This window comes from Prosopis cineraria, unplaced genomic scaffold (assembly GCF_029017545.1).
Source record: "Prosopis cineraria cultivar Desert tree isolate PC_DT_omini unplaced genomic scaffold, ASM2901754v1 PC2, whole genome shotgun sequence".
Classification (NCBI taxonomy): domain Eukaryota; kingdom Viridiplantae; phylum Streptophyta; class Magnoliopsida; order Fabales; family Fabaceae; genus Prosopis; species Prosopis cineraria.
The window spans coordinates 22,505,549-22,577,637 of NW_026555333.1; the positions used below are offsets into that span (position 1 = coordinate 22,505,549).

The 72,089-nt window shown below is 31.3% G+C and overlaps 2 protein-coding genes and 1 long non-coding RNA gene across 5 annotated transcripts; all 3 read right to left on the bottom strand.

The window, feature by feature from the left end:
• Window positions 1–5,571: 5,571 nt before the first annotated feature.
• LOC129302646 (putative lipid-transfer protein DIR1) lies at window positions 5,572–10,346 on the bottom strand. The gene is made up of 3 exons (XM_054941555.1): window positions 10,295–10,346; window positions 6,212–6,484; window positions 5,572–5,579 (listed from the first exon to the last, which is right to left on the bottom strand). Exons 1-3 carry the CDS (start codon window positions 10,344–10,346, stop codon window positions 5,572–5,574), a joined length of 333 nt encoding a protein of 110 aa, XP_054797530.1.
• LOC129303833 (uncharacterized) lies at window positions 10,344–24,799 on the bottom strand. 2 transcript variants are annotated; one of them, XR_008591545.1, is made up of 5 exons: window positions 24,656–24,799; window positions 24,491–24,577; window positions 24,338–24,389; window positions 20,260–20,324; window positions 10,344–10,363 (listed from the first exon to the last, which is right to left on the bottom strand). It is a non-coding gene; the product is annotated as an uncharacterized LOC129303833 (long non-coding RNA). The 2 variants fall into 2 exon arrangements; XR_008591544.1 differs by lacking the exon at window positions 10,344–10,363 and having other exon boundaries at window positions 16,072–20,324.
• A 12,789-nt stretch (window positions 24,800–37,588) lies between these two features.
• On the bottom strand, window positions 37,589–60,034 carry LOC129298288 (uncharacterized). 2 transcript variants are annotated; one of them, XM_054936697.1, is made up of 8 exons: window positions 59,679–60,034; window positions 39,938–40,005; window positions 39,707–39,808; window positions 39,455–39,607; window positions 39,281–39,369; window positions 39,123–39,180; window positions 38,499–38,739; window positions 37,589–37,810 (listed from the first exon to the last, which is right to left on the bottom strand). In XM_054936697.1, the coding sequence occupies exons 3-8, from the start codon at window positions 39,734–39,736 to the stop codon at window positions 37,692–37,694; spliced, it is 690 nt and encodes a 229-aa protein (XP_054792672.1). In that variant the 5' UTR covers window positions 39,737–39,808; window positions 39,938–40,005; window positions 59,679–60,034; the 3' UTR covers window positions 37,589–37,691. The 2 variants fall into 2 exon arrangements, with proteins under 2 accessions (XP_054792672.1, XP_054792666.1); XM_054936691.1 differs by having other exon boundaries at window positions 39,916–40,005.
• Between the last annotated feature and the right edge of the window lie 12,055 nt (window positions 60,035–72,089).

Genomic DNA, 72,089 nt, shown 5'->3' on the forward strand with positions numbered 1-72,089 from the left:
TTTTTTTACTTGTTTTTGGCTGGTTTTGTTTGTATTTTACTTTGGTTGTGATGTTTCTCTCATTACAAGAAGAAGAATTGGATTAGCAGTCTAGTGCCAACGAGAGTGAAGATCTCTTTTGGTAGTGTTGTCACTGTACACTTGTATATCAGCAGATCACCAGGCAATGATTTCTGAATCCATTATATCTAGATTTATGCAGTTCAAATATTCTGGTGTTACATTTGATCCTGATCATTGTTGTGCTTTTCAGCACGCTGGTGAATTGGCATAATTCTCTAATTGTGATGGCAGAAATCCTAAAATAAGAACATGGTGTAACTAAATTATTTAGAGTAGATTTAGATTGATAGATTAGGATTTGTATTTAGATTTTAAATTTAAAATCTTACATTTCAAATCTCATATTTAAAACTTTCTTTGAATGGTTTGAAAAATGTCAAATGAATATGAGAGATGAATTGAGATTAAAACAAAATGAAAAATTGAAAACGATAAGTTTATTTTGATTTTTTAATTGACAAATATAAGAAAAAAATATAAGAATTATAAATGTATTAATAGTAAAAATGCAAAAAAAATGACATGTTTAAAGCTATTAGAATTTCAAGTGCCTAAAATATGAATGGAATTTAAAATTGTAAATAAATTATGATTTAAAAAGGATTTTGATTTAAATCAAATTCAAATTCATAATTTTTTGTGCATTTAAATGAAAGATCTGGGCTAAATCCAAACACACCATAGATGCTTTCTGCTTCTTGGCCAAAATAGACGTGTTCTTCATTATATCGAAGATTTTGATTAGTTAAAAGATTTCCGGAAAGAGCTGTACTCCTCCTTTCACTTATTTCTTTGTCCTTAACTATAGTAATGGACTGCTTTAACTCAAGCTTATAACTAAACCTAAATGGATGTAATAGTTTGGGCAACTGAATGGTTAATATCTTTATATTCTTTTAATTATAATCCCTAACATGTCATTACATGAAAGCCAGGTGGACTTGATGTGTGTTGAAGCACATGCCTTGCACTGAAATTTCGATTACCCCAATTGAAATGTAGATGTTTTGGCCATCTATATTTTGACCCAAGCATATAAGCTGTGTAGTGAAGGCTTGAAAATAATGCTGCACTTTTATTATAGAACATTAACAATCAGAAATTTGATGATCTGATAATAGAATCAATTCATTACAAGTGTTTGGCTTTCAATTCTCACAAAACCACTTATCCGTTATCTTCTTCCCCATGGCACCACAAGGAAGAACATCACTCATCAGGAATCGGGTTCGCCTATTGAGGACTTGAATCTGCCATTGGCTGTCCTTTGAGGAGTCTGCAGCAACTAACATCAGCCGTGCAAAAGAAAGTTTGTCGATGTTGATGGAAAGACTTGTATACACCATACATCATTATTATATATATGTTGAAGGAATTTTGATGATGTCTACAATTCAAGTATATGGTCTCTTTTATAAAGTTAATGAGTATTCATATATCATTATTGATTTTAGGATATTGGATGCTCCTAAAGAAAAAGTTCTTGAGTATTTTTACACATTATATTTGTTTCTTTTTTTTTTAATAGTCATTATTGTTAATGAACATTAGTCAAATTTAATGGAATGAATATTGTTGCATTCATTAGACCAAGTTTTTAGATATTATTACACCTTTATTCACTTAAAAATACTGAATGTTCTCAGAGAAAAAGCTATTGGATATTTTTGAATTTTAAGTTTATCATTTATTTTGAATTCTTATCTCTGCAATGGTTCATTTATTGCTGTTATGTGTTGCATTTTCACTTTTTAAGAACATAATAAGAGAAAAACTGGGTAAATCACACTTTACTCCCTTGATATGATAATTTTTTCCCCAATATCTATACTCTACATGTTAAACCAATTTATTGAATTGACTAATACTTTTTTCCTGTAATTTATTATCTTCATCTACGTGCTCGTTGAACCTCTATTTGTTGGTGGAATAAAGTTTTTGCGAAGGATTTGGTCAACATTTCCATTGCCCTGAATTGACAGCATTTTTTGTGTGCTTGGGTTTGTATGCCTTGACAAGCATGGTGCTTCGTGTGAAGAGAAAATGATACATAGAGTAGGAGAGTTTCACTTGACTAATTCTCATCAATTTAAGAATCAAACCTTATAAATCTAAATCACTTTTATAAACAATTTTTGTTGGACATGACAGCCAAAAAGAGAGTAAATGGAGTTCTTTAAATTTCTCAAAAACTTTTCCCAATCCCAATGAATAGTAAACAACAAAAAAATAGAGTGAAAAATTGATTATGATAAAATCAATTAATTGTGAGGAGAGAAGAAGAGAATGACAAAAAAAATTTATCCTAATTTAACTCAATCACTTCCACATTGTTCTCAAGAAATTTCTAGAAATTTTACAGCTAGCTCAGCAAGTTTTCAATTGAACACTTGCAGCCACAGTACAGTCTCAATATTCAAAGTCTTGTAACTGACTTAATCCCTTACAAAGACTTGTAAGAATCAAAATCCAACTTAAGAAAAACCTTTTTTTAACCAATACTTTGAAGTATTCAAACATGAATGCTTATAAAATCTCAAAAGGTGTAAATGAATACAAAAACGCTTAAATAGAGTAAGAGAGCTTCTTTATAAAAATTCAATGAAGTAGTTGGATGCAATATATTTATTACCAACCAATTAAAATTAAATGAGGTTTTATTTATAGTTTTTGATTATATTTAGAAGCAAGAAATAGCAGAAGAGCCATTACCAGAGTTGCAACATGCAACAAAGATGCGGCTTGCAAAAAGCACTTTATTGCAGAAGAAATAAATACACGTCAGAACATTGGGCGTCATCTGGCGGATAGCATGTTAACTAGTAAAAAATGCAAGGTTTTGGGTTCTGGTTAGTGTCTTCGGGGCCCAAAATTGGTTAGATAGCGTGCATATCGTGCTAACTGATGTGGCTGGGAGGAAAGCATTGATGAAACAAGATGAAGACTCTCTAGATATCTTGTTATTTGTTGATTAGCGCACTATTGGAGGTACCGGAAGTAGATCGTTTCTGATTAAGTGGCTAGCTGCCTAGATATATAGAATAAAAAAAATAACAAATTAATGACAAAATTTAATGATGGAATAAATTTTTATCATTAATTTATCACTAATTCATCACTAATTTATTAATGAAATCTTTTGTTACTAAAAATTCTGTCATTATTCTCCGCTAAACTTTCATAAATAGTTTGGCAATGGAATTTACTAAAAAAAATTTATTGTTAATTTTTAGGATATCTTATTTTAATTTTGTGATAGAAGTTGCAACAAAAAAATTCATCACAAATATTTCCATCATAATTCCATCGTTAATTTTGTCGTAAATTATTTTTTAATTTTATTATATGATTTATAATATATATTTATGCATAATTAATTTTATAATTTATTATTATGCTATAAATAAATAATTTATTATTTTAAATTATTCATATAATAGTAATTTGAATTGTATACTTAATTATTTTTATTTAAAAATAAAAAATATTTATATTATATGAAAAATAATATAATATATAATGATAATAAAATATTTGTCCAATTTAATATTAAACTTCCTATCAAAAATAATTTTTGTTAAAAAATAACATAATATAAATAATTATTATATATAAAAATTACTTTATCATATTAATAAATAAAGATAATTTTAAGTAAATAAGTATACGGAAATAATATATTTATTGATATAAATGTGTGTGGTGTTAAATATTATATATTTAATTTATAATTAAAGACTAAGCATCTTTTTTAGCTCAAATACCGGCAAGTAGATGGATACAAAGACACTACAGAAATGTGAGGTTGTGAGTTCTAGCTAAGTTATTTAAAGTGAATATATAATATGGTAGTGACAAGTGACATAGCAATGATGTGGCAATGACATGGTGATAAGGCGGCATAGGATTCATTGGTTGACATGGCAATGGTAATTTATTGATGGACCTAAGATGGATTAATGATAGAATGTATTTTGTTACAATGTTAAAATAGCTTGTCCTTGTATACTAATTCTATCACTAATTAGAAACGAAATTGCCATTTTGTCATTCCATTGCAAATGAGCTAGTGATGATGTTTTTATCAATGGATTTATTCTATTACTAACCCATTTAGTGACAGAATTTGTCTTGATTGACAACAGAAAATTCTGTCACTTATCCAGTGTTTCTTTGTAGTGATAGTAGATAGTTTGTTATTTGGTCCACTAGCACTGTTTGAAAGATTTGGTAACTCAGCGTGGGAAATGAATCAAGACATTATATTGAAGCTCAAGTGTGCTACGCGAAAGACAAGAACAATAACCAAGTGTCTAGGAGGCAGCACAAGTGAAACTCATACTCATCAATAGTGCGTTATTTGAAGGACATGAGGACTCATATTTAGTTTCCCTTAAGTTGAATAGCACGCTAAGTAGAAATTTAGGCGCTAACGTGGACGGAAGAGGGGGAATTAAGGATGACACACACTAGAGTGATATCTGATGGATAGTACACTAAAGGACTAGAAGCTCGAAATATAAGGCTTATTTAGTTTCTGTTCTTATTTTTTATTTTTTAAAATTATTTTGTAATATAGTTTTTAAAATTATTTTTCAAAACAAAACAAAAGACTTTGTTTGATTGTGTTAATTTAAAATTAATTTTAGGATTTAAAAATCAGCTGATAATAATAGTTACTGGCGATTAATAGTAGTAACTTATGATAATCATTAGTTAAGGTAGTTGTAGTTTCTAATAATTAAATGTAGCATACTTGAAAACAAGAAAATTAAAATGGAAACAATTTTAAGTTGTTTCTATTTTTTGTTTTAAAAAATAAAAAATAAAAATAGTTTTGAAAATAATTAGATTCAAAACATACTTATTCAAACAAGTTTTTAATTTTTTTAACCAAAAAAAAAAACCATTTTTAAAAATAAAAACCAAATATGCCCTAAGTCTTCATCTTGTGCAAACTATTAATTTAATTATTTTGTATCTTCAAGATTTTCTTTAAGTACTGCAAAAAAAAAAAAAAAGGTAACTCATGGATTTGTTATCGTCTAAACAAGTGAATGGTGATCCAACAATTTTCCTCATATGTAAGATTCAAATTTAAATTAGCAAACAATTATTTAAAATAGTTACCATTGATAATGATCTATTTTTAAAAAAAAAATTATACTCAAAATATGGATCTGCAATGTCAAATTTTAACGATCTACTGTTGCAGCATGAACGTGAATAGACATCCATTTGCAAATTTAATTAATAAACAGAAAAAATAATTATTTTGATATCATTATATCTCTTGGTGAACAGAATATGCATATCAAGACCTTTTGCAGTACATATATCAAGTGGCAATGCAAATTAATTTTACAAACATAAGAATCACATTACATCAGATCAGACATCTCACCCTGTAACAAATAAACTAAGTCACAATACAAATTAATGGTATTTATTTATTTAAGGGCAGGCTGTTTAAGACGATGCATATAATAAATATGATCTAAAAGACCTTCAATTCCCTGCAACAAGAATTAAAAAAAAAAAACAAGAGCCATCATCTCTGAATAATATTATTTTAAAATGTTTTTTGTACACAACTTTAAAATGTTTCAGCAGACTGTCTTGTTTTCATTAGGAGATATATTAGTTTGATTCCATCTAAAATATTAGGAGGGGTTTTTAATGACATCGTTTTCAATATTAACTTATATAATATATCCATCAAAAGCTTAAAAAAAAAACACTTGTATATATATAATCAATATGCTTGATAAAACAGAGCATATGAAAACCATAGTCAACTCATTCAAATCTGAATTTGGAGGGGGGAAAACGGAATGAGTAGTAGTGGCTATTAGGTATAGTTATAAAATTTGAAAAATAATCTCCATCTAAATGCAAAGAGTTAAAGTAAATTTGACACAAAAAAAGGTTAAAGTAGTAAATTGAATTATATATATATATACACCTTAAAATTCCTTATATAATTGATCAATCCAACCCTTACTATCAATCAATACCAACATGAACAGGAAAATAATTTCTCCCCAGATTCATGTAGTTTCTTTTTATATTTTTCTTTCTTTCCTTTTTTTTCATAATTTTTACAACTCAAGAGTCGTATAATTAAAGAATTGATTATATATATTACCTTTGCATTGTGGAGGAGCGGTGACACCACACTTAGCAGGCAAAGCGATAGCCTTGTTGGGGTCAATCCCAAGTGCAAGAAGCACAGACTTGTACTTGCAAAGGCACGCCAGATTAGCATGCCGGCCAACTGCGCAACATGCCTTTGTTGGCGGCGGCGGGTGCTGGCCGGTGATTGCTGGACGACACAAGCTCAGCTTCGTCGCGTCTGTATTGCATAACACAACCCCTTCAACTATTCCACCCAGTAACCCTACCACCACGAATACAGCCACTGCCACCACACACTGCACCAAGGGTCTGAAACTCGGAATTTGATTGCCATGTTCTTATTAAGATGTTGAGGTTGAAAATGGATCTAGTTATTATACTCACACACATTGTGTGCATGCGTGGAAATAATTTGAGACTTCAATTTTGACCTTTCAAAATGATACTTTGGTGCAGTGCAATGAACCGTCTTGGTCACCAATCAATCAATCATGGCCAGTGACTGAAATTAAACATCAACATTCGTGAATGGAGAGGAAGTTTCTTATGAGTCTGGATCTACGTTTCATATTATATATATATATATATATATAACACAAACAAGTAGTAGTTATACCAAACAATTATGACTTTGCATGGGATTTACATTTATAATTATATATATTCAATTTTTTTAAAATCTTCCTTGGATGGGCGAGGTTTCTTTTTTATATTAATTTTTTTATATTTAAGACGTTTAACATCTTTTTATGAATCATTAATCATAAAATCATTTTTATTTTCCATTTTATTCCTATTAAAATAATGATTTTCCAATTAATTTAAAATAAAATATAAATTACTCAAATGTAATTTAAAGGGTCTAATTAGTTAAAATATGATATGCACATTCTAAAAGAATTCTTGTGTCCTTATTACAAGGCACTTGATGAAATATTAATTGCATTTTTTTAATATTACTCCTATTTAAACTCATTAACTATGAGAAATAATATAATATAAATTTGAAAATTTTTTATTTAAATAGGGATAAAATTGAAAGTATATTATATTTTAGGATAAAATTAATGACTTAATCATCCTTCCTTAATTCTAGTGAGGTAATTAAAAATTTCATATAATAAATATCAGAGAAAATATATGGTAAACATAATATTCAGAGTATATTCTCTAAATCATAATAGAACCAAAGTGGTTCTATTCTCTTAGTCAATGTAGTGGGGCTTGAGAAGTATGAAGTTAGGTCACAAGTATAGTTTTGATAAGTCTGGATAAAATTATGTTAAATGTAGAAAAAAAGTATGTGTATATCCCATGGAGTAAACTTATTAAATAAGTTTGGCGACATTCAAAAACTATAGCCATATATCTTAAGACTTGATTATAATTTAAAATTAGATTGAAAAGATCATAATGCCCCTATAAAAATGCATTGCATATATCAATCAAGTAATTTATAACTAACTCATTAGTAATTTATAATTATTAATTTAATTTTATATATTAAATATTTAAATTGATTATATGCTATGTAACATCCTAATTTTAATTTTAGGATTTAAGAAACATTAAAAAATAAAAATTTCAAGGTAAATGAAAATTACCATGTAATTACTTGAATAAATAAAATTTACTCTAATGGGTTAAATTTTTGCAAACTTAATTTTTAAGTCATATTTTTTACAAAAGGAAGAATTATTTAAAGTATTTTTTAAAATTAACATGTCATAAATATTTAAATCTTATGAATATTTTATTTGAATAAAATACACAAATTTAATTCAATCCTTTAAATTTTGAAGAATATATATATTATAGATGGAATTTTAAAGAAATTAGAATAGGAAGAAAAGAAAATAATGAAGAGGTGTTTTTAAAAACAAAAAACAAAAAAGATTGGGGGGTTGGATTGAGACCGATAGCCCATTAGTCATGCCACGTAACATTAGACGGCAAACAATTTCACCCCCTCCCACATTTCATTTTCCGAAACGGACAGAGAGGAGAGAAATCGAGAGCTTTCACACGAAACAGGGCGTGCGTTCGGCTGAGGGAGATTTCAAAATTCAAAGGGCTTTATTATATGATACCTTCAGAATGTTTTAAAGTTTTTTAACAGTAGATAAGCACTTTAAATATTTTTTAACTATATTTTCTGTTTGATATTATAAAATATTTATGAGTATTTTAAAAAGAATTATTATAAATTAATAATATTAAATACTATTTAAATAAATTTATGTTGTAACATATATATTAAACCCTATTATTACATGAAACTATTTTTTAATTTTGTTTAATGTGTTTTTATTGTCCAATTTTATATATATCTGCCTATAAAAGGCAATACTTGCCACATGTATTCTAAAGAGCCTCTAAAACGAGCTTTCTCTCCTCCTCTATCTCATTGCTTTATTAGTGTTAATATTACTTGAGTTATTTTGCAAATTTTCATTATTCTGCGTCCCTGTTCATTTTTCAAGAAGAGTCTGTTTAATTCTTGAAAGTTACTATACAATTAATTTAGTATGATGGAATAACTCTTAAGGACAATATCCTTGAGCATAACTTAGAGTATAATTTTACCTGCTGGTACCAAAAATTTTAAGAGCTGTTTTTTTTTTCAGCTTATTAATGTTTTTGAGTTTTTCCACCAGTATTTCATTCAACAATGGAAACAAGATAAGTTTATCTTATGATTTTGCTTTATTTAATTTTCATATGTATTTTAGAAATCACATCTGTACGTGGATCCAAAATGCTTCTCGCCTTTGTGTTCTTCTTTTTTTTTAGAGAGATAAGAAAGGAACATTATGAGTGAGGATAACATGATTAGCAGAGGTTGTTCAATTGTTATTGGAAGAAAATCTTAATTATTTGTGGTAATATTAATTGTTCTTGTAAGGAAATGGATCGGAGTTATGATTAAATTGAAAGAAGACATCTATTCAATATTTGTAACGTCCTAAGTTTTTTCATTTATAATTATCAATGTTCTCAAGGAGTAATTTGATCAATTTAGATAAATTGTCAATTTAGCGAGGTTTATGAGAGACTAATATGATTTTTGAATTCTTAGATAGCCTTAGAAGAAGAGGGTTAGGTTGATGTTCAAGTGGGCTATGGCACAAAAGAGAGTTTAAAATTTTGTAAAATTTTCTATCTCATGAGCTGCGGCAGGCGTGTCAATGTGCCGCGACACATGTGCAAAATTTACACTTATTAGACATGAAAAACAAATCAAAAATAGAAGAAAGAAAGAGAGATAACGAGAGAGCGATGGAGAAGAGCTTATAGTCTACTAGGGCACGATCCCTAGGCTATTTTGGAGGCATTTGAAACTTGGATCACCATTGGGTAAGTTGTACATTCCTTCTTTTCTCTCTTTTATGTGAAAATCTAGATTTGTGGGGCAATAGGAGCTTTAATTTTGGTTCCCTTGGGTTTAGACTGAACCTATTGGTTTATTTAAGGTCTTAGTGTAACACCCTAATTTTTTTTAAAAAAAAATAATTTAACTCAACTATAGTAGAAAAGTGTCTACCATGGTAAACAAAAGTCAACTTATCCTATATTTTTTTAAAACAATTCTATAATTTAAAACACTACCATGATAGAAAAGATTAAACCCTTTTTTAAATAATACAAAATAATTTTATACAACTAATATACATTTACAACTATAGTTGGGTTACAGCCACCCAACACATTTTTTATATCAATAAATTCAATGTAAAATATTTTATAATTGGGTTAAGCTTGCACAATAGAACATCTCGAATAAATTTTTACTTCCTACATGTCATTAGGCTTAAATCACATTTTTTATCCTTATACTCCCAACAAGTGCAAACCATAGACTAATAACTAACAACTTAATCAATTTTCAAAACAAGACAATTATTTGGCTTTATAATCATGCCATTTCAAACCATCCAAAATAAATTAGAGATTAAAGTTATAGTTATCCAAAGTGTATCAAAAGTAAAAATAGTTTAAAGGACATGATTACATCATTACATTTATATAATTGTCAATAAACAAAAGCCCTAGTATTGGCAATATAATACATTAAAAATCATAAATCAAATACCTAAAAGAGACAATGGATCTATGTCACTAAACCTCAGGGACTCCTCACGCATCACTCGTGGCTCTTCTCCTGAAAATTGTTCACCACATAATGAGACTCAAAAGTCTCAGTAACTAATGCTAATTTATGATAATGTATACAGACAGTTAAATGTGTGCTTGTTAAGTGGAGAAACAACAATAATATAATTCTAACAAAATACATGAAATATTACAATGCATAATAAATAACTATGCTTATCCCCCTCTATTAACCTCGAGCCGTAACTCTCAGTTAATGCTAAATTACCTGGCTAAAGGTATATTAGCCCGAGTCCTTACAAGCCACTTGTTGAGCTCCAATAGGGCGTACCATGTGGCACATAAATACAACAACAATAACAAGTCTCCTAACACCTCCCATACTAATCAAACAAATTCATAACAATATTGTACAATTATATAATATTACAATCTTCACAATTTTTTTTCATTTTCAACAATATTACAATATAACATCCCACTTGGAAAAAATAATTCAAAATGCCTATCCACAATTTCACAATTTTTTCATAAATATAACAAAGTAATTTCTCAACAACAATTCATAATTTTCTCAATAATCAGCCATTTAATATGAAGCAACACTAATCACAAATTAAAAGCATGATTAACTTGTGGCTTTTTCAATAAATTATTCTTGACAATTTCTCTCCCATCACAATTTTCACCAACAACACAATCTACAAATAACATATTATTTATAAATACTAGTTTCAATTATTGAAACTAATAAAATAACTCTAATAATAGGATTAGAAAAAACAACATAATTTTTAATCTCAATCTTAATACAAATTTAGAGTTAGTACTATTAAATAAAATTTCTAACTCCTCTTTTAGTCATCAATAAATATTAATAAGCTAAAATCAACCTCTAAACCAATTCCTATTATCAAAATTTTCCTTTTTATTTCATAAATTCGCATCTAAAACACTCCAAAAATTAGAAATTGAGTCTCAAGCTTAGAATCATCATCCTATAGCCATAATAATCCATTCCTCATCTCAAATAATCATCTAAACCTCAATAAATAAACATATATTTTCAAATTTAATAAAAATTTAGCCTAGGGTTTGATCCATAAACCTCAAATTGAAAGCCGACTAACAAATTTATACTCTAGAATATTTATTATACTACTAACAACATCAAAAATCACATTTATTCAACAAAAATTCATCCCTCTTTCAAATCCTAAATTTTCTACCACCACAAAATCTGAAACTAAAGAGGAAGGATGGTTAAGGAAAAATTTTAGAACACTTATTTAATTTTAAAAAATTTAAAATCACACTCTAAATATTTTATTAAAAACTCTTACATTTAAAACTCAGATCTCTCGCACCGACGACTCGCGCTCTCTCTGCTCGTGCACAAGGAAAAGCAGTAAACAGACGAAGGAAAAAGGGGTGTGGGTTTTTAAAAAACAAAACTGTTGGTCCCTCTCTTTTTTTTCCTTTCCTTTGTTATATATATATATATGTATATATATATGTATGTACACATGTACATCACACTGCGCACACGGAACCGGCCCCCACCTTTATTCTTTTTTAACATATATATGTGTTTGTACATTACACAGCACGCAGAAAAACATCCGCCCCTCCATTCTATTTTTTTTTTTATTTAATTCCTCCATTCTTTTTTTAAATTGGAATGTTATACTTAGGGAGATAAATCAAGCCTTTAACCTTCAGTTTATAAGTTTTGTGGTGATTAGAAATTTTTGATAAGGGTTTAGACAAACCCTAAGTATGATTCGAGGATTTTGAGACAACGTGAAACTTTAGTTAGTGAATTTGGTGTGTTAGAATATTTAATTGGATGATTAGAGTATTTGGGAATGGTTGGTGTTGAGAGAAAAGGGAATTGGGTGTTATAGACACTTAGAACCTAGTGAATTCGAAGTTAACCAAAGTGATAATTGATGATTATCACTTGATTATATAGATTGAGCATTGCTCGAGCTTTCTCGTGCGTATAGAACACATGGAGCTAACATTGAGCCATGATAACCCTTTTTGTGTGACAAAGAGTTGAGATAATCATATAGTTTATTGTGTTTATTAACTATTATAACTGTGTAAAAGTAAACACAAATAATAAAGTTATGGTTTTGATGAGTTTTGTACATAATTTGATATTGTAAATGATTTTAGCATGAAAATCAATTTGTAAGAAGTTATTGATTTTAATTCATATGTATATACTATGTATATAAATTTGTGATGTGGAATGTGATGAAAAGTAGTGAAAATCATGAAAGAGCATGATCATAAAGGGTGAAAGTTCACCCGAGATATGTGGGGGATATGTGTGTATGGATATATGTGAGTGAAAAATCCATATGGTCAGGCTAGCACTATAGGACATCCGGTGTAGCATTATATGGGACTGTTACCACAGGACATTCAGGCAGTTTGAGAACTCTTAGTACCCATTAGGGTACAGTTAGGAGTCAACAACACCTCTATCATAACTATGTGAAGAGAAAACAAAAATCATAGTCTGTAAGTGAGTTAGATTACCTTTGGCCGGGTGTTTCTACTACCAAAAGTGTGCTCAGGTCAACAAGTGGTTGATTCAGGAAAGCCTATGGTTTCATATCAAGGAGCATTACAGATTTAGTGGTTAAATGATCATGCTAGTATTAAATTATGTGTTTTATTGTGAAAAGATGTACTTATCTCATAAATATGGTATACTTGAAATTACTTTAGTTTTGATACTTTATCATGGTTATTTGTGGTAATAAGCATTTGATAAACTATATTGATTACTGAGATGTTTATCTTACCTTGTGGTTATATTTTATAGGTGAGAGCTTCGGTAGAGGCAAGGGGAAAGAAAGGACGTTTGAAGAGTGAAGAGTGTCATTGTATAGCTCTTTCCTTTCTTCTTTAGGTATTGTAACGAATATTGTCAATGCATATATATAATGCCAACTTAGGTACATGACATTATTTTGGATGTCACTTGTATGAATTTGTTATAAGTTTACGTATCTTGGTCCAAGGATAATGTATGAATTATGTGTGTGTGTTGGGCCAAGTTGTAATTATAAGTGATGAATTTGAAGTGAATTATATGCCTAAAATAACCAAGTTGATGTGTGTGCTAAATACAATCCACCCCTTTGTGTTATTGCCAAATGGGAGTTTGGTGGTCATTTTGAGCATGACTACTTATTTGTATGATATGAAGGAATTATTATGTTGTGTGTGGTCCATTTAAGGTAGTCAAAGTGTCTCTGGGGCTAATGGTATTTGGTATTATGAGTTGGACACCTTTGTGTGTGTTTTGTTGTGAAAATGAATCATTTTGAGTTCTAGTGTTTGTCCTTTTAATGGATGATTGATTGAGTAAGAAACTGGCACCATTAGCTAGAGGGCTCAAAGAGTTTCGTGTAGACATTTGAATCATCCAAATCAGACATCAGATAGCGAAACGATGTACTCTGAAAGTTCGATAGGTTGTCATGATAGTAGCTGTGCACTGTGACACATGGTTGTTGTGCTACGGTGCATGGTTGTTGCGTCGTGGCACATTAGGCCTTCGAGGGACTCGTCCCTCTATGCCATCCGCCGTGGCAGACGAACCAGAATTTTAGAATGGCATTTTTGGCCTAATTTTGACGTGATTTGTTTCTCATGCTTTCTTATTTGTTTTAAATTAATTTTTAATCATGATTTGAGCTCAAATAATATTTTAAAAAAGATTTTCTTGGAATCCCAATGATTTAAACTAATTATCTTTAAATCTTTGAGTTGTGGTAACTTAAGGGGATTTTATTTAATTCTGGTTACAACGATGTGTGAGTGTTGTCCTGATAATGTGAATATGGAGATTACAATGTTGATATAAAAGTTGATTGAGTTTTATTTTTGAACATATATGTTTCATTATTTATAAAAATTTGGAACAGTATAAGTGCTTAAGGCACAAGTACCTGGTTCATATGGGCAGCGGATCTGATGTTTTGGTGTGGGGCATGCAGGCAAGGCCATCCATGATTATTATAATCAGTGGTGTGTTTTTACGCTGTCCTATAACCAAATTCACTCCAACCTTGTGCCATGCATTTGACATATGGCGAAACCTCTCAAATATGAGACAAGTTATATTCTCAAATATGTTTCCTATTTTATTATGAGAAATATGATGATTAAATAGAGAAGCCTTGGGGTGTGTTCAAATATGATGGCTGAGTAAAATAAAATAAAAATAAATAATCGTTAAGATGATTTTTAACTTTTGCTTGTTTCCAGCTTTCGGTTTTGCCGTTTCTCCTTTGTTGCTCTTGTAATTAGTCCATGTTTCTTCCTTGTTAGCTTTTCACTGCACCTAGTTCGGGATGGCTTTTGAGTTCAATAATATTGATGTGGTTTAGACCCCCACACAAAGATATATATTGTTTTCTAGTTATATCCAAGCGTTAGGTATATCATGTATGTATTCAAGGTTTTTGAGCAACAGAAGATGCTGGACGTCTCTTGAAGAGTTATCAATAATCATGACTTATGCAAGTGCCCATTTCAATTCTCTTTTGGCATTCATAGTTTCTTAATAATTTTTGGGTGTTGTGGATTGTTTATGAAGTGGCATAATAAACTTTCAATTTTATAAATATTGAGGCTAATAAAATGGAAAATATTTATAGATTAAGTCTCAACATATATACTTTAAATTTTAAAATGATTATTGGCTAAAAACATTATTTTGGAGTTTCAAAAATTAATGCTGGTATTAATAGATTTGTTATGATATCAGTAAAAGAAAGGCATGGTTGTCATTTGGCACCTAATTAATCAATGATAATAATTGATTACATTTAAATCATTCCCATGTTAGTTGTGTGAAAAGTTGGGATTAAAGCTTGATGCTTTGTTTACATAAATTGGTAGGAGTTGCAATTTTCTACAGTAATATATTTAGTATATGCCAATTGGTGTGAAACATTTTTTTGTGAATTGAATATTTATAATTAACAGATGTTATTTACAAATGGAGATTTTGACTCTCTAGGTATGATACCAGTCAATTATTTAGACATGAATGTGGCATTTATTGTATTTTAAAAGTGAATGAAATATTGTAAAGTGGTTACACAACAATTTCCAACGCTTAATAATGTTTTGTCTAAAGCATAAGTGATATCTTACAATTCATTGTAAGAGTATATTTTGGGCATTAAGTAGCATCAACGATTTGGTGCGTGTGTATATTATTGTTATGATTATGAGAGATCACATGTTTGCTTGCACAATTGTGCTGCTTTATGGATGTTGCCCAAAAATGTTTTGATCCATTCACAATTTTTAACATCTAAAATATGGGGGCTATGTGCATGGGTTTATGCATAGTGAATTTAAATTATGAGAAATTTTAATTTAATTAGAATAGGAGGAAATTGTATGGTGAAATTCTAATTTAATTAAAATCATTATTGACAAGGTATGAAATATTTTTTATGTGATTGAAATATTTAAAAGTATACAAGTATTAGCCTCATTTTATAAATGCCAAGATGTTTTTGTGTTGTGATTTGGAGAAGTAAGGTTTTTTGATTATGAAATTTTGTATTGCTTGAAATAAGCATTATGATGGTGGCATAAAATTTAATCATTTATCTAGTGTAGATAAATGTATTTTAAAATAGGTGGGTGACCTAGTTCATTATCTTGGTATAAGTATTTATTATTGTAAGTAATGATTTGTTTATGTGTGTTATGGTCCCATGTAAAATAAATGAAATATTTTTTTATCATAGTTTTGTGAATAGTGAATTTCCCTGATATAAAATACACAAGTATTAATATAATTGTATAATCATACGAGAAAATCCATTGGCAATAAATCTACCTTAGGTGGTGATAAAAAAAACGTTGATAGGACCATAATGTAGTTAGAGTCATTACTCTTAAATTGGAAGTTGAGTTATAGAAAATCTTCTTAGCAATTATTTGGTGTAAAACCAACATTTAGCATCAATGAGCATTCACATGATGCTAACATGTTATTAGAAAAAATTAAAATAGGATGATTTTATAGCTCCATCTATATAAGTATGTACAAACTTTTGAAAGTTTGTTGCATTTATCAATGTTAATTTATAAATAGTTATGTTGCATGAAAATTAAGTATATCAAGTAGTCTTATAAAAGGATGAAACAAATGTTGGTATCACATATAATGAATTTCCATTGTATTAAAATAGTACAATGATATAAATTGAATTTCTATTCAGATGAGGAAAAAATCATTAATAGCCAAATACAATATTATGTGAGCCAAAATATATTAATCTAAAGTTGGCTAATAACAAGGCTAAATAGTTGAGAAATCTCTCAATGAATATTGTTTTAAGAGTAAAATCGACACATGCTATCTATGTCAATGTTTTGTGTAATCACCAAATGGCAATAGCCAAATGCCAAATGCCATAATAGCATAATTTGATACATGCGCCACGGTGCATAGTTGCAATACTATGGTGCATGGCACAAAAAACAAGCATGTGTGGCTCTATATCATATGCTGTAGTGCCTAACACATTTTTAGAAATTTGTTTGATTTTTCTAACATGTGGGTGTACATTTACGCTTCCATGAGCCTTTTGTTGGTAAACTTTCAACTTATGTTTGACGTGTTTTCAAATAAAATCGAGATCACACATTTTAAAAACAATTTAAGAGCTTATATCCTTGTTATTATGTTATAATTATAATGTAAGGTATAGATGTGTAAGTAAAGTCTAAGATGAAAAATAGAATTTTACAAAAATAGTTAGAACATTCCCACAATTGTAATCGAAGTTTAATTATTCAAAACAATTAAAACATTTCCACACTTGTTTTAGAACCTTCAAAATCTATGTTAAAGGATTCAAAAGAACATTCTCACATTTGTAATCAAATTTAAAGGATTAAAAAAGGTTAGAACATTCCAACATTTAATATTAAAGTTAAAATATCCAAAACAATCAAAACATTTTCACATTTGCCATTAAAGTTAAATGATCCAAAACAGTCAGAACATTTTCACATTTGTTTACGAAATGTCAAACTCTAGGTTAAAGGGTCTAAAATAACATTTCACATTTGTAATAGAAGATAAAAGATTCAAAATAATCAAAACATTCTCACATTTCAAATCAAAGTTAAAAGATCCAAAATAATTCAAATATTTTCACATTTGTAATCAAAGTTAAATGATCCAAAATGATTAGAACATTCTTACATTTTTTTTGAATCATCAAAATCTATGTTAAAAGGTCTAAAAGAACATTCCCACATTTGTAATCAAATTTAAAGGATCCAAAAAGGTTAGGACATTCCAACATTTAAAATTAAAGCTAAAAGATCCAAATCGATCATGACATTTCTATATTAGTAATTGAAATTAAATGATCCAAAACGATTGCAATATTCCCATATTTATTTAAGGACTATCAAAATAGGATAAAAGGTCAAAAATAACATTCCCACATGTGTAATAAAATTTAAAAGATCCAAAAAGGTTAGTACATTCCCACATTTGAAATCACAATTAAAGGATCCAAAATGAACAAACTATTTTCACAGTTGTAATTGATGTTAAATGATCTAAAAAGGACAAAACATTACTACATTTGTTTATGAATTGTCAAAATCTATGTCAAAGGATCCAAAACAATATTCCCACATCTATTATCAAAGTTAAATGATTCAAAACAATTTGAACATTCCAACATTTGTAATCCAAATTAAATGATCTAAACTACTAGATATTCCCTAATATATAATCCAACTTAAGGAGTCTAAAACATTCCCATATTTGTATGGGAACCATAGAAATTGAAGTTAAAATATATATAAAAAAATATTCCCACATTTATAATCAAAGTTAAAAGATCTAAAGTTGTCAGAACATTCCCACATTTGTAATAAAATTTAAAAGATTCAAAAAGGTTAGCACATTCTCACATTTAAAATCAAAGATAAAGAATCCAAAATGATTAGAACATTCCCACATTTATAATTGAAATTAAAAAACCCAAAACAGGAAAAACATTTCCACATTTGAATTAAAGTTAAAGGATCCAAAATGATAAAAATATTTTCACATTTATAATCAAAGCTAAAAGATCCAAAATGGTCAAAACATTTTCACATTTGAATTAAAGTTAAAGAATCCAAAATGATAAAAACATTCTCCCATTTGTAATTAAAGTCAAAGGATCCAAAATGGTTAGAACATTCTCACATTTGCTTAAAAAAAATAAAAATTTATGGTAAAAAATCCAAAACAATATTATCACATTTGTTATCAAATTTAAAGAATTCAAAATGGTCTAAATATTCTAACATTTGTATTGAAAATTAAATGATCTAAATAATCAAATATTCCTAAATTTATAATCCAATTTAAAGAGTCCAAAAAAATCCCATATTTGTAATCTAAGTTAAATGATCTAAAATGATCAAAACATTCTCACATTTGTTTTAGAACCAACAAAATCTATGTTAAATGGTTTAAAACTATCACGCCCCAAAAATAGAGGGTGACCAGCACGAGTGCGAACTACATTGTGCATTCCCGTAAGCCTCAAAGTGAAAATTCATTTCATTTTGCTTTTAAATAATCAAGTCATGTGAAAGTTCTAACACTTTTAATACTAATTGTCAAAGCAAAACTTCAAAACTTTTATAAAAATTTTGACAAAACCTTCTCTGTAAATAAAGTCTCTTAAAAATTCTTTAAAATAAAAAAAATATTCCACAAAATATAATATCAATCAAGAACTTAGCTCCTTCCAGCTAGCAAACAATATATAAAACAAAACAAAGGCCTCGCAACAATCTATGTGAAGCAACTACTCTTTTCTCTAAATTAAAATACATAAGACTTAAATATTTACATTAAAAGGTAACAATACCAAGCAAAATTTCCACCCAATATTGCCCTTTTTTGAGGTCGGCGATAGGAGCAGCATCAACTAATAAATCTGAGACCAAAATAAATTTTCTAATGAACAGCATCCCCAAAACCGAATTTAAAAGAATTAAAATAATAAATTCAAATAATCGTGTAAATAATTGAAAAGATGATAATCCAACATAATAACTTCATAAATTTATAAATCATAATCATAATCATGAAAAGAGAGTAAATTAAAAACACTTTATTCTATCCTTGTTAAAGAAAACAAATTACTCGTACATAAATAAATAATAAAAAAAATACAATTGCTAATTGAAGCTATTGGAATTTCAAATCAATGAGTTTCCAAATTCAAATTTTTGAGAACTTAACAGAATAAGTAACAAACGTAGATACACAATCCACGAGGGTAAAGATAACCAAACGCAACTCATGCCACGAAAACAAACGTGGACGCACAGTCAACAAGGGTAAGGATAACCAAACGTGGCTCAAAGCCACGAAATCAAACGCAGGTACAAAGCCCACGAATACCAAACGTGAGAACAAAGCCCACGAGACAAACTAGCTAGTTATTAACCACAGCGCTACAGGCTAACGGAACTGCCGTTAACAACAGTGTTATGTCCAAAATCCTCTTAAAAATCACATTTCAAACATGCGAGAAAAATAATTATTTCTCCAATAAAATTTTCCATTCTCAATACCAAACTCACATGAATTGTTTCAAATCTCAAAATTTGACAAAATAATACTTCATAGCCAATGTACAGGCTAACATTAATTGAGTAACCAAGAAATTCTGGAGTTTAATAAGCAAGAATGCCTTCATCCATGTTAGAAATATATTTCTTGAGGAAAAATAAATGAACATATCATAATTCAATTATCCTTCTTCAATATTCCATAAAAAAATTAATATAATTAAGGAGAGTGAAATATTTCAGTAAAAGACTATTAAAAATAAAAATAAATTAAATGGAATGTTATCCACTTACCTGAAATCTCCAGAATTTAAATTTCTCCTCTCAACTTTAATCAAATTTCTCCACTTCCAAATTCCCTAGAATCATATTAAAATTTTATTTAACCCTCAACCAGTACAATAATTTCTTTTTCCAACTTCACTCACCTCCAATATTAAACTATAATACATTTAAATTTTCTTTTAAATCCCCACTAGCATTTGGTCAAAGCACCAAACATAAATCATTTCCAATCTCTTCATAAAAATGTTAGCATTCAATATTTCCTACACAACTATCCACCTTCAAAAATTTAAAAAAAATATCACATTATAAATTTCATAGACAAATATTCTTTGTAACATCTAAATTGAATTTCATACTTCTCACAAGAATTAATGAATCTCTATAAATATTCAAAAATCAAGTTCAATTTCTGCTAATAATCATTTCAACAACCATCTTATAGCCATCATTTCGCAAGTTGCATATCTCATCTCTTCTAACATAATCCTAACTAATTCTTCATTACCAACCAATTTAAACAAAATGAATTTAACTCAAAGGTTAGCCCATACATATATCATTACCAAGCTTTAAGTCATGTTTTTTTTAGCTCAAATTTGCACCTTCTTCTTCCTACAACACACGGACAGCAATAGCAGAACAAAAAGAATATTGCTGCACCCATACACACATAGCAACAGCAGCACAAACACACTCACACGTACAGCAAGCCAACAGATGGAAGGTCAAAAATTCCTCACCTCAACTTAGCTAGCCTGAACAGTGGCGAACCCAGAGAAAGAAGAAACGAACGTAATATTGAACGCTAAATAGGGGGGATATAAGCTGAATATTTTCACTACACCCAACAATAGAAGAAGACTGATTCAGCCATACTAATACGAGCTCACAGTAATAGCCCTCCAGCACTCGATACTTTGCAACTTTTTAGCTCAGAACAGCATGGACAGACAGCACTCAGAGAAGACGCAGAAACAGGGATCACATAAAGGAAGGGATAACGAGGCTTACTGTTGAACTTGGGAAGGAAGAACTCGTGAGAAGAACCTTCTAGCTTCAATGACTTGGTCCTTTACTCCACCTACAACTTCTACATGGACGACACAAGGAGAGCAGCGAATGAAGAAGGAAAAAAATAGAGGTGAGAGATACGCAGATGAACCTGAATGTTTCAGAGCAACCGTGAGCCCCCTCTGACATCGGTGACGGCAAGGAATGAAGAAGACAGAGATGAGCCGGTGATGGCAGGGGAACGAAGAGCAACAATCGCCCAACTCTCAATTCTTCTCGCACTCTCTTATACTCTGATAATCGACATTTTCCCAGTGAGGAGGAAAGGAAAACGAGAAAATTACATAGGGTGAGGAAGGGTATATTGGTAATTCTATAAAGTTAAAATTATAAAAATGGACCCCTTTGTTTATTTTTTTATTTATTTTACTTAAAATTCCTGGGTTATTACAAAAAAACATTCCCATATTTGTAATCAAATTTAAATGATTCAAAAAGGTTAGAACATTCCAACATTTAATATCAAAGTTAAAGGATCCAAAATGAATAGAATATTTTCACATTTGTAATGAAAATCAAATGATTCAAAATGATCAGAATATTTCCACATTTGTTTAGGAACCTTCAAAATCTATGTTAAAGGGTCTAAAATAACATTCTTACATTTGTAATGGAAAATAGGGGATCCAAAATGATCAAAACCTTCTCACATTTAAAATCAAAGTTAAAGATCCAAAATGATCCGAACAATGCTACATTTGTAATAGAAGCTAAATGATCCAAAACGATGAGAACATTCTCACATCTATTTAGGAACCGTCAAAATCTATGTTAAAGAGTCTAAAACAATATTCTCATATTTGTAATCGAATTTAAAAGATCTAAAAAAGTTAGAACATTCTAACATTTAATATCAAAGGTAAAGGATCTAAAATAAATAGAACATTTCCGTATTTATAATTGAAGTTAAATTATCTAAAACGGTCAAAACATTCCCACATTTGTTTAGAAACCATCAATAATAAATAATTAAACATGAATAAAAAGAAAATTAAAAACATAATGATCTCCATGAAGATTTAAATAAATTCGGAATAAAAGAATTTTACGTAACTTTAAATAAAATCATAATTCATTAAAGCATCTTATCAAATGTCATTATCATTTAACTTTAATAAAGCAAATAATTGCAATAACTAATTGTAAACATGTCATTAATCAAAACCAATAAAAATAGATCCATAAAAATTTAAAAAATCATAAGTATAGGGACTTATTAGAACAAGTAACAAATGTGGACATACAGTCTACGAGGATAAATTACCAAACGCGGTTTATGCCACGAAAACAAACGTGGACACTCAGTCCATAAGGGTAAGTAACCAGACGCAGCCGAAACCACGAAACAGACGTGGACACATAGTCCACGAAAGTAACTAACCAGATGTAGTCAAAGCCACGAAACAGACGCAGGTACAAGACCCACGAATAACAGATGTGAGAACAAAGCTCACGAAATCCAAACTAGCTAGTATTTGACCATGGCGCGCCAAGGGCTAACGAAACTGCCATTAGCAACTAGCGTTCTGTATACAGTCCCCTTTTTAAATTCAATTTCAGACATGCGAGAAAATCATCACTTTCAAAATACCATTTCTCTTTTAAAAATCTAACTCGCATGAAACATATAAAAGCACCAATATTTCTAAATATAAAAATTTACAATTAATATCTCATAAACTGTTCACAATTTTTTTTTTTTTTTGCTTTATCAAATAAAGCGCTATTAGAATTTAAGAAAGCATTTTTATCAATATAAAAAGTATAAGTCATGACTTCAAGAAGCAGAGCAATTTAATTAACAAAAGTAGCTAAAGCAAGAGAAATTTATAAATATCCATAACTTATTAAAAGCGATCTTTTGATAAAGAAAAATTTTCAATATATATTGATTGGGACGTTATCCACTTACCTGAAAGGTTTTAAAATATAATTTGCTTCCAATTTAATCTTCTGGCAATGATACTTGGCCTTTAATCTCCTAATGCCAAAATAATACTACAATCATTTTCTTATATATACTTTAGAACCCAAAATCTATAGTTCAATTTAATTCAAAAGATAAAGGTAGATAAATTTTAACTCCAACATTTTTTTTTTGCACCAATAATTTCATGTAAATTCTAAAGACTTACATATCAATAGCAAATTTTCCCACGAATTACCAAGCAAGATGCCTATTCTAAAAATCTCTAGTTTTACCTCAACTTCCTTATAAAAAGTCTTTTATAATATTTGGCTAACAACAAAATAACTATCATCGATAGAGATATATATATATATATATATTGCCATTATATGTTAGATTTTTTTCTAATAAGCATTTCACCAAATGCTTAACAAGCACTATTATTTAAACTATGGTACCAATTTCTCTTCTCTTCCAATTCCCTTTATACAATAGGAATTTATTAGACTTCCTGCAATTTCGTTAAACTTCCTTCTAACAATGACAATATAATTGATCCAAGTAATTTAAAATTTCCTAAGCATCATCATTTACTACAAGGTTTTCTCATATGACTTTGACCAAAGCTAAGCAGTTAAATGATAAGAAGATCCCCTCTCAAACCTTTCAACAAATACCTACCAAGCATCAATTCTTTGTTCTTTTAATGGAACTTTTTAACCCCAATCAATTGCCCAATAATGTATCAACATCAATAATTACATCAAGTTCAAATAAAATTCAAACCAACACTATCTTCTTCTTCTTCTTCTTCTTCTTTTGTTTTTTTTTTTCTTTATACTACAAATTTTAATTAAATCAGCTTCCTGTTCATACTCCAACACACACAGCAACGCAGAACAAGAAAATCCCATAGTTTCAGCCATCACAGCACACTCACGCACAGGAAGCCAACAATGAAAAATGAAATCGAAGTCCCTCACCTGAAGTAGCCACGACTCAAGCAGAGAAGAAGAACAAGAAAAGGGTTGGGGCTCAGACTAATAATGACGGAAGCTAGAGAAGGGGCTATTGCCGTTCGAATCAGGTAGAGATTGACGTTACTGGATACATGCGAAGTAGAGAAGACGGAGAAGAACACTGATAACCGTGACCCCTACAGCAGCACACCAACAGAGGAGAGGCAGGGGAAGCTGAATGAATCTCATATCAGAAAATAAATGAGAGAGCAACAGTAAAATAGCACCAGATTCTCACCGACACCGGTCTGAACTATGGAGGAATGAAAATTGTCGAAGAGAAGACAGGGAAAGCGTTCGAAGCTTCTAGCGACACCACCACCGACTGAAATGCACATGAGAACAGTAAAAATAGAGCAACAGTGGAGAAGAAAAATAGAGACAGAGAAGAATGAGGACGAACCTGGGCTTCGCACAGCGACAGTGACCTCACGGCAACTCGTCTGCCTCGTCAGCGATGGAAAGGAACGAAGAAGAAGGATCAGAGGTCGAGAATGGCAGAAGGTATAGAGGTCGCACGCAACGTCCAGATTTTTCTTTCCCTCTCTCTGTGATGCCCCACACGACTCAGCAAAGAGGAAGAAAAAAAAATTTATATCTGATAGGCTGAGGGCATTTGGTAATTTAGAGGTTAAAAATAAAGAAAATTAAAAAGAATAATTTCCAAATGCTTCAACAGGTTCGAACTCTGGATCTTATAAAATCACTCTTCCACTATGCCAACCCTTCCTCTTGTCATAATTGCACCAACATTAATATAATTACAACTAAATAAAAAATTAATATATATTTAATTTTTGCTTAAAATTTTTGGGTTACTACAGTTTTGTTGAAATTTTTACAAAAATTTTTACTTTATTATAACGACCAATATCAAAAATATTAAAATTTTAATATAAATTTGATTATATTTTAAACATAGAATAAATTTAAGGTTAGAGGCTCGCAGAGATATGTTATATGATTCACATCCCGTGCCGATCACGTTAAAATTTTAGGACGTGACAACAGTATTATTTTTTAGATTTGTTATATAGAGACGTATTTAAAATTTTATACGCTTTTATTTTTGACATTTTTTTGCATTGGTGTTGATAAAATTAGTAGAAATAATTTATAAAGAAAACAAGAAAACTACATTTTTCATTAGAAAAGAATATGCCAAGTTTGACTGTAGGTAAATAAAGCATCAATCTTACATTGCTTGAAAGTAGAATCGAGACCACTTACCTGTAATCAATGATTGCCACTATAATGTCTCTTTCTGCCAATTGCAGTCCCAAAAAGGACCTCAGGCTTTATACCTAAATCATTACGAAAACGAAAAAATTGAACTTTTAATCTCACTATGCTTTCACTAATTATTTTCCTCAAAAGAATGTGATGAACTATTCAAACTTACAGCTACATCAACCAAGTCCTACTAGTTAGTGTCTATTTTTAAAATTAATTTCGAAACTACAGGTTAGAGGGTATGCTTCCTGATTAAAGTAGCGATATAAAGTGACAAGTTAAACTAAGTTGTCTCATCTCATGTATACACAAGTTAATATCACTTCCAATCGTGCTCATACTCAATGCCATTCAGATGTGTTCATTTAAAGCACAAACAATATGTTTGCCACTTTAGAAGATACCCAGAATTTTCAAGTGAAGATAAAACTTTGATATGTGAAACACTGTTTGAAGCTTTGTTTCTATCATAAAGCTAGGTCCACAATACAAGCCTCCCATTTCCAACCAATTGGAAGCCCTTCCAACATGAATCTCTAACAAGGAATTTATCATAGAAACAAAGCTTTAATGTTATGAAACAGGAGACTAGAAAGGGGGAGGGAGAGATAGAAGGAAAAGTGGGAGGAAATAGAGAGAAAATTAAGTGAGAACTGTAACACATCACTAACTGGAGTAGAACTCCTCTCTATAGTGGGCAGCAGTCTGCTATTTAAATGACAAAAATGCTTAACACGAAAGGAATTACAAAGCCTTATTATGCTCAAAAATTAAAGTTGTGAAGTAAACTAACTAATGAATTGAAGCAACATCATGTCTATCTCAAATTACTCACCCAATAATCCATGCTCCCCTGGTTACAAATATCAAAACTGGTTTAGGTTCACAAATATTAGTAGGTGAATCGAGATCCATCCTGCAAAACCACCATTTGAAACCAGAATACTAGGCATTCAATAAATAACATGAGTCACAGGATATAAAGAAATATTTTTAAAAAACTTAACAAATTGTGTATTTAATTTACCTGTTTCTCAGCATATTTCCATAAATAACACTCCGCTTTACTCGCTTTGAGAATAAATAATAATATGCAACTGTGGGGATCACCAAAAAAAAAAGTACTGCATTCCACGAATGCGGTGATGTCGCTACTTACCGGTTACAACCATTTATGAAACACTTTTTAACAAAATGACTAGCTTTCATCCCCTTCCCAAGAAGAAGAAATTATAGCTTGAAGTATAGGAGGAGAATTAAATATCAAGATGGCCAACATGATAACCAATACAAAATAAAGTAAATTTATTATTATATCACCAACTATTTTAAATGAACAGGAGCTAGATTGAAGGAATAAGTTATAAGTAGTCAAAAAGTGCCCAAGAAGAAAGGTTTAGAAACAAAGAAACCATTCATCAAAAAACCAAAAAAAAAAATTGAAACAAAGAAACAAGAATTATGGTTTAGAATCAAAGAAACCATTCATCAAAAAGTGCACAAAAGTTGCATTAAAAATGCATTGTAGATTATTCCTTTATAGAAAAACAGAATATTAGACCAAAAAATGAATTCATCTGACTAAGGACTCCCTAAAGAATCTACATTCTTAAGATGCCAGCCTAACACCAGCTCTAGCTAATGTATTGCAGGCTTTTCACAAAAAAGATCTCTTCTCAATTACTGCACAACATTTTGATATGATCCTTCAATCGGATTACCCAGCATAAAACAATACCTGGGCTCACCTTCTTAACAATCAATATCATGATTAAGCATAACGTTATACACCATATCTGGTTATGGACATGACTTACAACTCGCTACTATGCCTACTGTTGAAAACAGGAATCAGTGACAAATGGAAAAAAAAATGAAAGATAGAAATTAATTAAAACTAAAGAAAGAATTAAACCACAAAGAAAGTTATAATAGATATAATAGCAGCACTGACTCTTTTCAGCAGAAAATTCAAGAAGTTGCACCACGTAATTTTATTCCCTTTTTTATATCTCTTGCCAACACGTATAGAATGTCTGAACAGATTCTACGAAGCACAAAAACATCAGTAAAGGAGTCATCTTTAACGCCCCCCCCCCCCGGGGGGGGTGTCAAAGAACAAGTTTACGATGCATCAGTGAAATAGCGATTGGACAGATTAAATTTGGTTACAACGCCATACCCTGTCCAAATTTGGCTTATTCTTCACTTTTCCAATTTCAAAATTCAAAATTTCTGGAAGGGATACATTAAATATGAACAGTGAGTTCATTGTTATTGATAGCAGACCTTTCAACAAATTCTTTACTTATGATATATAGCCATTCAAAGAAATTTGTGTAGCAAAATTACACCTATAAATCTCAGGTTTTCCTACATGAATGATTCAAAAATAAATAATCAATAATAAATAAAGTATAGATATGAAATCTGAAGCAAATAAACAAAAAAAATAAAGTACCATCCTCATCAAATCCAGGTTAAAAAAAAAATCTTTGTCAAATCCAATAGGGGTAATTTGAATGAGCATAACTACAGAATGATCATGTTTAATATGAACTATGAAGAGACATTCCAATGCTAACAACAAAATCACCGTAAAGCACACATGAAATATAGAAGGGGTTTTGGAGATTCCCTCCCCTCCCTCCAACCATACAACGGGTACGCCTTTTGTTTTCTCTTCCTCCCCTTTGACTTTCGTTCAGATTCGCCGCCACTGCACCGGTCGGTTTTCGTTTCTCCTTTTTTCTCTTCCTCTCACCCTTCTCTTCTCTCCTATAGCTGTGTCTTCTGGATTCCAAGCTTCCTCTGGCTCAGCTTGTGTCTTTCATCCTCCATTCAGATTCAAATGCAGATGTCGTCGCACGCTTCATTCTTCGTGCCTGTCGGCCATTTTCAGGTGACTCCAGATTTACTAAGTGATTTTGACTTCTGGGTTCTCCGATTTGATGAGATTAGTTTGCATTATGAGTTCTACATTTTTAAATGTTCCTCTGTTATTTTTATTTTTTAAGCTTACGATGATCTGGTACTCTTCATTATCCTCTCATGGGCTCGTTTTTTCTCTCGTTACCAGCTGCTGTCAACATCTTCTTCAACAGATGGTTCGCATCACTATCACGTTGCTTCGCTGCATGACCGATGCCTTGCATCTCTGGACCATGGGCAAGCTCCGTTTTGAAAGTGGTCGTCAACACTAGCCATCGCTTGGCAGCTCTTCGCTATCTCAGGTCAAGGTTGGCTTCTTCTTCAACCTTTGTCATCCTCTCTCTACCTCAGGTTACCATCTCTGTCTCCTCCTTAATTTTTTCTGTTACAGTAAACAATTTTCTCGGACTAAATTTTCTCAACTATTGCATTGCCAACATCTTTAGGTAAGGTTCTTGGATTTTATCGGTTGAACAATTAGGGTAGTTTCTGGGAGGTGGTTTTTTTAGTTAAATCATGTATGTATCGTGAGTGCGTCCGCTGTTTTATGGGTTTTGGATAACATTTTTAAGTTCAATCTTGAATTCCAGCTGCATTTTCCGGCAGAATGAAGTGTTGAGGATTTTACTGCTATTTCCAATATTTGGCTTTCTGATAGTTCATCTACCTATATATGTTGATATGAACTTTTTAGCTCTTCCATAAATGACAATATTCAAAAAGATTGAGGGGACTACCGCATGCGGTTAATGTTGAGGACATAAACACTATGAGAAGAGATATGAAATTAGTGACTAAAAGGCATCCCTCATTTTCATCGGATTGACCTTGATCATGGATAAGACCTGGATGAATTGAAAAATTCTAATTTCAATTATCTCGGTACAGCTTTTATTTGTGACTTTTTGAATTTAGTTCCATTTATCTTCTTCCCGTTTCAAGGATATTTTGTCCTCTGGAACGTGTCATTTCAAATTGATAGACAATAATTGCGATGATCCATGTACCATATAATTGTCACAGATGATGTGTATATGAAGGTTTAATCATCAGTCATTATCAGTACAATTTGGTAGTTAGTTAAATGTGAGACATGGTTCCGTAATTAGCAGTGCAATTTTTTAATTCATTATGCTTCCAGAGCTTGAAAATGTAAGAAGTCTACAGATGATGTATGCGGTAAATAAAGCTGATTGAACCAATTTTATGGCTGGTATTCTCTTGGTTATGCGTATTTACTGTCAACTTGCATCATGGAAATTTCTGTTAAGAAATTTTACCAAGAGATGCTTAGTAAAATCATCTCCTGTGAAGCTGCAGAAATTAGGTTTTTATTTTTATTTTATTTTTTTGGTTGGTTGTTATGATGCAAATTTCTTTATTGATGATAGCAAAATCCACTTATTTGATGTGAAGATATAGAGGCTTCAAATGATAACTATGACTCGTTCAGTCGTCCTTGAAGTCAAAGGTTAGACTTGGAGATAAAAGCTGGCATAAACCACTCAAGTGGCATCTACATTGTTGTGCGTATGAAGCAGGATTGACTGAAGTTATCTGTAAACATTTCATATTATTTGGACCCATTTAAGCAATAGATAATTAAGAGAAGAAAATACAAGCGACCTAATTATGCATCATGGAGTAAAGTGAAAACTGTTCTTGATAGGATTTTTTGGCTGTTTGGATTGGTCGAGTGATAAAGTTCTAAATTCGTCCAATTAAGCTTTCATCAATAAAAGAACTTTCTTGAGAAAGGAGCATCTTATTCAAGTTTTTGAATGTAACCTCCTTTCATGTTGATATGTTTTTTTTTTCTGTGAATTTAAAATGTAAAAAATGATGATATGTTGTTGGAACATTTAATAAAGTCTATGTGCAAATGAAAAATAAAGTCTTGCTATGTTACAGTTAATGAGACCCTTAATTTGAAATATAATTAATGTGTAGGATAAATATTTGTGGTATTTATGAAAGTACATTTTATTGTTGTAATTTCTATGCTTCATGTTTAATTTTTATTTTTGATGACTTGAGAAGTTGGCCATTGTAATAATCTCAAAATGTTAATAAAATTAGAATTTTAAAACTATTTTTATATTTTGGAACAAATTTAATTAGAGGATGACTTGGTCAAAGGTTCAGATTTCGAATCTGAAAGAGGCCAAAAAGAGTTCAGTTCTGATTAAGTTTTTCCTTCACACACAGTGATTAAGTTTTTCCTTCACACAGAGACACTGATTTTTTTTTTTTTTTTTTCATTCTTCCCTGTTTCTCCTCCCTTTCCCTTCCGTTTCTTTCTGTCGCTGGTGAAGGAGGATGATGGTTGCTGCCTTGCAACGTTCAGGTCTTGCGCCATTCTTTCCGTTTTCCTCTGCCTCCACCAGTCGCTGATGGAGATTGTGCCATCATCTAGCTAAAAGGTCTAGGATTCGAATCTGAAAGTGGCAAAAAAGGGAGCTTCATTTTATTTTATTTTTTCTATTTTTGCTTCCTAAAATTATCAAATTTTCCCTTTTTAGATCTTATAAATTTTTTCCTTTCTTCTATTCTGGAGCATTCGAGAGTCAGAAAACAGAGAGAGTGAGTGAGACTCTGATTTTTCTTTCATTCTTCCCCATTTCTCCGCCCTTTCCCTTCCGTTTCTAGCTGTAGCCGGTGAAGGAGGATGATGGTTGCTGCCTTGCAACGTTCAGGTCTTGCGCCATTTTTTCCGTTTTCCTCTGTCTCTACCAGTCGCTGATTGTGCTCGTGCAGTAGGTGGGCGTGAGAGCTGAATCCTGGAATTTGGGGCGCTACTCGTGAGCCTATTGTTTCTTGATCTGGTTCTATTGTCTTTGCTCCTCTTCCCCTTTCGTGTGTCATACCAGAAATTCGTCTTCTGTTGAGCTGTAAGTCCTGATTTCTTCATCCCTGTTATGTCGGTTTCTTCTTGTTCGTTCCTTCCTCTGTTGCTGTTGGTGCTTGAAGTGATGATTCTTGAACTTTCTTTGGTAATTTGGTGCAAGAGAGAGTATTTGAGTGGATGATTGAAATCGCAAATTTTTTTCTTCTAATTTTTGCTGCTGTCCGTGACTGTTGAGGGGAGCGAAGAATGGAATTAAATTGAAATTTATGAATTGAAAGTATGATTATGATAAATATGGTCAGAGTTGTTGAGTCAAAGTAATCTTATTTGAATTAGATGATGTTAAAAAATTAATTACAATGAGTTGGAGATAAAAAAACTTGAACATGAAATTTGAAGGCTAGTTTTCATAGGATGTTAGGTAAAATGTTTGAGAGAGGAACTTATTTGATTGTGTATTTATTAAAATATAATTAAAGTTTTTGAAAGATATAATTGATGGGAACGTTATTATATTATGAATTTAATTTGAAAATATAAAAAGAGATATATGAGTGAGTATTTTTTTTGTAACTTGATTGGATCTCGTAAGAAATATGAATTGACTTGAGTGTTGTTTATTTTTAAATTTAAATCGAATATTGTAAAGAAACTTACCTATATTATTGAGAGGTTAAGTGTAATATATTTTTATATATGATTAAAATTTTTGGATGTGTATGTTATAAAATTTGAAAATAAAAATATACTTAATATGTTAAATAAAGGGAGTATTCATAAGAGGTAACCATAAATTATAGAAGCTTTTAAGATATAGATATTAGTGTTTTTGAATATTTACTATTGTAATTGATTGAGGTCATCTTTATTAATTTAAATTTTTGTATGTATATAAATATATTCATATAGGGTGTTTAGAGGAAGAGGATAATTGTAAAGGTGGTAAGGAGTAAGCTAGAGAAGTTAGGAAGACTTATTAGATAAGTAGATAACGTCCTAAATTAATTAATTTATTTGCAAATTTTCTTTTATAAAAATATTATTTTCAATAATTTTCAGTTATGTATGTATTTTTCTTTAGCACTGGTTATTCTTACTAATTAAAATTCTTTAGCATCTGAAAACATAGCATATGCTCATGAAATTGATAGAGAATGCTTTTATGAGTTTTAGTGCTTCTTCATTCAATAAAAATAATAATGAAAATTGGTGAAGGAGTTTATGAAACATTAGTTGTGAATTTTTATATTTTAAAAAAAGAATTGAATTTTTAATCAATTCATATGAGTTTGTTATTGAAAAGAGAAAATGATATTTTGATAAGTGGTTATTTTCTTGTATGTTTGAAAAGAGATTGTTAGAGGACTGTAAGCAAAATATTAGTTGCTAATGGCAGTTTTATTAACCCTTGGCATGCTATGGTCAAAGACTAGCTAATTTGAATTCTGTGAGTTCTATTCTCATGCTTGTTTCGTGGTTTCGATCATGTTTGATTAGTTACCTTCATAAATTGTGTGTCCACATCTATCTTCATGGTATAAGTCGCGTTCGGTTATTTACTCTCGTGGATTGTGTGTTTATATTTGTTATTTGTTCTGTAAAATTCTCAAATTATTAGTTTTTAATTAGTTTGTGAACTTTATATTTCATTGATTTTATTTAGTAAATGATTCTATTTTTTTATTTGTTTGTTTAAATTATTGATTTCTTAAGAGCAAATAATAAGACTGCTTCGTTTTATTTGTAAATCTAATGGTTCAATATTTTTCAAGGCTTTGTATAATTTTTAAAAACCTCAAGTTTGGTGGTCATGTTACATTGAGAGATTTTTTTTAATTTATTTATAATTATTTGAATCTATTTATTTTGGGAACATTATTCATTAAAAATAATTTTGATCTCAGATAATGTAGCTGACACCAAACCTTCCGTTAAATTTTGAGGGGTTTATTGCTAATTAGAATTGGAGGAGTTAAGGGTGAAACTTTATTTTAATGTAAAGTTTAATTATGAAATTTTATTTGTAAAACTTATTTTTATGCTCCACATAGTTTATAATTAGGTTCTTTGTTTTGTTATATATCTTGTATACTGGTTAGAAGGAGTTGAGTTCTCAATTGAAATGATCTTTCGTACAAAATATTGTGTTATAGAGTTTCGGGAGATCTTATTTATAGGAAAGGTTTTGTCAAAATTTTTACAAATATATTAAAGTTTTTATTAATAAAAAAGATGGTCATGTATGTTATAAATTAGTAATAATATAATTATGTTTTAATAATTGAAAGAATTCGTGATTTAAAGCTTAAGGATGGTATGTTTGTACATATATTCTTCACTAATCACTCTCTATTTTTGAAGCGTTACAGCCATCCTCACTAAAGAAAGTTGCTTTAGTTGTTTGAAACCTTGGGAACATCATGGTCCTTTGATCTGATTGTTTTTTTGTGCTAAAACGTATTATATTTATAATTGAATATTCTGAGGATATGTGGATTAATCATAAAGTGAAATATATGGAAAATTATAACAATCTGATGATCTAGAGATAGTATACAAAAAGGAGCACTCAAACAATATTAGGGAGAATATGTATCAGTTAAACAATATTCTTTAGTATGACATTCTTACCATCCTCCATCCCCTTAGCCAGTCTCTTGTTGGCAATATTTTTAGAATTGGACTAGATATTGAACCGGAAAAGTCGGCGGTCTATGGTTCACATGGTCCAACCGAGTTGAACCAATGGTCCAACCGGTGACATCATAATTAAATTTAAAAATTATATATCTATATAATAATATAAACAAAACATCAAATAATTAAAATATCAAAATAAATAGTCAACTTCAACTTCAACATATGACAAAATAACAACTAACAAGGCAAAATAACACAACACACCAATAATTTAAACAAGCATAACATCATATTTATCTATTCATGACTTGTCAAAGATTGGTGGATCCTAATTAAGCCAAGCATGAGTTTCCCGCAAATCATCATCACTATAAGTTTCAACATCTTCTTGGGAAAAAGATCTCAAATCAAGTCCTTCTATGATTAAACATCCACCCCCAAACGAAACCTCATTGCCTCCTCCTTCATTATTACCTTTATTAAATAATGTAACAAATCAAATATTAAAATTAATAAGTAACACATATTATAAGAAAAATAATAACATGACTAAATACTAGAAAATATCAAAGATCAAACCTTCATCTTGATTGATAGAAACTTGTAGAATTATTGTATCATCATAAAGCATAGCTTCTTTTATCTCATCATAATTAAGGGTAGGAGAATCTTTATCTTCCATGATCCAATACTTATTGTCACCAATACTTTCATAATCAATAGGATCAAAAGATCTTTTCTTGTTATAAACTCTAAAACACATAACCAAAGTATTAAAATTTTAGAAGTTAACTTATAAGTAAACTTATGTTAAACAAAGTTTAGCTATAATTAAATAATATACATATTTCTCAAACGAAGGTTGTAATGAATAAACACAAGATCATTTAACCTTTTATACTCCAACCTATTCCTTTTTTTAGAGTGTATTCTTTCAAAAACACTCTAATTTCTTTCACAACTAGATGAAGATGAAGTTTGGCTTAAGAGTCTCATGCCAATTTTTTAACATTTGGTGCACTATCACCAAATATTTTTCACCATTTATCTGCAAAATTTAGCATCAAAGATAAACATAAGTAAGAACTATAAAAACTAAAAAATATTAAAGTTAAATGAAAAAGGCATTAAAATTTACTTGGCCACAATGAGTTTATAGATGAAATGGCCAAGGAACGACTAAAGCTGTCAACTCTATCTTAATACAACAAACTTTCTTGCACGAACTTGGTTTTGTTAGAAGTGATTGTCTTATCCAAAACATCAAGAAATCCAGCCATAACCTCTGGCTTTTTACAGAAGCTATGCTTATCATAAAAGAACACAAAATTTAGGAAATAAGCTGCTGCATGAAGCTTCTGATGAAGTTGAGAATCCCACCTTTTCTTGATAATCCTTGTGTAAGGCTTATACAAGGGCTTTTTATTCATTAATATATTCTTGATAGTTTTTCTTGCCCTGTACATGCCATCATATACATACCCAAGTGAAGGCCTTTCATCAGCATCAACAATCCTCAACAACCGAATAAGTGGTGAAACAATTTGGACCACAATTTTACAATCATTCCAAAATTGAGTGTCCAGCACTATTAAAGTCACATCCTTTGCCTTTTCTCCTTTTAAGTATCTAGAATCTAAAAATACTTTATTAGTTATCAAGGTTTGCAAATCATGTTTATACTTATGAATACTTTTCAATGCAATAAAAGTGGTAGCAAATCGTGTCACCCCAGGGTGAATAATTTGAGTCCAACCTTATCTTTTTCTCAGCCAAGCAAGCAAAAAGGCATGATTATAAACAAACTTTGTCATCATAGATGCACGTGTTGCCAAGCCAATCAAGTTCAAACAATGTGCAGCACAAGGAGACTAAAAAATAGAAGGAAATTTATCACATAATAACTGCCCAGCAGCTTTATAATTAGCTGCATTATTAGTTATCAAGTGCACAACATTTGTGACTCCAATAAAGTCAACCATTTTAGTGAACAAGTTGCACAAATTTTAGGCATCCTTGACTATGTCTGATGCATCAACAGATTTAATAAAAACAATTTCCCTAGGAGAATAGACAAGAAAGTTAATCAATTGCCTATTTGCTTGATCTTGCTAACCATCGACCATGATTGTACAACCAGTATCATCCCAAAAGTTTCTAAAACTATCAATCATTAACTGAACTTCCTTTTTAGTATCAAGCAATAATTTAGTTCTCATGGCATGATAACTTGGCCCTTTATAACCAGGGCCAATAGCTGTAAGCGTATTAATTATAGGTTGAAAGAATGCTGAATTGACAACATTCAATGGGATACAACAATCATACATTCACTTAGCAAAAGCCATGTCTGCTCTACGTATAGGTTCTTTACCTGCAAGCGTACTTCGTATCCCTGGTTGTTCTCCTGGGGTTGTTCTTGGTGCAAAATATTTGTCAATAGGAGCCTTTCTTTTTCTAAGTTGAGTTTGACTTTGTGATTGAATTTCCTTGAGGGTTTGAGATTGAGGAGTAGAAATTTCTTCTGAATTTCCATCATGACTTTCTAATGGTGTGACATTAGGGCCATATGGATTGTCCTCTTTATAACTATCTTGCTTTTTGCCTTTATTCTCCCTCCTTTAAATTTTCTTCAAGTCGGTAGCGAACATCAGCAGGCACCTTTTTGCAACTTATTGCATCCCCTTTCTTTCTAGCAAGATGTTGTTTCATTCTATGAATCCCTCCACTAGCAAATTCTTTTGCACAGTACAAACATTTTAGGTGAACTTTGCCATCTGGGAGCTTGATCTCAGCACAATGCTCCCATGTAGGATCTGTCTTCGATGTAACAGATTGTGTTGATGCAGTAGTTGAAGCATTTTCAGATGTCATTTTCTATAAGGCAAATTTTAGATTTGTCATTAAAAGACCTAATCAATATATAAAATATAAATAAAGAAGAGTAAACAAATCAGATTAAGCATTCCATTCCAGTGGTTAGTCTCAAATTGGCTATCAAGTATCAATTAATTGATGCATTGTCAATGAATGCTTGTAGGCATCTTAAAATCCATTACACAATCATTATATGCAGGCATATATAGCATTTAATCAAATTAAGTCTTCGATAGATAAGGAATTTGAACTTCTAAGGAATTGAAAATTTGAAAGAAATAAACATTGAAACTTACTTAGATTGTTAGATGATAAAGTAGAGCCAAACCAGGAAGAGGATAGCTCGGTGAGGATGAGGAAGAGGAGGAAAAGATCACTTGTAGGCTGTGGTTGCTCTTGTTGATGCCAATCGATAGGGGAAGATGAAGGAAATCAGTAAAGTCACAGCTCTGGCAAAAAAAAAATTTAGTGAAGTCATAGTGGCAGAAGAGCTAGAAATCGATGCTGAAGCCTGAAAGACAAAATCAAAGCTCAAAGAGACAAAGAAAATGCACAACGCTAAAAACAGAAAGCTACTGCCACACTGCCAAAGTTAGAGAGAATGGGAGGAGAAGAGCAAAATCTGAAGTTTGAAATCACAGTGCGAAGCTTGAAATCGAAGCTCAAAGAAAAAGTGTGATGCTTGGAAATGGAATCGGAGAATTGCAACTTAAACTAGATGGGCCGATCGTGACTTCACAGCTCTAAACTGAAACCGTGAAACCAAGAAATGAAACAAGAAGCCAAACCAAAAGCTTTGATGTTGTGATGCAGTTACCCAAATGACATGATCAAAGTCACCACTTGCTTCTTCTAAAAGCTTGTTATGGATATGAGTTGCTAAAGCTGTTTTGCCCACTCCTCCCATTCCCTATATCCCAATTGCTGATGCCTTATCTTCCATTATCCACTTCCATATTTGATCAATATATTCTTGAAACTCTTCCCCTACTAAATTTGTTGCTGGTAATACATAACCTTTAGAAGATCCTAGCAACAAGAGTAGCAGTAATCAATACTCAACATCAAGTCATAATAGGAATCACATATTTCTAGGACGGGAAGTGATAAAAATAAAAAAGAAAATTAACATATCACATTTAAATTCAATCTTGATTTGTATGATAATACTTATATATAGTCAAAATTTTTAATTAATAAACGACAATAAAAATCAGTCTGACAATTTAAGTTCATATTGTACATACCTGTTATCGCACTGCTATCAGATCGGCAATGTTATATAGTAGTGAATGCTGGGCTCTAACGGGACAGCAAGAGCATAAAGTTGGAGTAGCAGAGATGAGAATGTTACGATGGATGTGCGGACATACACGTAAAGATAAAATTCAAAATGAGCACATACGCGAAAAAGTGAGGGTGGCACCTATTGAGGAAAAAATGGTAGAAAATCGGTTGAGATGGTTTGGGCATGTACAAAGAAGACCAAGGGAGGCACCAGTGAGAAGAGTGGAACATATAACTTTGAGTCCGATTAAGAGAGGTAGAGGAAGGCCTAAGAGAACACTCTTGGAAGTTGTTGAACGCGATCTCTTAATTAATAATATTTCTAAAAGCTTGATAAACGATAGTGCACAATGGCGTCTTACAATTCATGTAGCCGACCCCACCTAGTGGGATAAAGGGTTGTTGTTGTTGTTGTTGTTGTTGTACATACCTGTTATCAAATCAATATGGTCTCTCTTAACTTTTCTATTAGAATCATCCAATTCTATATATGCCTCTCTGCCAACATTTTTAGGGCTAGCACGCCTTCTCTTAACTCCAGACATATATGAATCTTCTTTTGCTTTTACTTGTGAACATTCTGCTTTGCAATATAGATTTGCCTTTTCCTTATTCAGGTTACTGTTAAGTAACTGTAGAGCTAGATTCAGCCTTGCTTCATCGCTGTTAACCTGCATTATTGACCATATTATATATGTGAAAATATGAAGAGTGAGAATGTCTATATATATATATATATATATATAGCCTATACTCCCTTTGGTCCTATTTATAAGGCATCTTCTAGAATTAATTTTTGATCGAAAATATAGGACACTTTATAGTAATTAAATCACTTTTTTCAATTTTACCCCTTCTTGATTAACATGAATGTATTTAATGCAGTTGTATTATTATTTAAAGCCAAAAATAAAAGTGAAAATACCTTTCAGTTTTTGATGATATCAAGAAAAAATTAATTTTTCTTAACATACGTGAAACAGTTAAAAGTGTCATATGATAAGGATTTGAAGGAGTATTTGATATATGGTAACTGATTTACTATTGACAGTACCTGAATTGAATGAATCCTTTGTTGCATAAAGTTAATAACAAATATGCCACCATCATACCTACATATTGATAAAAAATATAATTACGATGACATTGTGATGAATACTTCTCGTTTTTTAAAGTAAGCCTTATAATTTAAAATAAAAATCGTCAACTCACTTGTTGGACTCTAATGGAATATTATTCGCCATCGTCTGATCAAATTTTGTGAACGTAGTATCCTTGAAGAGATTTTCCATGGCAATCAGCTGACCATAAAACATTAATTATAAAAAAAAACAGAGAATAATCAATCAATTAATGATATGAATATTACAATCATCTAACACTTACCAAATTTTGAGTTGTCTCGTCACGTTCTATTTTAGTCATATATTCATCATCTAATAGAGAATCCCATATTTCAACCAATTTATTCTTTAAATCATTAAGGTATAAATAAAAATGTCCATCTAACTTTCGCCCAACATGAACCGGAATGAATATCTGTGATGAATGAATGAAATGAAAAATTAAATCAATATATAGTTGTCAAAAAATGTAATTATATCTATAATAAATTCTAAATAAATGGAAACATAGTACCTTTTCACAGTCAACCAAGTGATCAGACATGTAATTTTCTTTTATATTATTCTGTTTGACAAAGTTGAGGAAGTAGCTTACATGGCCACTATCTGCTATTCTCTATAATTACATCATGGATCAACAAATAAAAAGTTCAAGTCAATGAAATAGTTTTGAATTGCAAAACTAACATCTTATATTTAATTTAAAAAGGATTAAGAAATCACCGAAAATGACACCGGAAGATACCAATGACGAGGATTAGCTTTGTCCTTTCGTTCAATGTCAGTAAAGATCTCAACAAAAGCATCTATCACCTAAATTACAATGTAGCAAAAATGCATGTAAGTATGTAAAATAGCAACAGCAGCATGTATATAAATAAATACTTACCAATGGATTCAAGCAAGTCGGTGGTTTAAGTGTGGTGAAGTCATATTTATGCAAAAATGAATGTGATGAAGAAAAAACCAGGTACTCGTCCCTGGAGAACATAAAAGGTAAGAGTCTCTACCATTTAAAAAAAAAAAATTATCGATGGTTATTTTATAGCCTTTTTAGCCGGTTTAAGAAGGGACATAAAAGCCACACACACACACACACGTATATAAATTATTACCAACGTATCAGTAAAATTAAATATTAACTTTAATTTCAATTTTTTATTAAATTAAGTGTACATAAATTCATAATTACGCTTAAATTCAAAAAACTTTAACCCAAAGTTTCTTAATAAAAAGTATCTTTCAACCTGCTTTTTAAAATTTGATGCAAAACTAATGTCAGATATTCAAATTTATTATAGAAAAAATACCATCTGTTTGGACCAAAATGGTGCATTAAGCTGGGGTTGTAACATCTCAAAATTTTTTTCCATAATTTATTAATCTAATAAAGGGTAATTATGAAAACTTAAGTTTAATTAGGTTTGAGGATAGTTAGAAATAGATATTGGGTTTGACTTTAGCTTTTGGATTGGGTTCGGAAGTGAATTGAATCACCCGGGTTCAAATTGTAGAGAGAAGTGGATTTTTAGCTTAACACTATAGCATAAAAATTGTGACATGCCGCAACATAATTTCCTGAACCAAAGAGATGACCAAGAGAGTGTTTTCTCTACTAGGGCATCAACTCTTGGGCATTTTAGAGGTGTTTGAAGCTTAGTTTCACTTAGGTATGCCTTCTTTATCTCTTCTTCCCTCTATATATTTTAGAAGTGAGATTTAAGATTTAGAGATGATGATCTCTAAATTTAAGGCTGAGTTTGAATCCATTAGTCTAAATGGAACTAATATGAGTTGTTTAAGTATTCTATACATAGTTTAAAAGCTTTTACATGGTTGTAAGCTTGGGTCATCCATTTTGGACAAACCCTAGACCTCCAAAGTGTGATTTTGGATTATTGGGTGTTATATTAGTGATTATTTAAGTTAATATAAGCTAAATGGAGTTAATGAGAGTTAATAAACCTAATGGTTATGCTTAAGTGCAAGAGATTGGAATTTTGGATAATTAAAGTGTTGATTTATGGAAGTTGGAAGAATGTTTATGATAATTTTAATAATGATTGGTATAATTAATTGTAGATCAATCATCTTGTGTACCATTCAAACTTTGGTATAGCTTGTGAAGAACTTTTATTGAGGAGTAAACCTTTGACCTCTCAAAGGTTTGAGGTAACTAGGAGAAACCTAGTTTATATAGTTGAATATTAATTGGTTATTTGTTGAAATGGTTGATTTGAAACATGTTTAATATTTTTTAAACTCATGATGCAAATTTAGCAAGGTTGTTAATGCATTATTGTTGCAAATTATATGTATGTTCATATACATGCTAATAGTGATGATAAATGAGAAATTGTGATTATGTACTAGTTGGTGTATGGAGTGAGTTGGTGTGAGTATGGCTATGTGGATTCATAATATAAACGGTTAATTAGAATGCATATACATATGTGATATACGTGCATAGCATGATGATTAGCGGGAGTTTGCTTAGGGAGAGGAGTAGTTGACTTAGCCCACATGGTATTGGCAGCGACCATTGGAATCAGGAGCTTGCTTTGTCACTGACCGTTGGAATCAGGAGGTAGCCCTTGTCCTATGGTTGACTCAGGACTATCCTACTTATTTTGTGAGAGACTTAAACCTAACTAGTCTCCACTGGTTCATAAGGGGGCTAGATTAGGGGTACGACATTCCATGGTTGTTAGTATTAGGGGAAACTGGATTACACGAGTGAGTTAATCCTAGCCTAGTAGCTCCTCACAAGTAGAAGGTTGGGTTAGTCCATGAAGAATGTAGCCACCGAATAGCCATCGATTTTATGTCAAAGGTAATAGAAGGGTACAAGGTTGGCATATGATCATGCATTTAGTCCCGACCACATGGTTGTTAGTATTATGGTCCGGTGCAGTTTAGGGACACATGGTTGGTATTATTGTAACCCTAGGTTGTGCATTATTGATATATATATATATATATATGATTATGTATTTGAAGCCTAGTCATATGGTTGTTATTGTTATGGCCAAGACTATACGTTGTCATACATGTTTTATGTGTGTATTTATTGCAAATTGCATCCATTTTTTATTAATATACAATTGTATAAAATAGATGAAACTTGGTTACTGAGTGGTTATACTCATTCCTTAATTTTCAATATTTTTAGGGCCTAGCTTATTGGATCAAGATTGAAGAAAACGTGCTGAGGCAAAGGATTGTAGAGTAATTCTTTGTATGCCTCTTTATGTTATTTTATGTGTACTAAGATTGTTAACTTGCCAACTAGGATTCACATAAATATTTTTGTACTACTTGCATACTTGTATATTTTATACCCTGGGTTAGTGAGTTTTGGTTGTAAACCCTAGTATTGGACTAAAATATTTGTGTAAGTAGGAATATGTGTATTTTTGACTAGTTTGGAATGAAAATGATTGTCTCGTGCAAGAAATTCCTCCCTCTTGTGTTTTATGTGTTATGGAGTCAAGTGGTGTGGTGAATTTGCTAAATATGTATTTTTGGGTTGAGTGTAGTTTTTTTCATGAGTCATGTATGGTCTATTGAGTGTGGTCTACAGGTGGTTATAAATTTATGGCATTTGATTGTGATTTTGGACACCCTAGTTATGTTTTGAAAATATAAATGGGTAACTTTGCATTTTGGTGTCTAACTTTTGATTAAGAAATGATTTGAATGTGAAACCAGTGCCATTAACTAGAGCTTAGAGAAAGCTTTCTATAGACACCAGGTCATCTCAATTGAACGTTGGATGAAGAATTGGAATGCATTGGAAGTTTTGTTAGAAATCTGCCATGGCAATTTTTTGTTGTTGTTATAGGTTTCTACATTTTATGTCGCACCATAAAATTTTATGCTGTAGCATAATTGTGCCGAAGTTAGTTTTTTTTTTTGCCTTTTGTCTTCAATTTGATGTTATCTTACCTTGTATGATGTCCGTGCCAGTATTGTTAAAGGAAAAAAGCACACTCAAGGCACAAAGTCGGTAAAACGCCTTAGGCATAAGGTGCTACAAAGGCGCACGCCTGAGTGAAGCAAGGCACTACTATAGATAAAATGCATAATATATAAATTATAGACAACAAACCATAGATAAAATGATAAATATAAATCTACTTCAATCATAAACTTCTACAAAACTACTACAAAATAATATAAACTATTCCAATAATCAATCAAGTGCATAAAATGTCTTTAAAATATGAAAAAGCAATATTTAAGCCCATAAAAAAATCAAACTAAAAATCTGAATCAAACTTAGATATAGCAAGCTCACGACTTTCTCCTCCTTCATTTTTGGATTTATATCCTTCATCATCTTCTACTAACTCATCTGAATCAAAATTTGCTAATTTCTCAATGTTGGTAATTGGTTGTTTTCCTTTAGCTCTAGATGAGCTAGGTTTTTTTTCCTTTAGCTTGGCTTTGGCTTCTTGTTTGTTTAATTTGTTCTCCAACACCTCCTGCTGATGTAATAGCCCCCTATATTAACTCTTCATTCTTATCATCACCAAAAACATGCTCATCTATTGCGTCCTCATCGACATCCATCATACTACCAAGTAGCCATTCATTACTTTTATCAATATTCACTAAGGAAATAGGATCTACATCTTGCCCATCATATTTATTTTTCAGTGCTTGATTGTATTTCACAAAGACCAAATCATTGAGTCTATCTTGAGCAAGCATGTTTTGCTTTTTTGTATAAATCTAAGTGGAAAAATCATGTATAATAATTAATTATCTTAATATGAAGTGAATATATGATAAAACATAGCATTAACCTATTTTAAAAAATTGAAATATTTAAATTTAACTTGCTCAAACACATTCCAGTTACATTTATAGCCTGATGCATTACAAGTAAGGCTTAGTATTCTGATTGCCAAATATTGTAAATTAGGGCTAGAGCTTCCATAAGAAGCCTACCATTCCGCTACAAAGTCATAAAAATAATAAATAATTATTTAACTAAATTAGTAAAACTAAGACTATTAAATAACTAATGTGTGATTATAATATACTTGGAGCTCTTGTGTTCCTTGTTCTAATGGCCAAATCAACCCTTAAAAAGTCCTTCTAGTCTTTTATATATTGTTAATTCATTCATGATCTTCTCTTGGGCAGTTGGGTCTTTCACAAGTCTCCCTATGCAAGATATTAGGCCCTTAGTGATTTCTTCATCAAACTCTATATCTGGATTGTCATAATAATATTATGGAATTAGGAGATGAGCTATAGCATGTAGAGGTTGATGAAGTTGGCAATTCTACCTTTCATTAATAATATGAAAAATCTCTCTATACTTATCTTCATTATTATCAAATGCCTTTTGAATTACCTCTTTAGCTCTATCCATTGCTTCATATATATAACCCATGGCTGGTTTTTTTTCATTATCTACAAGTCTTAGCACTCAAACAAAAGGTCCCATAACCTTTAATATATAAGAAATAATATTCCAAAAAGAAGGCATAAGCACACTTTCAATCACACACTTTCCTTTAGGTTCTCTTGACCACTTACTTGATTCCCACTTCTCTGAAGTAAACATAGTCCTCAATGCAATTTTCTATTGATGAATGCTTTTAAGAGTAAGATATGAAGTGCAGAATCTAGTTTTGCCAAGCCTTACTAACTCCTTTTGCTTAGTGAACTCTGTCATCATATTTAGAAGTCCCATATGGTTATATATATACCCTATAAAATTGATTGCTCTTGCTAAAGTCTTTGATGCTGTAGGAATTTTTCCAATGTCTTCTAATATAAGATCTACTCAATGTGTTGCACATGGTGTCTAAAAAAGATTCAACCTTTTCATTTCTAATAATTTACTAGCAGCTTTAAAGTTAGACTCATTATTAATCACTATTTGAATAATATTCTCTTCCCCAACATGGTCAACAAAATCATCAATGAAATTGAACGATCTTTATATTGTTTTAACATATGACGATGCATCAATAGATTTTATAAACATTGTGCTAACTAGGCAATTCACTAAAAACTTTATCGAGCTTCTATTTGTTCGGCTAGTCCACCCATCAAGCATAATGGAACAACCTTTTCTTTTCCACATATCTCTATGATTTTTCATCATATCATTTGTAAGTTCAACTTCTTTCTTCAAAATTGTCACTCTCAACTCATTATAACTTGGGGGTTTTAGATTTGGACCATATTGCCCAATAGCTTCAATCATAATTTTAAAGGAATCCATGTTAGCAACATTAAATGGGATGCCAGCTTAGTAGAAAAATCGACCAATGTATTGATAAACCATAGCTCTTCTCTCTTTCTCAAATTTATCAGTTATATTTCCATCTCGCAACTTTCCTTGTTTTCATAATTGAATAACTTGCTCTGGTTTTCTCATAAAAGAATCCATGGGACCTTTTTGACTAGGCTTTTTTGATGTAAGCATGGCATTTTTTACTTTCTTTCCAAACAACTCCTCCTCCTCCTCCTCCTCCTCCTCCTCACCATCCATGCATACTTATATCCACAACATTTATAATTGGGTTATCATATGTCTCTTTTTTTACCTTTTTTCTATCCATGTAATCTTTCAACTCCTTCCTCACATTATCAGGGCACTTCAAACATTTAGTAGCAATCCTATTACCTCTAACTTGATGCAACTTAGCTCTATGAATCCCTCCTTTTATAGATTTGTTACAGAAGGAACAAGTTACAGTATTGGTGTCATTTGGGTCACTCAAGAAATTATATTTCCATCCAAGGTCTTTTCTCTTATTTTATTCTTGTTACTTGTTTTGACCTTGACCACTACTTTCAGCCATGGAAACACTAAAAACTAAGGAAAAATACTAGGAAAAGCCAAAAAAGAGAATGAAAAATTAAAGGTTTGTTTTTTGAATGATTGTTTTATGTGTTGTAGTGCTAAAAGCCTAAAATTAAAAAAATCAAATAAGAAAAATAGAAAATAATATAATATTTGAAACTTAAAAGTTAGAACATGATTGTTAGAGTGCAAGACGTAATCCTTGGAGATATTGCTCACTTGCTCTAAGCCTCAAGACACATTGATGCCAATACCAAATAACAGTAACAGGTTTTCTTTTTATATGCTAAAAACTATATGTTGGGAGAGATTTTAAAGTCTTAAACTTTCTTACAAATTTTCCTTTAGATAGCAAAATTTTCTCAATCATATTTAAAATTTAAATCAAAGATAATTTCTTATAATTAATTAAAATCTTTTTCTATATATAATATTTCATTATCTTTTATTTAAAATTCAAATTTTTCCTAATTTATTATATGTTATACGTTTCTTTTCTTTTTGAAGACCTAGTATATTATCTCAAAAGATAGGATAAGATTTGTTAAATCTTTTATAATTGTTTACTATATTTTTTATCATATTTTAATGGATGATATTAAGTGATTAGCCACGATGTCAAACTTATGGCCAGCTAGCATACTTGCACGATACCCAGTCGGTGAAGTACACCTTGTCTTCTTGAGTTCTCATCTCTGATTCTTGTATACCCAGTCGACATTAGCAGCCAAACAAGAGCAAACTTCTACTCTTCTCTTCGATTCTTTCACACTCAGTCAGCATTCTTTACTCCTTCATCTTCCTTTGTTGTCTTCTCTTCTGAAATCTTCCATCTTTGTCTTCTCTTTTGATGTTCTCATCTTCAATGCTTCTAGGAACTATTAGTTGTGAGCCTTTGGGACATGTGAGGTGCACAAGGTACTCAAAGGCGAGCGCTTGATGAAACCTATTGCCTCTCTTTACTTGAGAGGCGATGGCCACGTTCAACACCTCACCTGAGTGCCTTAAGCGCTGAGGTGAGCGCCATTAACAACACTGGTCTATGCTTCCATATACATGTTTTCCTTTGATTTTTATTTATGAAATAATTTTTTTAGCATGTTAATTTTTGAAAACTTGAGATTTTATTCATGTAAATTTTACAAACTTGATAATTCATTTAGGTTATTCTTGTGATTACCTTAAATTTTGGAGATAATTGTAGATTAGTAAGGGAGATCTTATAGGAGCTAAATCTATTAAGGCCCATTTCAGATGGAACCATATTGCCAAGTCCAATCCATTAAAGTTACACCTTGGAGGACTTAGTGAAATGTCCCATTTTGATGGAATGGTGGCCGATCTCCCTTAACATAGTACACCCACGGATCTCAAATTTGTATGAACAATTATTTCTCTTCTTAACAAATGACATTCAAATTTAAAGGAGTATATTATTGCCTCTCTCTATAAAAAGCAATGAGTGTGTAACTAAAGGTCTCTCTACAACTCCTTTAACACTTAGCACAAGTCGAACTTGCCCTGAGCAAACTGACCTAACATAACTGCAACCTTGTCCAACATGTCCCTGATAAGGAAGCTGTATTTTACACTCAACAGATGCAGAAGGTAGAGGAGGAGAACAAAATCTGCGTTCTCACATCATAAGAATAGGAGTATTTCTATTAACAGTAGGAAGAACAAAAGCAAAAAGAGAAAGTTAAATTATGCCAGGTGATAGCTAAGACCATGCAATATTTAGTTAATCGATTTGCAATCTATATAGCAATCCATACAAAAACTTAGGAGACCTCTTAGTAGGATAATTTAGGGAAGAACCCACACGCAAGAGGTATGAGGGGTAACCCTTTAGTACCAAGGAGTTAGTTAGGCCTCAACCATTAGCCAATGAATGTTACACTTCACCATGCCAATAAGGATTAGCTAGCTAATATGGATACTTTGATATAAGAAGAAAAAACTCCCTATAGGTGCACTATTACGCCCATGCAACCCCTTTAAGTAACCAAACTACTTATGAAGTTACTCCTTTATAAGGTGTTAAAGGCTTAACGGCTAATGCATTAAAAGTAGGGAATAGAGCTAACATTCATACAGTAAGAGAACTACCCTTAGTAGACCCAAAAGTCATTAAAAAGGTGGTTAGATAAATGTATATACCTAGTCTGAGGCCACCCTTTTCCCTAAGGGTTTCGTATCTCATAATTCATGCTATTCTTAAGAGTAGATGGTGCCTCGACCTTAGAAAACATTACAAGATTTACCTTATATTATAGAGAGTTTAGCCACTTGGACAACATGAAGGTAAGATTGCTCCCCACTTTTAGCCCTTTAGGTTAAAGAAAGTAAGAAACAATCTAACAGTGCTATATAAGAACAATATACATTCAACACAAATAAGAAAGATAAAGTTTTCGACTTCCTCTTGAAGAAGTTTATCTCACTCCTAAGAAACCAAAAGCTCCCATCTAAGGAAGAGTGATGAGAGAGGGAATATTGCAAGTACTATTACTCCCAAAACCATTCTGCCCTAAGTTGTCTTAGCCTTTTAAGAATGCTATCTAGGAATACATCAATCATGGAATTCTCAAGTTCTCAAAGTAGAAGAAAGGGGAAATGGTGACAAACAAGAACCCTTTCCCTCTGGTGGAAACCATCAATGTACTAAAGTTAGGAAAACCAAAGAACTAAGCATCAACTAGAACAAATTATACTCGAGAGTGTCACATGATCCGAAGGAAGTCCAAAAGGAACCAGTACTAGCTACAATACCCATAGAGTGTTTGGAGAAGAAGAAAAAAGGTACTTGAAAAATAGCCATCAAGCCAAAGTAGTAAGTCTAGGACAATCTAAGTAAGATGTTAGGGAAATTCAACTATTATGTGAAATATTTGGCAACCTAGGTATAGGATAGCTGCTCCTTGGGAAACTAACTGTATGACATGACATAAATCCACCTAAGCACTAAGGAAGAAAGTAGAAATAAAACTACATCTAGTACATTTTTGCCACAAGGATGATAAAGAAGGTTAGTAGTACCCCTTAGAAAAACTCCAACTATGTAGTGGAACCTTTTTTATCACCAAAGGCATTGATCCCCTTGACCAAAACCTAAAAACAAAGGCTTCAACTAAGAGGGAGTTGCTCCTTAAGCCTCCAAAAGGGAAGTATAGACCAAGAGCCACAAAGCACGCTAAGTTAAATGAGTCCCTCAAGAGTATTAACCTTGTGAAAAAGTTTAGGTCAATATTGCTCACCCTTAACACATTTTGGTTGTATTTAATCTTGTTTTCTTCAATAACTCTAACCTTGCTTATTGATTTTCAATCAAACCACATAATAAATCCTTTAAAGGATGGTGACAAGGACAAGGAAGACTAGAATGCCATAGCTCAGACACTTTTAAAAGACCTAAGGAAGCCCTAGTACTAGCTAACTAGAGGGTGGAAGCCTTCACTAATGAGATTGCTAGTAGTCTTGAGCTTAAGTATCTAGAACTACTAGCAACTGAACAGAGCTCTTAAATTTCAATCATTCAAAATCTAGGAAAGCCTTAAAAAATCATGATGGAAAACCTACTGCACATATGATACAACATCTCAAACTACTTAACATATAAACACATCTAGATAATATTTCTATCTCTTAAATGTTGGTGGATAATGTTTCTGTCGTCAACATGCTACTAGTGAAATTACTTAGGAAAGTAGACAAGGCATAATAAGACTTGATCCTTACAAATATGATTGGGCATCATTTAATAGAGATGAGTCTAAGATGGTTGGGGTTCTTCCTATTGAGATCACTGTGGGCACAAAGTGTGCTTTAGCAGCCTTCTTTGTGATCAACTCTATAGCCTAATACCAAGCCCTCCTAGAATAAGACTGCATTTATAGTAATAAGTATATTCCATCCTTACTACACTAATGGTAAAGAAGGATAGTTGTACCCTTGAGGAAAACTCCAACTATATTATAGAACCTCCTTTGTCACCCAAAGGCGCCAATCCCTTTAACCAGAACCTAAAAATAAAGGCTTTAATAGAGAAGTGCCATGGTAAGATGCCAGGTAGACCAAGCTTAGTGAGTGGGAGTTATTCCTCAAGACTCAAAAAGGAAAGTTTATATAAAAATCCATCAAGAGTACTAACTCAAATGAGTCCTTCAAGAGCAACGACCTTGTGAATAGTTGAAGTAAACATTTAGCACTGCTCACTATCAATAAGGTTAGTTCTCATTACCTTTATGTTCTACTATTACTCTAGCCTTGTTGCTTTTCAGTCAAACCAAATAGAAAATCCTTCAAAAAGATGGCAAAGATGTAAGGGATTATGTCATGGTTGAAGAATGGAGGAGTGAGAGGAGGAGGAATACTAGAATGCCCTCACTTAGACACTTTTAGAAAACCCAAAGGAAGCCCTAGTACTAGCTAAATAGAGGATGGAATCCTTTGTTAAGGAGATTGCTACCAGTCTTGAGCCTAAGTGTCTAGAACTACTTGTAAATAAATAATTCTTTTAGGTTTCAATCATTCAAAAGCTAAGAGAGCCCTAGAAAATCATGATAGAAAAACTTACTACACATATAATGCAGCACCATAAATTACTATGCATATAAACAAATCTAGATAATGTTTTTATCACTTAGATCTGTGTAGATAATAGTTCTATTATTAATGTGCCATTAGTGAAATCACTTAGGAAAGTAGGCAAGATGCAACAAGACTTGATCCCTATAGATATGATCGGGCATCATTTAATGGAGAAGAGTCTAGAGTGGTCAGGGTTCTTCTCATTAGGATCACTATGGGCACCAAGCATGCTTTAATAGCCTTTTTCTTAATCAATTTTACTACCTAATAGCAAGCCCTTTTAGGACAAGACTAGATTCATAGAAATGAGTATATCCCATCCTTATTATACTAATGTCTCATCATATAGAAACAAGATAAAGTAAAGGTGGTATGGCCAAATAGTAGGCTATTAAACACCATGGTAGACTTCATAGACATAAAATATAATTATTCAAACTTGGGACCCCTTTTGATTTTGTTACCAAGTCAAGACACCCTGGCAATCTAACCAACACTAAAGAAGGGGTCCCAATATGACATTTTGACCTAGAAACAAGTACGGCCCTAATTCTAAAAAGGGGCCAAACTATTGAGGCTATCATTAAATTAGCAAAATTATGATGGTGGCTATAGCATACAGGCTATAACTAGCACATCCATGCAAAAGTATAAAGTATAGCAGACCCTATAGGAACTAATAGAACAGATGGAACAAGAAGCCGTAAATGCTATTTTTTTATGATATGATAGGCAAATTCATCAAAGTTTATGTAGATAACGTAATGGTAAAGTCTAGGAAAAAGGAACTCCACATTAGGAATGTCAAGGCTTTCCTTTAGAGAGCAAGAGACTTCAACCCTAGACTAAATCCCTTAAAGTGTGCCTTTGGGGTATAGGTCGAGACCTTTTTAGGTTTTCTATACATCAACATGGAATCAAAGTTGAAAAGAATAAAGCAAGATTCATACTATAAGAGTAGGCTAATTCTAATAAGATGTAACTGTAATATCCTAGATTTTAAACTTTAGAGTGTATTACTAACTAAGGGGTGAATTTATAATTTAGTGTGTGATTAGGGTTTTGGATGATGGAATGTTGTTTTAACCCTTTGGGATGTTACATGGACAAATTTGAGTAGAAGAATAGCATTGCAAAGTAAAGTGTGTGAGCATAATGAGGGGTTTCCTTATTGTGCCACATGCTATTGCTAGTGCTAAATGCGTCGTAGCGTCTGGCACAAAAAATTAATAGATAAGGATGTGGGAGCTCGTGGAAATAGAGGGAAAAATAAAGAAAAAAGGCATGTGAGAATGGAGAGAAGGGGAACTCTGCTAGGGAAAGCCATTTTAAGAGCTCAAGAGATATTTTTGACCTGTTACTTATCAAGTAAGTCTCGTACCATCTTAACCTCTGATTCTACACTATTTTCTCTCAGTTTAAACTATTGAGAAATTAAATTTGAAAGTTTTAAGAGGTTGATTTCTTACTCTATAATAATAAAAAACTCTTTAGAGTTAAATTAAAACTTTACAACTAGTTTAAGCTTTAATGATTAAGCTTTGAAGCTGTAGGCTCAAATTAGTCAGATCTAAAAAGAGAAAATAGGTAAAATTTAGGAATAAGTGTATTAAAGTCGCAGTAGATGATGTGCAAGGTTAGAAGAGTGTAAATGGACTCGAGTAGCAAAATTGATATCATTTAAATGTTTAGTTGTGGTAATTAATACTATTAGTCAATGTAGTAATTGACTATGAGTGCCGTTATTTATGTATATTCATGTGGTTAGTGTGTAGGTTGAGCAGAAGGAACTCGAATAAGGAAGTATACCACAAGTAACCTTTCTTAAGAATAGAAGGGTTGAGATAACCATATAATTTATTATATTTATTAACTATTATAACTGTATAAGAGTGAATGAACATATGATGATTTGATGTGTGATATTTTTATAATAAATGTTTTACAATATGCATGGTTTTAGCATTCAAAAATGTTTTGAAATTCTTAATGATTTGTTAATGACATTCAAATGAAATGAATATATATATATATATATATATATCTTGTGAGTTGTGGAAAAGTGGTGATTTATGTGTGATAAAAGTATGATCATAGTGGGTGGGAGTTCACCCTATGTGTATATAGGTATGTGTGTGGAGATGACTGTGTAAACAAATTCATATAGTTTAGCTGGCACCATAGGACATCTGGTACAGCATTATATTAGGACTGTTACCATAAGACATCTAGTTTGGCAACTGCTTAATACCCATAAGAGTACGGTTAGGAGTCAACGACACCCCTATCATACGTGTGTGTGTGTGTGTGTGTGAAAGGAAAAACTATAGTTTAGAAGTGGGATAGAATACCTTTGGCCAGGTGTTTCTACCACTAAAGGAGTATTCGGGTCAATACATGATTGATCCATTAGAGTCTATGGTTTCAAGTCAGGGAGTTTGGAGGATTGGTAGATAGATGATTATGCTAATGTTGTGATTATGTGAAAATCATTTGGCAAAAAGGGAGAATTATGCTTATATTTTGTATTATAACTAATACTTTGGTGTTATTTAGTTATATGTGGTTATTTGTATTAATGAGTATTTAATGAACTATTTTGATTATTGAGATTATTACCTCATTTGTGGTTATTTATATTTTTACAAGTTTTGACTCTAGTAGTGCAAGAGGGAAAGATAAGAGCTGGAACTAGAGGATATCTCTTTCTAGTTGCCCATAGTAAAAAGTTGGTGTAATGAATTTATATTATATAAGTTTTGAAAATTGTATATAAGTTGCCATAGGATTGTGTAAATGTGTATAGTCTTATGGGTGCTAAAATGTGAGTGGGATTTGTATCCTAGCCTAGTCATGTGTGCATAAATGTGTTTAAAGAAAATGTGTTATTTTGGGCTAGGGAGTTGTTGAGTGTATGTATAAGAAAAGTGAAACATGATGAATGTGACAAGTTTAGCCAAGAATGTGTACTATATGAGAAATTGTGATTTATGCCTAAGTGTATGTTAAATGGGAAGTTTACTAGCCAAACTTGTATATGTGTGATATTGTATATATAAATGATCAATCAGGTGTTAGTTGTCCCATTGGATATGGTTAAGGCCCTAGGAGTGGCTAATGACTAATGGTTTCAAATTATAATGCTCAAGTAGAAGATTTTGACTTAAATTGATTAAAATATACTTGGATGTCTAACTTTTAAATAGGATGTTAAATTTAAACAAAAACAATATCATTTGTTAGATTTTGAAACAAGCTTCACATGGGCGCTTGAATCACCCTAATCGGATATCGGGTGTGAAAACGAGGCATGTATGTTCAAAGTTTGCATTAGAACTGTTGTTTTGATAGCAAAACTTGATACATATGCTGTGACGCATGTGTTATCAAGCTGCAACGCATGGCACAGAGCCAATGCTAGTGCCTCTGTGCCACTTGCCGCGGTGCGTGGCCTGTTTTGATAAGAATATGTTGTATAAACCATTTTCTTGTAATTTTCATATGCATGAATGTAATTCTTCCTCTATGTACCAATTTATAACTTGAGTATTTTAGAAATGGTTTTCAAATATTTTAAATTGAGATCCCAACCTTTCTTAAAAGATTTTATTTGTTAAAGTATGTGTTTGAATTTGAATGGTAATGTCAAAAAGGGTATTATAGTAACTACAATGACTCTTGGGCAAAGTCAACTATCTTAGAAGTTTCAGGCTAAAAAATAGTAGCAATCTCCTTAGCAAAGACTTTCACCCTCATGTTAGCTAAGATTAGGGCTTCCTTTGGGTCATTTGAAAGAATTTAATAAAGGGTATAACATCCCAAATTTTAGCCCAAGAGTTATGTTAATTAATTAAGAGATTTATTTAGTTAATCAGGATGAATAAGGATTAATAATAAGGTTTAGATGGCCATTTAGGCCTATTGGACCCTCTAATGGGTTTAGAATAAGGCTTGGAGAGTTATTAGGCCACCTTGGACCTAGATTTTTAGGCTTTAAGAGGATTTTTTGTTCACCATGGTGGATGGCCTTATGCATTGTGACAAGTGCATTTCTAGCAAAATCATTTAGAGATTTATTTTGGAGTTCCAGTAGAGAGAGGAAGTAGAGGGCTCTATTAAGGCTTGTCTTAGGGGTCATTTACAGCTTGTCTAGGGCCATCCACACCTTGGGTAAGTTTCCTACTCTCTCCTTCTTTCTTCTTCTCATTCATTCTTTGAGTTTTCTAGCTTTGGAGGAGGCAACCCGAAATGATAGCTAAATTGGGATGTTTTAATGACTTCAATGAAGCCTATGGGTGATCTTAAATAGCTTTAATCAATGGGTATGAGTAGTCAACATCTTTGAATTCCATTAATGAAGAGTTTAGAGTTAACTCTAATCTTAAATAATTAAGTTAATGAGGGTAGCTAACAGTGATTATTAAGCTTAATAGGAGTTAAACAAACTAATGGAAGTTATTTTTTAGGCTAATTATGCTTAATCATGCTTAATGGGAGGTTTAAGATTTAATGATGATTAAGGGTTAATTAGTGACGGTCAGTCATTAATGTTGTTTTTAGGTCTTTATTGTAGACTGATTGTGCACAGAATTTATATTCAAAGAAGCTCATTTGGGAAATCCAAATTAGACACTTAGGGTGGTAGCCTAAGAGTAGAGGTAACTGGTAATCCACAATAGATGGAGTCGTGTAGCATTGGTCACGATAGATGGACTTTTAGCTAAGACAGGCAGGTACAGAAGTGCTGAAATGATTGTTTTATCCCTATTTCATCCTATTCTCTATGCTATTTTCATTTTCAATGTTTCCATTTATCATCTATACTTTGATTCTTGAAAATATTCTAACAAATTACTTTTATGATTTTTAAATGATTTCTTTGGATCCCAAATTTAGAAATAGTTTTTATAAAATTTATTTCTCATATAGCCATGGTTGATCCTTAGTAATTAAGAGGATCATGTTTTGTTGACTTTAATTAGAGTTAATGATAGAGGCCATTACAAAGGGCATTCCAATCTTTCTCGTCCTCATCACTCCTTCATTCTTCTACCATTACCTGTTCCCTTGCATATTCACCATCCTTTGATTTTTTTGTTTAGACTAACTAAAAAAGCAACAAGCAAGGTTAAAGTAATGGTATAACATAAAGGTAACAAGAATTGACCTATGTTAAGGGTGAGCGACACTTAATGTGGATTGTTTATAAAGTTGTTAGTCCTAAGGGACTGATTTAAGTTGGTTCCTCTATAGCTCTTTGTCTAAACTTCCCTTTTAGAGGCTAAGGGAATAACTCCCTCTTATATATTGAGTTCTAAGGTAGCCTAGCATATTATAAGAATGCTAGCCTTATGAGGGAGTTGTGGAACAATCTTAACTTCATATTATTAAAGTGGTTAAGCTCTCCACACTAAAATGTGAACCTCACTATGTGCTATTATGTTGAGGTGCCATCTTTTCTAAAGAGGATGGTGAACTCTAGGACATAGAATCCCCTTATGAATGAATTCTTATAGTCGATGTATTTTGGGTACGATTTATGGAACTCTAACCTTGGCAAAGGCTTCAAGCGAGGCTTATATAGCTCTTTCACTACTTCCTTAACAACTTCAAGCTTCATCAAAGGTGGTTCTCTAGTTGCATGGTTTTCTATTCAAATCCTCTCTCCATGCATATTGCCCTTTGGACCCTCAGTGTTCTATATGTTATCCAATTCATACAAGTTACAGTTATTGGAAGGGTTAGTATAGGGATAATAGTGCCTTTAAGAAGGTCCTTTGTCCTTCCTGTTAGAGTAACCATGCTACCTTGCCTATCCCCATTAATAAGCTGGAGTATATTGTTCCTCTGTTATTGGCTGAGGTTGAACAAACTCCTTCTTCCTAAAGGGTTAACCTCGAGCACAAGGCTCTTGTTGGGGGTGCCACCGAAGGATTTTCTTTAGTTACTACTTGAATTGTCATATACATGGCAAACTAGTTGCTCAGTGCTTATATGGTTTCCATAATGATCTGGCATAATTCAGTATACCTTCTTTGATCTCATTCTTCCTGTTATTATTGAAAGAACTCCTACTCTTGTGCCTTAGAGGTTTAGATCCTTTCTTTCTCTTTAGCTCTCTCTATCTGTTGAATGAGGAGCAGTGCCACTTTATGAGCCCTTTTTTGACTATCCTTGTCATATTGCCTCTATAAGTCCTTTAAGGTCTTCTTGGCTTGCTCATATTATGACTTAAAGCTCTTCTACAGGCTCGTCAGGTATAGGTTAAAAGTTTTCCTTATGTCAAGTGGCTCAATACAAAAGTTTGCTACAGGCTCATCTAGATTTAAGTAGTTAGAGGATTCATAGTTTGCTATAAAACCTACTCTTGTAGCATTGCACTCCAAATCTTGAGGTCCAGCATGGTTTTTATCATCAAAATTTTGGAATGAGTGTTTCTTAGCATTGTCCTTAACAATAGGGTTTGATTGGGCATGCCAAAAAACTGTGTTGTCCTAATTTTGGGTGACAGAGTTAGAGTGTCATAACTCTTTAGGTGTTTGAGAGTATAGGCATGGTAGAGGAGCGTGTCCTCAAAAGAATAAGTTGAAATCAGATGATCAAAATGGGTTCCCAAGATCCTTTACCATAATTTCCTAAGAGAGTCAAGTGACTTATGAGAATAACAATAGGTACACCATGAATGAGTGTGAAGCTCGATAACATTACTTGAAAAAGTAAGTACAATGTGATGCTTTGTAAAAATAAAGAAGATAATACTAGGAAACTAGCCTAGGATGCTAAGTTTACATAAGGAAGATAAGTCATACAGAGCAAGATTGAAGACAACACGAAGTCAATAGTTGAGTAATTGCACATGGCAAGTTTGGTGTAAATTTAGTAGAGCATCAAGAGTCTTGAGTTATGCGCTTGTTGCCTCTTTATAGAAAATGGCAACGTGCTACTTTTCAAATTTGAGTGTGGTGCCAGTAGGAACAGTTAATTGTTTGCACATTTAGATCCCTAAGGAGAGCTCCATCATGCAAATTAATGGGTATGGATGCGCTAAGAATATCAAAGAGTTGATAGAGTAGCTGCAACTCTATCAAGCCTTCCCTCAAAACGCATTATCTCACTTATTTGTGAAAGGCTGGACTGCTATTAGGTCGAGTATTCTTCTTTTCTAGTTTAAGCTTTGGGAATTATCACACCTTGGCCTGATGTTTCAATTTTGGTTCAAACAACCACTTTCTGAATCCTAAGGTCCAATATGACTTTTGTCACTAAAATCTTTGCATTAGGTATTTCTCAGTATTGCTTTGGCAAGCAAGTCCTACCAATAATGTTGGCATTGGTTTGAGTTTTAGGTGTGGAGTGTTGTTCCTAACTGAAATTTCCATTCATGCTAGTGGAGTAAATTCTCAAAAGAGTAATGTATCAAACAACTATCCTTTATTACCATAATTTCCTTGGAGTGTCAAAGTGAATTAAGAGATTAGGGTATGGAAGTGCGTGTGTAAAATAGAGTTGTATAGTACTAAAGAGTAATTACAATGAGGTGCTCTGATAATCAAAAGGAAAAGCAAAGTAATGAGCTTAGAAGGTCTATACTAGAAATTCAAGCTCAAGCAAGGCGATGTTGCAATAATGCTAGGTTAATTGAGTTTGCTTATGACAAGTTTGATTTGAGCGGAGTGTTGAATGAGTTGCAGAGAAACTTTCAATCATGCCCTTGTTGATTTTTATAGAGAAAGGCAATGATATACTCCTTTGAATTTGAATTTCATCTGCCAAGGGGAGCAATAACTATTTGCACTGAAATGAGAATCGTGGGTATGCCTCGTTGAGGGAGAGTGGCAAGGAGAGCGCTCACTCTAAGTTTCTCAAGAAGTAAGTAAATGGCCTTAGGATTTGGCCGCCATTCATCAAAATGTGGCATTTCACTAACTCTTCCAAAGTTCATCATTAATGGATTGGACTTGCTTATGTAGTTTCCTCTGAGTTGGGCCTTAATGGATTTACCCTATGCCTAGTGCGTTATTTTGGTCCAAACATCATCAATCAATTTTTGATATTCCTACGACCAGCAGACATAAATGTCATGTTAAAAATGCTTTTGTGTATTAATAAGTGGTTTAAACTTAAAAAAAAATTAAAAAAAGAACTCACTTACACACAAAAAAATATAATCGTTTCAAGAGTATATATCTATATCTAACCATGAAGGGTCGAAAACAAATTGTATCAACTGCAATTCCCGTTCATTCGGTGGAGGAGAAACTAAAAATGGCCCAACTTTTATCTTCTCCTTTTGCTTGGTGCCTGCATTTATTGGTATTTTCATTGTTCCTTTCTCCATTGGAGTTGGCTCATCCAATATATATAAGCCTGTTTTTTTTTTGTAAAAAAAATTTAATAACATACAGGTCAGATTAACAAACTTGGTTCAAGTTTCCTCACTCCAAATACTATTTATGTTTATCTCGTCAAAACTAAAATATGATATTAACCATTATGTTTTGGGAAAAATCAGCAGATAGTTTCTCTTAAAAGCTGATGAATCTCCTAAAACATACACAAACAGCTAGCTTGTCCAAAAATGAAGCAAATATTTTTCACTTGTAAATTCCATTCAAAACACCATAAACAGTCACAATTGAAATTATCCAAGCAAAGTTCAGACTAATAATGAGAAGCTTAAATGACCAATTTGTAACATGCACAAGTCTTACAAGACTCGATAATGATCGATCACCGAGGGAGTTACACAAATCTATGAGTCTTGACTGGACCTGGGGAGACCATAAAGGAGAGTTTTGCAACAATGGAAGAAGCTTTTCCTTGTGTAATCTAAGAAGTGATTTGAAGGAGGAAAAATTATTTAATTCGAAAGTCGATATAAATAATTTATTTCTTAATAAATTATTTTGCAGTGGAACGATGATCACACATATATGCTCTTCAAGCGTTGCAAGTTATTATATATAACATCCCAAAATAGAAGTGACCAAGCATAATACACCCATACATATTCAGGAAGTCTATCAGATTTATATACACACAGACGCAAGGTTTGAGGCGCTACCGGAGTGTTGGACAACCCTAAGGCCTGAGTTACAGGTCCAACATCTTCAGGCGATCTGGGATAATCTTGTCTCTGTGCTATCGGAAGTTTCTGTTTCTTCAGGCAATCTGAAGCAGAATGGCGGGGTGAAGGGAGAAGGGTCGTTCAGATGTAGAAGGGAAGAAAAGGGAGAAGCCGAGTGCCGACGAAGAACGGTGCCAGGGTCGTGTGTGGTGTCTTGCGTATTCTCTTGTTCGTTCGTATGTTGGTTCCGTCTTGGTCGGCGTTCACTGTGCTCGCCGGATCTGGATCTACATCTGCATGTGGTCGCGTGTAGTTTGGTCAAGGATGAAGAGCTGCAAACTGCATTTGCGACAAAGAAGGAATATTCAAGGACCAGATTGTGGGAGAGCAGGAGGGTTAATTATAAATAATATAATTATTATAATTTATTTGCTTCTAAATGTAGTGTTATAATTATAATATATCAAAAATTGATCGAAATAAGCAATTAAACTTGTCAAAATATTTATAATATATGAAATTTAGAATCTAAAATATAAAATATCTAGAATACCTTTAAAATTTAAGAAAATAAGAAAGAATCTAAAATCTGGCAAAAAAATCTAAAATATATACAGCAAATAAAGAAAATATCATAACTGAAATATCACAATATAACATTATAATTTTATAATGTTCTGAATATATTTTATTTTTATTTTTATTTTTATTTCATTTGTTTTGTTCACTAAAAAATAAATTATATGTGAAATAGTTGTAAACTGATCTAAATCAATTTCATAACTTCTACTCGTTATAAATTTGTTTTTAAGAAGTTTCGGTTTTGCTGTTCTTATATTCAAAATCCTTTAAAAATTTAGTTTAACTTTTATATCAAATATTTACATATTTTTTTTGTGACAAAAGTATTTGGTGTTTAACTTCCTCTTAAGTATCTATAGTTGCCTGATCTAATATAATAAAGGCAAGAAGTCCGACCACGACAGTGGAGACGGTGAGCACCAAAGATTGCACGCAGATGATGGCTAGATGGAGATGGGGTCAAACAGTCCCCAATCTTAAATGTTTGGCTGGTGCAAGGTATTGTAATGAGGATTACATTATGTAAAAGAAATTACCGTAAATGCTGTAATGAGGATTACATTATATTAGACCTATGTAATCTCCATCCCTCCACCTTTTTACCACAATACGTACCCTCCTCATTCACTCATACCCACCTCCCTCCATCTCCTTCTGATCGCACTCCTTCATCATATTTGCCGGCATCCCATTACACCGTCATTATCATCGGCATCAAGCTCGCCAACCTCCCTCCATCTTCTATATATTGTCCCTGGCCTTTGATTTCATCAACAGAAGCCTTTGTCTTGGACAACCAACCACCATGAGATTGAACACTGAGCACCATCTTTTCTACGTTTTATATTCGTTCCTCTTCTATGCTTCTTGTTCCATCCTCCTTCCTTGCTTTTTGATGGAAGCCTTTGCATTGGATGACCGCCATATATCACCTTCCTCTTTGATGCTTCTTATTTATGTTTTCCAAAGTCTGCATTTTGAAGGAAGAGGAAGAGGAAGAGGTTGACAGGGTCAGTATGAAAAATTTGTATTAGGGTAGGCTTGTGTAAATTTTATATCGGAGCAGAGATGGGGAAATAGGCGGGCTTAGCCTTTTAAGGCCTAGCCCTTAAAGGCTTAGGCCAGAAAGCCCGATTTTCCAAATTTTGAACAAATCTTAAGGCCCCGGCCCTTATTAAAAGAGCTCAGGGCTAAGCCCAGAAGCTCGTTTCAAACAAAAAAAAAAATCAATATTATAAATTAATTTTATTTTTTTAGAAAATAATTTTATTCAATATCATAATATTTAACATTATAATTTAACTCTAAAATTTAATATAAACTAAATTAAGGTCTCACATTATTTAAAAAATAAATAAAAGATTTCAAAGTCTAAATATATGTTAGTTGATGCTATTAGAATTCACAACAAAGTTTTATAAACAAAATATATAAGGTATATTGATATAATCCTCACAAAATAAAATAAGAAACCAAAATTTTCAAATTAAATTAAAATCTTAAAAGCGAGCATCAAATTAAAATTCTTGTATATCCATGGCCCCAAAAAAAGGTCTATGCAAAAAGAGGAATTATTGATACTAAAAGAGCCTAAAAGACAAAACAATAGAATGCCAAGAGGGTGTCACCGAGTCAAGAGATGCAAAATCTAGGGACGAGAGGTAGAGGTGAATTGAGAGACGGAGAGATCTAGAGGGTAAGCAGACAAGAGGGAGAGGTGAGAAAACTAGAGGAAAGGAGAGGGCGAGAGGAAGAGGTTGAGTCTAGAGACAAAGAGAGCTAGAGAACTTAGAATAATCAAATACTTAAGGTTTTTTTTTTTTCATTTTCCAAATAGTATGTTCCAAAGTAGAAGAGAAAAAATAGAACAAGATTTGGAAGGCCACCTAGGCTTGAGCTCTTTTTTTCAATGCTTATTAGGGTTGGGGCCAAAAGCAAGGTTACCCTAAAAATTCCCAATTTTTCAAGCCCAAACCTTTATTTAAACCAAGCCTCCGGGCCTAGCTCTTATTCCTAACTCTATTTGGGAAATGAAAAAAAATAATAGTATTGGAATTTCCTTATTTGCCTAAGGATATTATTGTCTTTTAACATCAAATTATACTTTATCAAATATAAAAAATTATATTTTCTTAAAGTCATACCAAGCAAACATCATATAATCACCATTACATTGCATTCCATCACCACCCATTACATTACATTCTATTCCCACTCATTTTGTGAACCAAACGGGCCACTATATTCAATATCTAATGATGGTTTAGCTAGGATCTGGAAGGTTGAAGATGGTGTTCCTTTGACAACTTTGTCTCGTAATGTGGTGTTCATTTGCACTAAGAGAACTCTGGGCTTTGAATTTTCAGTGTGCGAGAGATGATGAGTCATCTGCTGAGGTGGTGCCAATTATAAATTTTTTTTGTTGGTCAAAATGAAAGTTAACAGTTATTTTTAGGGAAAGTGATAATAAAATCCCTATAAAATGTATAAATGAAAAGTTGATCCTTCAAAATGCAATAATTATCCTAAAGTCACTAGAGACTTTTTTATCACTAATGAATTTATATAAATTACTAAATTTTTTTTATTAAAAATAAATTATTCACAACTTTTCTTCTTATATTCATAACAATGTAATAGCAAATCACAACTTCGCAAGTTATTTTTTTTATTTGTTGTTGTATTATTGTGAATATAAGAAGAAAAGTTATGAATATTTAAATAAAATTTGTGAATCATTTATTTTCAACAAGGACAATTTAATAATTTATATAAATTTATTAATGACAAAAAAGTCCCTATAGACTTCAGGGGAATTATGGCATTTTGAGAGACTAAATTATCATTTATATATTTTAGATGGATTTTATTGTCATTTTCCCTTATTTTTAACCCCAGTAACAGTAGGGGCAAAAATGATTCGATGTCTGAGGATAAGAATGGACCAAAGTTGAGTTCAGGTTACTAAGTGTCTAAGAAAATAGTTTAAAGGCAAAAATAAGCATTAATCCTAATTGTCGTGCTCGAATCGTGATCTCCCCGGAAAGGAAAATCATTAAATGTAGAAGTCACCACTAAAATTTAAAAAGATAATTTTGAAAACCTTTTAAAAAATAAAATGGTCTATAATAACCAAAATAAGGTTTGGTAGTTGGTTGTGCATGGGAAAGGTATTAGGCACCCCACGACACCTATTCGTAAGAATGGTTATACTAAGTTGATTGTGTAAAATCAATTGGCCTTTTAATAATATCTTAGTTATCCTTCATTCCACATGAAAAATAAAGATAAAAAATAAAGGAAAATAAACTATTTATTTATATGAAAGGACTTGACCTAGGATTAAAGTCTAGGGCCTACATACCCTATGATGGGGATAAAAGTCTATATAGTTCAAAATATTATTATTTAGGTTTCTTTTAATTATTTATTAATTTATTTTATGAAGAGAAGGTTATTTTGTGTTACATAATTATATTTATTTTTAAATAAAAAATTGTCATAAGGAAGTACCTTTGGATAAAAGGAAAATAACAAATATTGGAACCTTCGGTGATTTAGTATCACTCGCAATCCACTGGTTGACATTCTATGTGCACATGATGATTTAATATTACTCATAACAAACCTTAAAGAAAATTTCAAAGTGAATTTTCTATAGAATAATTTAATTTTAAACTTTTAAATATAAAATTTATACCTGCGATGACTCAATGTTATTCAAGGTATCAAATTTGACATTTTTAAAAATTTACAGTGATTTGTATCACTCATAAAAAATTAATAAAATTGTTATCATAAATTAAATTAAAAATCATGCTTTACTCCTCTTATTGTTGACAATACCATGAAATAGGAAGAAATTAAAAAAAAATTATATTCTCATCTTATTGACCTATGTAAATGCACAGGCATTCTTATCAAGATATTTTATAATAATAGCCATCAAAAGGATCAAAGAAAAGCAATCTCAATGATTTCTATGTCAGCAATCCCCATGGCTTTTCTTCATCATTCAAGCAATCTTAATGGCCACACTTTCAGATTTTTAGTTTGTAATAACAAAGAAACAAATCATACACAATATGTGAAACCTATGTCAGTTCCACACTCAATGAATTCCTATGCTAAACTGTACTTTGTAGCCTTCATTTGAGAATAATTATTTCTTGTTGAAGGAAGGAAAAAGTGGTGGTTATTCATTGGAGATAAAAAACACAGATGGCACAAATGAACAAAAATTTATACGTGTATCATAATAACATACCTAGGGACTTATTATATGCTTTGCTTCACTGTCTCTTCATCCACACTTTTTCACTCCAAATTTTCCTCAATTCTTTTTCTATCCACCTTCCCCCTGTGGCCTCTTTGCTACTCCTTTTATAGGCATCAATTAGGGTTTTTTTCACTTAATGACATAATCATTCATATCAAATCAAATCCTCATTTGACTTTTTTTTTTCCATTATTTCATATTTTCAATCTGATGGCAATAAAAATGAGGGGATTTGGGGGCCATGAAAAAGGAAAAAAATTTCTTTAAAGTTATGAAGATATTATTTTATTTTAATTTTTTATAAAATCTTATTTTTTCTTATTTCATTTATTTTTTAATTTACTCAAAATTATTGGGCTTTTTATTTATTTTTAATTTACATCTAGAAGCCCGGACAAAATATGGTGTTCACGCTAATTTTAATAATTAGTAGCACTTTAAGATAATTACAATTGTTACATTATGGAAGATTTTAGAGTGAATTTCCCATACTTATTTTTATATTTTGTTTAATATATGATAATAATATAATTTAATAAATATTTATTTAAGGGGATGAAGATTAAATTGGTGAAATTGTTATCATAACGCTCCTCCAATAAATGAGCCTACTTTTAAAGGTTCAAATATTTTATTTTTTGACGACGGAGTAGGATGAAGCAATATTAATCTTGTTTTGCAAATTGAACTTATGAAAGTTTATATGTTGTCCTTTAAGATGAAAATTTTGATTAAATGACAACTTGGCCCTTAAACTATAGGTCCAGGTGTTTTTGAGACTCTGAATACTTTTTATTGCAAGGTTCTCTTTTAATTTTTAAAAATGGTATAATATCACCTCTATTATTAGTAAAAGTTAATTTTAATTGTTAATTAACTAAAAAATTTCAAAAAAGAGAAAAAAATCACAGAAAAGGGCTTGAAATTATAAACAATGACATAAAAATTGTAGAAAAGGGATGGAAAAATTTTCTTAATACTTTTTATGTATTTCCTAAAGTTATTTTCTATAATTTTTTTTTGTTAACTAATAGTCAAAGTTAACTTTGTTACTACTGCTTTCAAAAGTTGAAAGAAAATATTATAAAAAAAAAAGAGTTTAAGGTCAGATGTTTTTGAACTTATAGTTTATAAATTTGTTATTTAACCCCTATAATTTTTACCATTTCATTTGGATAGTAAAAAAGTATACAAGCTTTTAGTTTGACAGGAGGCCCGATCAATTCAAGTCCGGCTAAACAAAATGACAAACAAAAAAAAATCGTTTTTTTTCAAATATAAAAAAGGAGGAGGAGGAAAGAAGCCGTTACCTTTTCTCAGAAACCCCTGTGAAGGTTACGTATTACTCAGTCTTAGGTCAAATATGATCAACTTAATATTGGTGTTATTTTTTAATGACATGTCCTTTTAGGTTTCAAGGCATGGTGCTGTTTTATTTAAGTATTGGATGTGAATATTTTTGCTAATCTCATACAACGCATGATAACTATTTATTTGATCATTTATTTATGCTACGTGCCTTCTTTTACACATAAGTATATGTTTTATGTTATGTATATTTTAAGACCTCGTATTAGATTTTTGAAATGTGTAATATAATTTGCTTACCTACGCTGCACCAATAAAGTGAAGTGCATTTAAAAATAAAACTTCCTGTATGAGTATTGTAACTATGGTACACATTTTTTTTTTATTTTCATTTTATTGTAATTTCTATATATGTATCAGAATTAGATGTTTTTGTATTTATAGTGAGGCATTATTCAAGTAGTTCATTTCTATATTTGTTAAACAAAGATTATACCAAATATGAATTTTCTTTCTATTCTTTTACCAAGCCTTAGCACTTAGCAGGAGTTCTTTTTAAGTGTTTAACGCTGATTAGTTTTTTTTTTCCCCCTGAATGACTGTGGTTTATTCAAGTTTTTGTTGTGTTAGTCTTTGTTAATGCTTATTATGTGCCTCCTTTTCTTCTCATTAATTACCTTTGGGTTAAATGGCATATTTGCCCGGCCCGAAACTTTTTCTTCAGAGGTGCCTGGCACTCAAAATTTCTTTTGGAACATTTTCGCCCCACCTTTAAATATCAAAAGCATTGACCATTAAATTGACATTTGACCAAGGGTTAAATGTCATATTTGTCCTAAAACTTTTTTTCCAGGGGAGTTAGGTATCCCGAACTTTTGTATGGATGTTATGCAGGGAACACGTGGCAAGTCGGGGGAGGACAACAACAATATAGGGAAGTTAAGAATGGTGAATTTGTCTTTGATGGACAAAGCGGTGATGTCATGGGCTTAAGCAACCATTTTTGGATGGCAAAAGTGCTGAGTTAGATGCGAGACTTCTTGCAAAGCTCGCGAATCTCGGACACCTATTTTTCCCAACTTCACATTTGGACTCCAATCTCAGATAATGTAGGAGCTTGCTGGTGGAATAGGAGGAGAGAGGAAGAAGAAGAAGAGGACAATGAAGAAGGGAGGAAAAAATTTCTCCATTTTTAACCCTTCGTCAAACTTCAATTTAATGGTCAACATTTTCAATATTTAATGGTTGGGCAAAAATGTTCTCTTTTTGAAAAGTTCAAAACAAAAATGATCCAAAAAAGTTTAAAGTATCAGACGCCTCTGAAGAAAAAGTTCCAAGGCATATGCCATTTAACCCTATATTTTTCTATTGTATTAGAATCCTTTAATATTTTTCTCCCCCATTGTCAGAAGTTTTTCCTTCAAAGTTGCCTCTAATTTATGCTCATTGGTGATCAACAGGTTTGATGCCCATTTCGTTACATCTTAATGCAATTATTGCTGCATGTATCACACTTTACAAGCTTATTGATAGGAATATATATACGTGGCATATTCTCCCGATTTATAATTATCATTTTGAACATTTTAATAAGGAAGTTCAAAACATATACTCATCTCATCCTAATATGTTACTTTCAACATGGTTCACTGAGACTAAAGAACACTTTAAAACTCATTAATTTTGTTTAAAATTTAATAAGTTCTCAACTTTACCTTTATTGAATCTACATACTTTAATAACATATTTTTTCTCTTGCCAACATTTAATGAAAAGTAGAAGTTGAAGTTTGAAATGAAAATTTAATAATGTGATTTATAAATTGACAAAAAAATATTCTCTCTATAAATAATAAAACTAAAAAGAGAATGCTACAAAGCTTTCATACATTTTAGAAGGGGGAGCGTTGAAAGTATGTAATATCTATATAATAATAAGAAAAACTTAAAAATTGGAGGAAGGACGTGACCCCTCTTGGTTCCCTCACTATGCCCATGTTTTTAAGGATATGTGGTGGCCTAATTCAGTTGGGAATAGCAATTCAAAGTTTTATTGTTTTAGGTGTTGGAAATTGTGCCCTAGGGCTAATCATTATACTATACACATTGTTATTTAATGAATTTATCTTTTGTTATCATAACAATTGCGTGTTCAATATGATAACTGTATCTATGGACAAACTAAACTGATTGTCCTAAGTGTTCCTGGTCGATCATCTATGAAGAATCATAGATGAAACAAGACTATTATGCCTTTGATTAATTATAAAGATAGAAATCAAAGTCATAGGCATTTGAAAGAATACAAGGTGCTAGACCGACCCGCTATGAGAAAGCTACATGATACAAGTCATAAGCTTATCTCATATGTAACTATATCACCAAGCCCTTTGACTTGAAATCATCATGGATTCCTACATAATGACCATTGAACTTTGACCTAGTCAAATGTCATCTTTGATCAGGTGATCACAAAGGCTATAATTGAGTTTAGTAATATTCATACAGAAGAATATGAGTGGTTAAGATGGAATTTATCCCTCACATTAAGTGAGAGATATTACTGGGCCCTTCGATGAGTAAGACTAAAAAAATATATGGCTATATTATAATGGAAAGGGTTTTTCCATTGGTGCTATCAGTCCACTTGGAGATCGAAAAAGTAACGATCAAGTAAAGGAAATTGACAATTTCACGTCTCATACTTGACTGAAATATCGCGTGATAAAAGGGATGTGATACGGTTGCATGATAGGTTACATTGGATTATCGATCCCCATATGAATTAGGTAGTTGCAATGTCTTGCTAGAGGCCACTTGTGACTTATGAGCTAATAGCGTAATTAATCTACTGCCAATTTCATATGAGCCTATAAGGTCACACACAACAACAGCCCAACTCAATCTATAATGTCCAAGTTCATTGAATCTGAAATATGTCTAGATTCAATGAATGTAATATAGGGTAAATGAATTATATATATATGTGTGTGTGTATATATTTGAATATTTATTTGATAAATATTTATATGAAATATAAAATACAAAATATAATTTTATATATATATATATATATATTCATATGTGTGTGTGTGTGTATATATTATATATATATATATATATATATATTCATATGTATAATTTTTCAGGAGCTCAATAGGACAACTACAATAGAAGAAGAACAATGGACATACTTCATTGGCCCAATAACATGTATTTTCTCAGTAGGGAGAAATAGCAGAAATTTAAGAAGCTTCAATAATTGGTACTAAAGATTAAGAAATAATTTGATAGATAATGATGAAGGGACAAAGAAGAAAATATGTTAAGTATTGTCATATATATATATATATTTAAATATTTATATGAAATATAAAATACAAAATATAATTTTATATATATATATATAATATTTATATATTTTGAAATATATATATATGTATATATATTTGTATATATATACATAATATAATATGTATATGTGATATATATTATATTATATTATATTATCTTATGTTAGTTTTAAATTTAATTTTATATGATAGATTAAATTTAATAACTAACATGATATGAAAAAATATCATGTTAGTTTTATAATTTGAATTTATAAGATAAATTCAAATTAGATGTGATATCATGAATTAAATTTATGAGATAAATTTAATTATATTTTCGTGGGCCTTTTAAGTGGAAGACGAAAACCCTTATTTATATACTATATATAAATAGAAACGTCCTTTGTGAAGAAAAAGAGAGTTAGAAAAGTTCTGACAGTAAAAACACTTTGAGAGCCATAAAAACACCTTATAGAAAGGAAAAACAACGTTCAAAGAAGAACGGATGTCGAGAGCGCTAACACGCTGTTCAAGTTAAAGAGCTATTTGTGTGGATATTGATAGAGGAAGCAGATTTATATTGTCAACTTCTGATATCCAAATTCTTGAAGAGAACGTGCCCTAAATTCAAAGAATTAAAAGGTAATTCTTCTATTCACCTTGACTTAAATGAGTTCGTTCGGCTCATATCAAGATAGGGATTTTAAAATTTTAATCTTTTGCTACACCTCCCTATCTAACATCAGTAAATGTCATAGTTATTATATTTGAATTGTACAGTGTTGTGGGCTCAATCTGTATTTATGTCCTAGTGTGTGGCAATGATGGAGGCTGTGCAGGAGGTTCGGAGATTTGAAGGTATAGAAAGGTGATCATTGAGACAGATTGATTGGGAAGAATTATACTGTAGAATGAGGAATTTAGAAGGAGGTTATGAATGGAGTTGTACGGTGTGTTATGCACGAAGCATCGATACTTTAAAAGTAACATATCCGATACAATATCAGCGATACAATGTATTTCAGTATACGTATAACACATTCTAATTATATATGTAGTATACTTTTTTCAATATTTTTTCTATGTTACTTAAAAACATGAAAAAAAAACCCTTAATATTTTAGTTGATTGTTACAACTATTCTTCTGTTATTTTAAAAATATTATTTAAAAATCAAGATATATATACATATATTATAAAATGTTCAAAATATATCCCTACAATAAAAAAAAGGACTGTTGTCAGAAAAAAAAAACTTTTAGTGATGACTTTTAACAAAGACAAAAAAATATTGTCGTTAAAAGTAGACTTTTGATGAAGACTTTTAATTATTGCTGTCGCCCACTACTAAAAAAAATATAAAAATAATTATATAATTACCTTTGATGGAAATATTTGTTTTCACTAAAAATATTTTAAAAAATTAAATATAATTCTAAATTATATGAAATAATTCATAAAATTATCATTTAAATGATTAAATATTTAATATCCTTCATAACTTAAAAATCAAGATTAAATAATTCACAACTTAATATTTTGGTTGATTGTTACAAATATCCTTCTATTACTTTAAAATTATTATTTAAAATTCAAGATACATATATATATATATATATATTATAAAATGTTCAAAATATATCACTACAATAAAAAAAGGAATTTTTTCAGGAAAAAAAACTTTTGACAATGACTTTTAACGAAAACAAAAAGTATCGCTATTAAAAGTGAACTTTTGATGAAAATTTTTAATTATTGCTGCTAAAATTGAACTTTTGGCAATAATTTTTAACAGTTGCTACCAATGTTGCCCACTTATCCAAAAAATATCAAAATAATTTATATAATTACCTTTGATAGAAATATTTGTTTTCACTAAAAATATTTTTAAAAAATTAAATATAATTCTAAATTATATGAAATAATTCATAAAATTATCTTTTAAATGATTAAATAATTTAAAATTATTCTTTCTCGTTAATTATTTTTTAAAATTAAAAATTAAATTAAATTACTAAATTTGCTATAGTCACTTTTGAGGGGCATTTTAGACTATTAATATTTTTTAATTTCAAGTAATGACCATGGTCCATTATTAAGATTTTAATAATAATTTAGGATCCTTAATTGTAATTAATAGTCTTGGAGAGTCCCTAATTGTCATTTTCCCATATGTGTGTGTGTGTGTGTATTTCCATATTTGTATCCTAAAATTTTGAAAATTGCCATATTGACTCTATTATGTTGTATAATATCTGATACACCGTACACGTACCCATATTAGTACTTTAAATGGCATGCTAGGTGCTGATACTATATCAGCTTAATATTCTATTATGCTTGTATGTGGAATGTTTGATTTTGTTAACGTACGAAATCCTAGTTTGAAACTTCAATGGAAATTAAAGAGGATTTATTTGGTTTTTTTTTAAAAAAAACTATTAAAGAACAATCAATGCATCACACACCGTGAATTGAAGTACAGGTGCATATTCTATTATATTCTAGTTTATATAAAAGTTTTCGAACCCATCATTTAATTTATTTATAGCCTTTCTGGCTTTGAAATCAAAATATTCATATATCACACGTGAAATAAAAACTCTTATAACATAGGAAATATACGTAAAAATAAGATAAGAGAGAAACTATTTGATAAGGTAAATTATTTAAGTAGGACAGATTAATCTTCTGTCATAAAAGCTTCTCCAGTGCTATTGCAAGATGTAATTATCATTAGACGTTGGTAGATGGGCATGAGCTTCATGAACTGCTTCAATGTGCTGCACAGTGAAATTAGATGTTGTCAAAAAAATGACAATACAATTAAGTTCTGGGCTGTTATCTACATTATAGCTAAGGAACTAAACTGTTTCAACTTGTTTCATCGATCAATTTAGTAAGT

Bases quoted from the DNA above. Each gene is read 5' to 3' on its own strand.
- LOC129302646 (XM_054941555.1), bottom strand. From the start codon at position 10,346: ATGCGTGAGGAGTCCCTGAGGTTTAGTGACATAGATCCATTGTCTCTT. The intron at 6,485-10,294 runs GTATTTGATTTA...GTGTGGTGGCAG, and splicing joins AGATCCATTGTCTCTTTTAG to TGGCTGTATTCGTGGTGGTA.
- LOC129298288 (XM_054936697.1), bottom strand. From the start codon at position 39,736: ATGTCTGATCACTTGGTTGACTGTGAAAAG. The intron at 39,608-39,706 runs GTACTATGTTTC...CATTCATCACAG, and splicing joins ACTTGGTTGACTGTGAAAAG to ATATTCATTCCGGTTCATGT. The intron at 39,181-39,280 runs GTGAGTTGACGA...ATCAATATGTAG, and splicing joins ATTCCATTAGAGTCCAACAA to GTATGATGGTGGCATATTTG.